Below are 72089 nucleotides of genomic sequence, written 5' to 3'. Positions count from 1 at the left end.
AGGGGGGGGGGACGCACTTTTTTTTCCTTTCGGAGCGATTATTTCCGAAAATATTATTATTATCAAAAAACAATCTTAGCAAACCCTTATTCATTTTTCAATACCTATCCAACAATATATCACACGTTGGGGTTGGAATGAAAAAAAATATCAGCCCCCAGTTTACATGTAGGGGGGGGGGTACCCTAATAAAACATTTTTTTCCATTTTTTATTTTTGCACTTTGTTGGCGTGATTGATATACATATTGGTACCAAATTTCAGCTTTCTAGTGCTAACGGTTACTGAGATTATCCGCGGACGGACGGACGGACGGACGGACGGACGGACGGACGGACGGACGGACGGACGGACAGACAGACATGGCGAAACTATAAGGGTTCCTAGTTGACTACGGAACCCTAAAAATCAATCTTACTTTACGATTAGAAGTCTAAAATCTTTCGATATCAGCAACCCTAATTCACAACTTCAGAATCAAATATTCTTGCAAGAAAAGTACGAAGAACAATAAAGGCGCTAAAACACTTAAAACTTTAAAGATATTCACGAGATCATAAACTAATATTAACGAAGAGCCCGATCGCTGCGTTTTACGTCACAAGCGGGCGTGTCAGACGCACCTGCTGACCTAATAAAAATCCTGCATACGGGCGGTTAAAAAAACGCTCGTTTAATTAATATTAAATGGATGTATGAAAGTGATATGAAACTACTAGGGTGTATTCAAATTATTGCACCCATGCGATTAAAACTGCACGAGGCCATGCGCTTGGCGGAACAGACGCCTATTGAGGGACCTAGGTGCGTAGCCGAATGGCACTAACGCTCACGAAACGAAACGCTAGTAGATCTATCTCCATCGCTCGTGCGTATTGGCGTGACAGAGCCGGACTAACTGGCGCGGCGTTTCGTTTTAGTTTGGCGTCGAAGAAATGCCATTCGGCTACACACGCTAGTCTTCAACAGAATGACGATGTCACGATCCTCAGCATTGAGGGAATGACTAAAGAAGAAGAAACTAGGTTTTGCCTCATGATATTGGCTGCGTAAAATAAGTAATTTTATAAGCGTTTCATATACAAAGGCGTCGACAAAAGCTTGTGCGATACCGCTCAAAACCGAGCAAAGTGGCGTGCTCTTGTGTTGGAGGCCAAAACCACGTACCTAAATAAGTAAACGGTAGACCAATATACAATGCCGGAATTACTAACACCTTTTTTTTTCTAGCCTATAATTGTGTCCCACTGCTGGGCAAAGGCCTCCCCTTTCTTCCGCCACTCATCACGATTTGCCGCCTGCTCCGGCCAGTCGCTGCAAAATGCGTCGAGGTCATCCCGCCATCTTTTCTTTGGCCTACCTCTGCCCCGGCTAATCTGTGGTGTCCATCAGTCGGTAGCCAATTTGGCCCACCGATCTGGATGCATTCGGCAGACATGTCCTGCCCAATCCCACTTGAGCCTTGCTGACTTAACACCCATATCTATCATACCAGTTTTGGAGCGCAGTTTGGTGTTCCTAACCCGATCGGTTCTGCGGACTCCGAGTATGCTGCGCTCCATTGCTCGCTGGCAAATCTTGAGTCGGGACTTTTGGGCTTCCGTCAATGACCAAGTTTGGGCGCCGTATGTTAGGATAGGCAGGATACACATGTCGACGAGTTTGCGCTTTAGTGTCAGTGGAAGGTTGCCCTTCATTAGCGTCTTCATGGACCAGAAGCTCTTCCAGGCGTTCTCGATGCGTCGATCGATTTCTTTGCACTGCCTGTTTTCGAAGGATGCTATCTGGCCCAAATAGATGTGTAGAACACCTTAAAACCTTATAAAGTTGACCGCCGCGTCTGTCTGTTGTGTTTGTGTGTGCGATAAATTCAAAAACTACTGAACGGATTATCATGCGGTTTTCATCTATGAATGAATTATTCTTGAGGAAGGTTTAAATATATAGTTGGTGTTAGCTCAAGCAACTAACGGGGCACTAATTGACGATCGTTGAACCACACTGAGAGAAATTTGCAATGTGGCTGTAACAAGTTCGACTTGTTGCGGTTTATCCGTTTGAATCAGCCAAACGTATGTTTAAAACAATATGTGTCAGGTTGTTTTTATAAAATCGACTTGTTGATTCAAATATATTGCCGATTCAAATGACAAGTAGCTTGTTGTTTGAACCAAAGAGCACGTAGGCGCTATTTTAACCAAAAAACTTGTTGAACGAACATGAAAACTGGTTGTATTTTCTCTCAGTGCAGCATCCCTCATGGTGGTTATCTCGCAAGTCTAGGAACTCACAATGCATCCCAGGTAATAATCATAATGATTGTTTATTGCACAACCTTCATGCTCACTGATATCTAAGACAGAACAAGGTGATTCGGCGCCAATTTCCGCAAACTTTCGTTGTCAGTCCTGCGGAAGACTGTGTCGTTCTTAATCCTCCTTGCTGCGTTATGCGTCCCGGCATTCGGCATGGCTCATGGGAGCCTCGGGTCCGCTTTGAAAACGAATCCCCAGATTTAGCGTAGGCAAAAAGTGCTTCTCGAATATTACACAATAATCGTCTGCAATATTTAGATGTAAAGGCCAATGATGATTTATGCTCACTGGACTCTCTGCTTTGACGAGATTCTCATAATACAAGCCCGTTTGTGGGGCCCTCGTTGCGTCCACTCCAAATTAGCGTCTAAAATATCCGACACGACAATTTCACTGCGACGACAGGAAACTTTGTACGGAGTTATTAAGTGGCCAACTCTCCCCAACTCACCCTTGCTTCTAACAACACCCTGCTGTCCCACTTTAATCCAACGGTATAAAGTTGAGTGTTCAATATTTTTATTTTATTTCTTACGAGGTTTTGTAAGTTTGCAGAGTAGTAAAAAGTTACATTAATATAATTTCGTATGAACGTAATTGTGTTTTCTTTTCAAACTTTTGTATTGAATTAAGCACCGTTGAAACTTCTGCTTCTTGAAGGTTTGATCGCTTTTATTCAATTAAAAGTATTTCTTACACGTGTAAGAAATACTTTTAATTGAATAAAAGCGTACATACACACACTCACGCCAAAAAGAGTAGGTAAGGTAGGCAGAACAAGAAACTGCTCAGGCCTCAGTGCTACTCTAAGGGCCACTTGCACCACCGAAAATTGAGGTTAAACCCGAGGTCAGCCCACCATTTTATATAGCATTTGACCGTTGACAGCCCACTAACCTTGATTGGTGGTACATGTTCGAGTTTTTTTAAATGTACTTACACATATAAGAATGAATGGTTGTGTTAAAAGTTTTGTTTTATTTTTAACCATGTCCTGGATTGAACCCACTTGGCGCTACTTACAGCCCCATTTATAACATTAGCACCAATAATAAGCACGCCTTAATATTTTTCTGTAAACATCGTATGTCACGTCACGGCCCGTTTTCCAGCGGCCCTCATTATAATAATGCTCGAGCTGTCGAGTGAGAAGCGGGGAAATTGGAAGTAACAAGGCGGCGGAAGGGTTGTTAGCACTCGTGGGACACTTTCTCACTTTAAATTACTTTTTAATGCTTTTCAAGTATTTATCGTCATAAAGGCGGGTTGAAATAGTGAAAATGCGTTTTCTGAAAGGCACTTTGGTAAAACTAGTTGCACTGGTGCGCTGACCTGCAGATGGAAAGTTTTCAAAATTGTGTAATTCCACACAAGAGAAAATCCAGAATTTTCTCATTTGCCTAAAAAATACTACTTTTTTTAGTGCAATTAAAAAGTGATAAAGTTATAAACATTTTATTTAATAAATATTACATGTAACATTAGCTAAAATAACAAGAATTTACTCTAAGCATCGTGTGTCACGTCACGGCCCGTTTTCCAGCGCCCTCATTATAATAATGCTCGAGCTGTCGAGTGAGAAGCGGGGAAATTGGAAGTAACAAGGCGGCGGAAGGGTTGTTAGCACTCGTGGGACACTTTCTCACTTTAAATCACTTTTTAATACTTTTTAAGTATTTATCGTCATAAAGGCGGGTTGAAATAGTGAAAATGCGTTTTCTGGAAGGTAGACTAGTTGCACTGATGCATTGACCTGCAGATGGAAAGTTTTCAAAATTGTGTAATTCCATACAAGAAAAAATCCAGAATTTTCTCATTTGCCTAAAAAAGTCTAGTTTTTTATTGCAATTAAAAAGGGATAAAGTTACAAACATTTTATTTAATAAATATTACATATAACATTAGCTAGAATAACAAGAATTTACTCTAAACATCGTGTGTCACGTCACGGCCCAGTTTCCAGCGCCCTCATTATAATAATGCTCGAGCTGTCAAGTGAGAAGCGGGGAAATTGGAAGTAACAAGGCGGCGGAAGGGTTGTTAGCACTCGTGGGACACTTTCTCACTTTAAATTACTTTTTAATGCTTTTTAAGTATTTATCGTCATAAAGGCGGGTTGAAATAGTGAAAATGCGTTTTCTGAAAGGCACTTTGGTAAAACTAGTTGCACTGGTGCGCTGACTTGCAGATGGAAAGTTTTCAAAATTGTGTAATTCCACACAAGAGAAAATCCAGAATTTTCTCATTTGCCTAAAAAATACTACTTTTTTTAGTGCAATTAAAAAGTGATAAAGTTATAAACATTTTATTTAATAAATATTACATATAACATTAGCTAAAATAACAAGAATTTACTCTAAGCATCGTGTGTCACGTCACGGCCCGTTTCCCAGCGCCCTCATTATAATAATGCTCGAGCTGTCAAGTGAGAAGCGGGGAAATTGGAAGTAACAAGGCGGCGGAAGGGTTGTTAGCACTCGTGGGACACTTTCTCACTCTAAAAGAAAGTTCTGTTTTTGAAATAGTCATTTTATAAAGCCAATTTACAATTCATAAATTTATAAATTATGCATTATTTTACAATGAAGTAAAATTAATACAAATATAACCACAAAATCAAAATTTTGAAAAAAAAACCCCGACTTAGTAGACCGATTTTCATGAAACATGGCTAAAAACAAACAAAATTATGACACCCCGTCGTTTTTGCGTCGTCTGTCTGTTTGTCTGTCTGTCTGTCTGTCTGTGTGTGTGTGTGTGTCTGTCTGTGGCATCGTAGCTCCCGAACGGATGAACCGATTTCAATTTAGTTTTTTTTCGTTTGAAAGCTGAGTTAGTCGAGAGTGTTCTTAGCCATGTTTTATGAAAATCGGTCCACTATGTCGCGGTCGGGGGTTTTTTCAAAATTTTAATTTTGTGGTTAGGTTAGGTTAGTCTTCTAATTATCTGGAGCTGTGGTGGTTACCAGCGCTTATACAATTACAACCACAATTACAGAAAAGCATCACATAGTACTCGTTTACGCAGTACAGAACCATCTATAAAATGACGACTCAGCACCGCTTTTTTCCGGTTTTTGTCCGGTTTTGTGACAGCCCGATCTCTAGATAGTGCAGACCTGAGTTATGGCCGTGTGAAGCCACCGGAAAGTTAAGTGGTCGCATGATGAATGATTCCCGCTTCAAATGTTTTTTTTAAAGGGTTTTATTGTTCTGATTTTTGGTGATTAATATTCGTTAGTTTAAAGGTTATCATTTGAATGAACGTTACGCGCTTAATGAATTTATTTTTTAGGGTTCCGTAGTCAACTAGGAATCCTTATAGTTTCGCCATCGTCCGTCCGCGGTAATCTCAGTATCCGTTAGCACTAGAAAGCTAAAATTTAGTACCAATATGTATATCAATCACGCCAACAAAGTGCAAAAATAAAAAATGGAAAAAAAAATATTAGGGTACCCCCCCCTACATGTAAAGTGGGGGCTGATATTTTTTTTCATTCCAACCCCAACGTAGTTACGATATATTGTTGGATAGGTATTTAAAAATGAATAAGGGTTTACTAAAATCGTTTTTTGATAATATTAATATTTTCGGAAATAATCGCTCCTAAAGGAAAAACAAGTGCGTGTCCCCCCCCCCCCTTTAACTTTTGAACCATATGTTTAAAAAATATGAAAAAAATCACAAAAGTAGAACTTTATAAAGACGAGATGGCCCGACACGCTCTTGGCCGGTTTTTATATTTTAATAAATACTTTTACTTACATTGTTGAACATATTCCAATTTTTATTTGGTTTTATCCATGGTTAACATTCATCATCCTCCTTGCATTTGCCGCGGCTCATGGGAGTCTGGGATCCGCTATGACAACTAATCCGAAGATTTGGCGTGGGCACTAGTTTTACGAAAGCGGCTGCCATCTGACCTTCCAACCCAAAGGGTAAAGCCGGGGTTACATTAGAGCGACGCCGCGTGTCGCAACGCCATCGGTTACATAGGTACATTTTGTATGAACGTGGTTACATTAGCTCAGTCCCGCGTGTCGCCGAGCGGCCGTATAACCAAATACAATCCCACGCGTTGCGACACGCGGCGTGGCTCTAATGTAACCCCGGCTTAACTAGGTCTTATTGGAATTTAAAAAAAATATATTGCCATAACTACCAACACAAATACATGAGAAAAAAAAAACAAAAACGCATGCATTTTCAGCCTTAGTCCGGTTTCCTCACGATGTTTTCCTTCACCGAAAAGCGAGTGCCAAATATCAAATGACATGTCGCACATAAGTTCCGATAAATTCATTGATACGAGCCGGTTAACGTTGTGTAGGTATTTTTAAATGATTTAGGTTTTCGGAAATTGTAAATAAGTTAGGATTTAGATTTAGTCAAAATTATATGGTATAATATATTACCATTCTAGAAATCAGTTAGTCATAAAATGTGCCATATCAAACGCAATGAAAAAATCAGTGACCGTCTCTAGCCAACATGGGACTCGAAACTCGAACCCACATCTTTGGATTGCGGGTCCAATGCGTTGAATAATATTCTTGCGTTGTTCACAAGATCAACGCATTGGACCCGCAATCCAAAGATGTGGGTTCGAGTTTTTAAATGATTTAGGTTTTCGCATATTGTAAATAAGTTAGGATTTAGATTTAGTCAAAATTATATGGTATAATAGTTATATTACCATTCTAGAAATCAGTTAGTCATAAAATGTGCCATATCAAACGCAATAAAAAACAGGGACCGTCTCTGGCCAACATGGGACTTGAAACTCGAACCCACATCTTTGGATTGCGGGTCCAATGCGTTGAATAATATTCTTGCGTTGTTCACAAGATCAACGCATTGGACCCGCAATCCAAAGATGTGGGTTCGAGTTTCGAGTCCCATGTTGGCCAGAGACGGTCACTGATTTTTTCATTGCGTTTGATGTCTGGATTTTTAATTTGCGAATTGTAACTTGGTATGTCTACAATAATAAAGAAAAAATCTGTATCTTTATAATTTAAACATATGATAAGCACATAAAATGATACTTTAGTAGTATACTATTGTTGTTCTTGGTACAAAATGATACTGTTGTACAATTGTTACTTCTCAAACCAAAAGAACTCACTCACTCACTCACTTTACTTTTGAATCGAAACAAATACGAAGTAAATACCTATTCACTAGGCTATAAATGTTCACAGTTTCTTACCTATTCTCCTTTTACATTTAATACATAAAATACTTGCAAACCTTACAAAGTCTTCACACCCCGCCGAGCTTATATAAAAATCCAATAGCACATGCAGCCCGCATTTCCCGGTCGATTTAAAACCGGTATCCGAAAGCGGTTTAAACCGGTTTATACCGGTTCAATCTGGCCGCGCGGGGCGATACCGTGAAATGCTTTATGGTCATTGCCGCCACGCGTTTACTGCAAGTTTGAAATTCTCGACTTAGAATGTTACTTACTTACCTGGCTTTGGTACTATGGGTTCTCGTGAATGTTTGGAGAGAATTTGGTGAGTTTTAGGCATGTGTTAGAAAATTGGTAAATGGAGGTAAATAAATAAAAAAATCCAAATCCAAAAAAAGTGGGGTACAACTTTGAAAAAAATGGCCCTTGTGCATTCAGTTACGCACACTGTTTTCGTTGAATCGCGCCTGCGTTGCCTGCGTTGAAACGCGCGTTGCATTGCCGGTGCTCGCGTACCGATGATGGGCGCTCTAAAAATAAGGCCTCTTAGGCCCACTTGCACCAACCACTTAACTCAGGGTTAGTGGGCTATCAACTCTCAAATTCCATATAAAATGCTGGGTTAACCCTCCATTTGGTATCTTTTGTTACAATTTAGGGGAATACCTAAGGGTAAATAAAGTAAACTAGGTATTTATATAGAAAATAACTTTTTAATGAACTTTCTTTTTGAAAATGACTACGAAAGTAATAATACACTACTTAGTAACGCCTAACTGGTAGGGAATGAAACTACGTTTATTATACTACTTATTGTAAATTATAACGCTAGCTCAGTCTATTTACTTAAAAAAAAACAAATACCTAAAATTTAGAGCATAGGGGTGAGTCAGTAGTTCTGGTACTGGAAGACCGGGTAAAAGGTAAATTATTAATTTTAGAAAATTAATTTATGTTGGGCGCCTTTAAAAAAAACGAGGAACGCTCTGACCTTGGGGACGTCTAACCGAATTGAGGAGAGGTGGCCGCTGCAGCCACGGAATGGGAGCTCTTCCATACCGATCGCCACAGCCTCCTGTCCACCGGTCCAGGCTCGGGAAGCATCAGCTCTGCTCTGTCTTCGAACGTTAACCTCCAAATCTGAGGACCTGAAATAGGTTTAAAAAAAACAATGACCCTGAGGCTTCCACCAACCCTTAGCGAGGGTTAAAATATTACTCGAACGAATGTGAAACGTACCCATTCCAGAAAAGAAGCCGGCTTGTGGTTCCGTGCAATCATGTCAATGGAAGGGGTCCTCAGTAATTTAAAAAAAAAATCAACTGAAAATAATGGACACAAGAATTAGCACTGAACGTAACAAACTGCATTCGAATATGGAAGAAAATACTTACGATTATGCGATTAATTCGCGATTTAAAATTAGAATGTGGCGCATTGGCCCTTGGAAGAATTTTGAAAACCACCCGTCTACATCCTTTCCAATATGCAAAGTGTCGGCTGACAGCTCGGCCCACAGATACGTGACGAGATGCATTCGCCTATAGACAACAACTTTAACTTCTTCCTTAAAGAGGGTAATAAAATATTTCCAAAAAGGAACGAAAACTAACAATACAATAATAAACTGAGTTTTATTTTTTAATAGATGAAAATTAAAAAGGGATTTTAGAAGGAAATAAATTAACGACGATCGACACGCCATCTTTTGTCATTCTAGCTAACAGCAAACTGGGAGATCAATACAATCCTGCCGATAGATGGCTCAGCCTGTATGAAACCAATACTTACTTGAATATAATATCATCTAAATAAAAATATACCTACGAGGTTTGAAAAAATATTGTTACAGTACTCCCCTCCCCAGAGAAAATTTTGACGCAGGCAAAATTTTGAGCTGGTCCCCAGCTCCAAACTACAGGAAATATAGGTAATATAACAGCTACAACTCGAAATCTATAATCGATAACAAAAAAAACCATCCAAATCGAACCCACGCACTAAACCAGATAAGAATAGCCCCTTTTTTTTTTAAGGTAAATTACTACATTACGTCGCATCGTCTATATTTCTTGGCGGCACAGCGAGCTATACCAGACAGCGGGCTGTACGTCCAAGCGATATAACGGAAGACGGCTTAAAGCTAAATGAAATTTCCCTAACAAATATCGGTGACAGCTAAGAATACAAAGAACAGACAATAACATCAGAACAACGAAGCGTATATACCGGCTATGTACGACACAAGACGGAACGTTTCGACTCAACATTAGACATAAGTACAAGGGTTGACTGTACAGACCGCGTCTCAGGCGACGCAAGTCTGTCGGTCCGACAACACAAAAGAACGCCAACGTTCACGCATATGATTTAAGTCATATCGCAAAGCATCAACAAGGGTACAACACTGCTATTAAGAATTCTCCGTTTAAATCCGCAAGAATCCGACCAGCCAGTGAAGCTGAAATGCTGGTTTAAAACGCCAGCACCCAGAAAACTACGTGAAGAGAACTTTTAAATCGTCCACTCACCACCAAACATCGAAAAGGTAATACTTGTGTACGGACGTATTAGTACCATCCGGACACAATGTACGTAACTCCCACTTCCAACACATAAAAGGAAAAAAAAACGCCTACTATACATCAAAACAAAAAAAAAAACTACCTATCACCGATAACTGCTAATAAATGAATACCTACTCCTTAAACGTAACAACTATAATATGGAAAAACTCTTGTTAAATCTAACCCACCGGAAAGTAGGTAATAAAGATAACGCCTCGTAAACAACTGATCACGATCACTTTCACAACAAAATATTTATTCTAAAGTATTTTCAACCACAAAGGAAACCCACGAACAATGTTAAATGTGCACGCTGGACTAATTTAAACAATAAAAGGTCCAAACGATCACCCAATTATTTAAATATAAAAGTTAGGTTAAATTATTATTTTTAACATTTTTTAGAATCACCCTGTATGCTCTTTACATGTTTAACTTTATGTAGTAAAACTCAATTAAAATACCTACATAAATATTTGTACTAAATTTACAACATCAAACTTCAATTTCGTTAAGGTAGGAAGAATGAAATAGGTAATTTAGAAAAACAAGACACCAATTATTACGACTGGCTGTAGGTACTTTAAATTACTTCAACTATTATCATTAGGTAAGAACTATGAACAATTAAAATTAACCACCTTCTAGAAAAATATGTAGTCTAGTTAAATACAATATAAAATAAAGTTAATTTGCTAGTCACACCTTTCACATCAAAATGTAAAAAAAAATCCTGATTTACGAATTACAAAATGCAGTAGGTACCAAGCGTTTGGTACTATTCAGAATTAAATACAAGCAAATTTTCTTACTTTTCACTAATATAAAGAGACAAAATGGTTTTGTAGGTAGATATAGTACTGTTGGCAATGAATAAAAATAACCAGATTTGGTACCCACCAACTAACAAGAGGTAATAATTATCTATTTATATGGTACTATACATTTAACACACAAAGAAAGTAATACGGAAACCTTTCCTTTATTTTTAGTAAGGAATTGATTTTGCCAACAATCTTAGGTAGGTATGTAAATAATCACCAATACTATGTTTAAGAAAATTTATAAATAGGTACGCAACCAACGGTCTTCCAGTCTGAACTCTCTAAAGCCACACGTAGGGCTGCCACTGTTACAATTTAGGGGAATACCTAAGGGTAAATAAAGTAAACTAGGTATTTATATAGAAAATAACTTTTTAATGAACTTTCTTTTTGAAAATGACTACGAAAGTAATAATACACTACTTAGTAACGCCTAACTGGTAGGGAATGAAACTACGTTTATTATACTACTTATTGTAAATTATAACGCTAGCTCAGTCTATTTACTTAAAAAAAAACAAATACCTAAAATTTAGAGCATAGGGGTGAGTCAGTAGTTCTGGTACTGGAAGACCGGGTAAAAGGTAAATTATTAATTTTAAAAAAATAATTTATGTTGGGCGCCTTTAAAAAAAACGAGGAACGCTCTGACCTTGGGGACGTCTAACCGAATTGAGGAGAGGTGGCCGCTGCAGCCACGGAATGGGAGCTCTTCCATACCGATCGCCACAGCCTCCTGTCCACCGGTCCAGGCTCGGGAAGCATCAGCTCTGCTCTGTCTTCGAACGTTAACCTCCAAATCTGAGGACCTGAATTAGGTTTAAAAAAAAACAATGACCCTGAGGCTTCCACCAACCCTTAGCGAGGGTTAAAATATTACTCGAACGAATGTGAAACGTACCCATTCCAGAAAAGAAGACGGCTTGTGGTTCCGTGCAATCATGTCAATGGAAGGGGTCCTCAGTAATTTAAAAAAAAAAATCATCTGAAAATAATGGACACAAGAATTAGCACTGAACGTAACAAACTGCATTCGAATATGGAAGAAAATACTTACGATTATGCGATTAATTCGCGATTTAAAATTAGAATGTGGCGCATTGGCCCTTGGAAGAATTTTGAAAACCACCCGTCTACATCCTTTCCAATATGCAAAGTGTCGGCTGATAGCTCGGCCCACAGATACGTGACGAGATGCATTCGCCTATAGACAACAACTTTAACTTCTTCCTTAAAGAGGGTAATAAAATATTTCCAAAAAGGAACGAAAACTAACAATACAATAATAAACTGAGTTTTATTTTTTAATAGATGAAAATTAAAAAGGGATTTTAGAAGGAAATAAATTAACGACGATCGACACGCCATCTTTTGTCATTCTAGCTAACAGCAAACTGAGAGATCAATACAATCCTGCCGATAGATGGCTCTGCCTGTATGAAACCAATACTTACTTGAATATAATATCATCTAAATAAAAATATACCTACGAGGTTTGAAAAAATATTGTTACACTTTATTTCCTAAGTCGTCAGTACTGGGATAATTATAGTAGGGGACAGAATAACTCGAGGCAGTAGTGGCAGTAATTCAGCAGCTCTCCCCGCGGACCGTGTCACGTTTCACGTTCTTTGAGACAAGCTACTTTTTAACCCCCGACGCAAAAACGACGGGGTGTTATAAGTTTGACGTGTCTGTCTGTCTGTCTGTCCGTCTGTCTGTCTGTCTGTCTGTCTGTCTGTTTGTCTGTCTGTGTGTGTGTCTGTCTGTGGCATCGTAGCTCCCGAACGGATGAACCGATTTCGATTTAGTTTTTTTTATTTGAAAGCTGTGTTAGTCGGGAGTGTTCTTAGCCATGTTTCATGAAAATCGGTCAACTAGGACGCGGTCGGGGGTTTTTTCAAAATTTTAATTTTGTGGTTAGGTTATATATGGATGAATATTTTATAACCTAACCACAAAATTAAAATTTTGAAAAAAACCTCGACCGTGACATAGTGGACCGATTTTCATGAAACATGGCTAAGAACACTCCCGACTAACTCAGCTTTCATACAAAAAAAATTAAATCTAAATCGGTTCATCCTTTCGGGAGCTACGATGCCACAGACAGATACACACACAGAGGGGGCTTTTCAAAATTTTTATTTTGTGGTTAGGTTATATAAATAGTAGCGCCCATCTACAAGTGAGTTCAAGAATTCGCGACAAGCGTCATCCTCCTTGCGTTATCCCGGCATTAGCCACGGCTCATGGGAGCCTGGGGTCCGCTTTGACAACTAATCCCAAGATTTGGCGTAGGCAATAGTTTTACGAAAGCGACTGCCATCTGACCTTCCAACCCGAAGGGTAACTAGGCCTTATTGGGATTATTTAGTCCGGTTTCCTCAAGATGTTTTTCCTTCACCGAAAAGCAACTAGCAAATATCAAATGACATTTCGCGCATAAGTTCCGAAAATGTCATTGGTACGAGCCGGGGTTCGAGCCCGCGACCTCCGGATCGAAAGTCGCACGCTCTTACCGCTAGGCCACCAGCGCAATTCGCGACAGGCGTATTCAAAACAAATCGCCTGCCATAGCCGATTTTGCACCCCAAAAACCGGTTTATAGGGATCACCAAAGCTTGAAAATGGCGTGTTACAATACAGGCCTGGCGGCAGGCCGATAATGTTTTGTTTTTTGACGGCCAAGCTTTGAGCAAACCTGGCCAGCCGTGAGCAAAATCCGCTTTAACTTCTTTAAACTGATTACTTTGAAATGCCATTTTATTTCCAACTGCTGGCGCGAAGAAATGTGTCTACTAACTAATACTTTCTTCTTTAAAACGACGTATGTTTCTATGAAGTCCATACACACTTATTACCTTTTGTTATCGAGAAGGAATACTTCATAGTTTCGTGAAAAATCGTGGTCATAAGTCGAAGTGAGCTGGGAAAAGTGGATTTTCAGTCTAGTTACATAATATTAGTTTTCTTGACAAGTATTAGGATTAATATGGGCTAGTTTCACTCGCGCCTTTGCTTAAGTATTAGCATGTTTTTATAAAATAAAATGAAATGAAATTGTTTGCGCCTCAATTTAAAAACCTCTTTGTTTACATATTCTGGCCTCCTTGTCGGATGTTTTCCAAAAGAAGTAAAAAAAAAAAATAAGTGACATTAAGTCAACGTCATATTTATAAGAAAAATAATACCATACATTTCGAAAATTATTCAAAATAAAATTCAATTAATTTAAGGGATCCCGAAACAAATAAAGTTAAAAATACCTAAATTATATTATTATATTGCCTGTGTGGTGACGGGTTAAGAATTTCACCACCCCCTTTCTTCCCGCGGGTGTCGTAGAAGGTGACTATGGGATATGGGTGAAATTATGTTGTAGGCGAGAGGCTGGCAACCTGTCACTGCAATGCCACAGTTTCGTTTACTTTCAACCCCTTATTTGCCAAGAGTGGCACTGAATCTTTAGTAGTTTCATGTGTTCTGCCTACCCCTTTATGGGATACAGGCGTGATTGTATGTATGTAAATTATATCAGTCGACACACTCGGCCAAGGATCGATCCTTCACCAGATCACAATTCGGTAAGTTATTCTGCATACCCAGAAATATTCGTTTTGTTTTACTGGTAGGGTAAACTCGCCTCATTCGGTGACACGCCTAATTCGGTGAAACAACCAAAAATCGTCTTTCGGAATAGTGCTTCAAAGCTTGTATCACCGAATTAGGCGTGTCACCGAATGAGGCGAGTTTACCCTATAAAAAAAATCCTAACCCGTGTGGTAACGGGTTAAGAATTTCACCCCCTTTCCTTTCGTGGGTGTCGTAGAAGTCAATTCTGTGATACGGGTATTACGGGTTCCATCGCGGTGTAGGCGATAGGCGCGCAGCCAGTCATTGCAATAACACAATTTAATTTTATTTCAACCCCTTAATTATCAAAAGTGGCTCCGAAATATGATCAGTTTCATGTTCTCTATGGACCCCTTTTGAAAACACAGGAGTGAATTTATTTCACTCCATGAAATAAATAAATAAATATTACAGGACATTCTTACACAGATTGACTGAGTCCCACGGTAAGCTCAAGAAGGCTTGTGTTGCAGGTACTCAGACAATATAATAGTAGCTTTTACCCGCGGCTTTGTTTGCCTTAGAAAAATGTAGCCTATGTCACTTTCCATCCCTTCAACTATTTCCACTTAAAAAATTACGTCAATTCGTCGCTCCGTTTTGCCGTGAAAGAAGGACAAACAAACAGACACAGACACTTTCCCATTTATAATATTAGTATGGATACAAATATTTATATACATAGAAAACATCTATGACAGGAACAAATATCTGTGCTCATCACACAAATAAATGCCCTTACCGGGATTCGAACCCGGGACCGCGGCGTAGCAGGCAGGGTCACTACGCGCTAGGCTAGACCGGTCGTCCATGAAGGTGTGGTGACGACATTTAAATGCAATTCCATTAACAAATTAGCAATAATATCAGTAAATTTGAACCTTACACCCTTCGTAACAAGTTTTTGGTTTTTTATAAAGGTTATTCGTGAAGATGGCAATTTTAATCGTTTTCGGATTTTATAAAAGCGCTGTAAATATTTCTTAATCACCGTTGAAACGGAGTTTTTCATAATTTGATTCAGGTTTTAATGAGAGTTTTATAATACAAATGAATTTGATTACTTAGTATTTAATCACATTATACGATCCGACCCTGGTAGCCTAGCGGTAAATACGTGCGACTTTCGTTCCGGAGGTCGCGGGTTCGAACCCCGGCTCGCACTAATGAATTTTTCGGAATTTATGTGCGAAATGTCATTTGATATTTTGCTAGTCGCTTTTCGGTGAAAAAAAAACATCGTGAGGAAACCGGACTAATTCCAATAAGGTCTAGTTTACCCTTCGGGTTGAAAGGTCAGATGGCAGTCGCTTTCGTAAAAACTAGTGCCTACGTCAAAACTTGGGAGTAGTTGTCAAAGCGGACCCCAGGCTCCCATGAGCCGTGGCACATGCCGGGATAACGCAAGGAGGATGATGACGATCCGATATCGGAAATCGAAAGGATTTCAAAGGAAAAATCAAAGATGGCAGCGTAAATATCGCTCCGACCTCCGATATCGGATCGGATAATGTGAAAACGCACTAATGAATTTGAGGAAAAAAAAAAAACATTAAGTAGTACTTTCAGTTCATTACTCTAAGTAATTAGACGTTTCAAGGCTCCCGTAAGCCGTATTCATTAATATCCCGCGGCGGGAATCATATTCCTGGACTAGGTTGAGTATATGAGACATCCGTATGTCGGCGTTGTCTCAACGGCTTATTTAGATGATTGCTTTCTTGGATTAATCTGTTTATTCAGTTTACTTTTATGAGGAAGAGGACGAAATTATTTTACTGATTCAATTAGTTAATCAAACTTTCAATAACTTCACGCAAAACGTTCGAAAGTGTCATGAAAGTTTCATAAATGTTAATTTTTTCCATTTATACGTAAACTAGCTTTTGCCCGCGGCTTCGCTCGCGTTAGAAAGAGACAAAAAGAAGCCTATGTCACTCTACATCCCTTCAGCTATCTCCACTTAAAAAATCACGACAATACGTCGCTTCGTTTTGCCGTGAAAGTCGGACAAACAAACAGACACACACACTTTCCCATTTACCTCTATAATATTAGTATGGATACATATATCGTGTAATTTAATGTGCATTTAACACTGATATTCAATATAATTTACATACATACATACATACAATCACGCCTGTATCCCATAAAGGGGTAGGCAGAGCACATGAACTACTCAAGTTCCAGCACCACTCTTGACAAAAAGGGGTTGAAAGATAACGAATTTGTGACTTTGCAGTGACAGGTTGCCAGCCTCTCGCCTACGCCACAATTTAACCCATGTCCCACAGTCAACTTCTACGATACCCACGGGATGAAAGGGTGTGGTGAAATTCTTAACCCGTCACCACACGGGCAATATAATTTGTCCACCAGGATCCCCAATACTAACACAACAATGTGGCGAATAAAAATTTTAAATTGACGTGATCAAGTTCCAAATACCAAAAGCCAATGAAAGAAAATGCAAAGTAAACATTCCTAACATTCCCATCTCCGTCGTCCGTTCCAATTTGTCCATCAAAATTCCGATTCAGAACGCCGAAAAGATTTAAAATCACCGCGACGAGGTCACGAGGAAATAAATTTGGAATTGCCATCCTGTGAAGCGAGCAGTACAGGATGGTGTAGCTTAGACATATTCAGCGGAGGCACTGAGACAATTACGGCTCAGCCACGACATTGGTCTAAGCGCGACAGCGGCGAGCGGCGGCCATACATTGAAGCGAGACACAGCGATGGGACTTTTCATTCGCACGTATGGCTGCCGCTCGCCGCTGCCGCGCTTAGACCAATGTCGTGGCTGGGCCGTTAGGGTACGTAGCCGAATGGCACAAACGCTCACGAAACGAAACGCTCGTAGATATCTATCTCTGTTGCTCTTCCGTATTGTCACGACAGAGCCAGACTACCTTTCGCGGCGTTTCGTTTTCGTTTCGCGTCGCAGAAATGCCATTGGGCTACGGGACCAGTAACTATAAACGATTTTGTTCGACTTCAGGGCGAATAGAAAAGAAGAGAGGCAGGGAAAACCAAGGAGTGCCTTTTTTAAAGAGAAGACCCACGTAGTCACGTATCAGGAACTCAAAAAAGCGTCAGAGAAAAGAACGGAATGGAGATTACTCCACAGACAAGAGCCTGGCCCTTAAGAACATGATGTTTTTTTTTAAATTATGAATGGGCTTACTCTTGACCACAGACTAGCCAAAGGCAAAGACGTGGCCTACGATAGAGTGAGGTCGCCCAGAAGATGCCTGTTCACCCTTGATTTTGTTGATTTAGACTTTATTACTTAAAAGCCAATATAATGATGTAAGTGGCTACGCGATTGTCCCGTTTAGTTCTAAAATGATGATGATGGTTACCTACACTTCAGTTAAGACACAGTATAATAAAGAGTACTATCGTACAGTACGGCCACTCTCGCTCCCCGCTGAAAGTGCCGCCCACCCCCTCTCGGTTACCTCACAGTTGCCACCTGTCAAAAACGCGAACAGTCGACCTGTCATGTTTCACTCATACAAACATGGTACGCGTTCACCTACACGAGCTTAGACTGTGTGCTAGGAACGCGCCTCTGTCATATATTTGATCGCCAGTGTCCGAGGTGTGGTTAAGACTTGCGAATTTTGACATAGACATAGTACAAATCGGTTACAGGATATTAATCAAGATTTATATGATTTAATTGTGTGTAAATTAATTAGAGATTTTTGTTTGTAATTACCTAAATAACTAAAAAATGCTTAATCAGTTAATTGTTTTTGAAATTCTTCAATTGCTTTTGCTAATTCGTTTTCTAGTAGTCGCACTAACTCGACCCAATTTGGCATCTGTTTGTAATTCAATATTTATGTAGGTAACTTATTCAAATATATATATATATATTTCGTGGTACATTGTAATTTGTGTTAGTATACATGTTTTATGGTTGTCTCTGATACATTGATTCACAGGTAATTCTTGTATTTTGCTTGGATATCCGCATTTACTTAACACGGAGCAAATCAGTCTAAGTTTACCTGTCAAAGGTTACTTTTAGTCATACTTAAAGCCACATTCTTTTAAATACATAATTATTACAGTTATAACATAACTATAAAATGACTTATTAGTACTGAACATGGCAGTAAATAAAGTTAGTATCGCAATAAATTCACTCACGGAACTGATTAAAACAATTATACTATGTACAACTACCGATCCTATCCCGACACAAATAATGTTACATTTTTATATCTTAATACAATGGCATAAGCTCCAGATTCAGTAACAGTGTTAGTGCATTAAACATTCGTTGCTTCAAAGATATGGTTGAAGCCGACAGTGAATCTTCTGTCATTTGTTTTATGCAAGTCACAAATATTGTGTTCGGATTGCGAGTCTCAGTGGAATAGGGGCATTTTCAGAAATTGGAACCCAAAATTAGTGACATAGTTAACAAAAAATAACATGATGTCAGTTTTGTGATGGCAAAATTAAGAATAAAATTTGTCTAAAAACCAACTTTTTTCACGTTTTAAATGTAGATTATTGCTTATTGTTTCAGTAATTAACACAAAAGCAATATTTTTCTTGAAATTTCATGCTTGATTGTCGTCACAAAACTGACATCGAATAAATTTGTGTTCACAACTTTCACTAATTTTGGGTCTAAATTTTTGAAAATGCCCATCATAGACGTCTGTGGTAAAGATTTTTTTTGACTTTAGAAGACGATTGTAATTCAACAGGTTCTTATGATCAATTGTTCATGCATTAAATGTGCTACAGTACATGAGAAAACAAAAAGGGAAATCGTTACCGAAGTAATCATTTTTTTTAAATGCTATCCGATAGAGAATTATACAAGGAACAATAAATGTCAAATACATTTTTTTCGAAATTAGGCGTATTGACAGCAGAAAAAAATAAAGTCTGTTTTTTTGTATGGGACCCAAAAATAGGTATCTTGTTTCTCAGAAACTATTTGAGGTCCCGTCTTCTACTTTTCAAGACTTCGTTTTCCTACTTTTATAGAGTAGGAAACGATAAGCAGATTTTTTATACAGGTGCTGTTTTTGCGTGCCGTGCGTCGGACGTAAAATTAAACCCTTATTTCCGCGATTAACCCTTCAAACGCCTTGTTCCAGATCTGTCACATACAATTCAAACTAAGGTAAGGACATAATACATAACAAAGTATTTATTTGGTATAGGCAAAGACATATGTAACTCCGTATAGACGGATAAAGTCTATGAAAAAAACGTACCTAAAAGCCCTAGAGAAAAAGGTACGGTGGCCTAGATGGCGTTCCACCTTTGGGGAACGCTCGGCTAGATGGCGCTAATATTAATATTTGACATTTTAACACATATCAAGCTTACAATATGGGCCAAACTGTCAAGACTGAGGTTCAAAAGTTTTAAGCTTGTGTCGAGAGATGGCAGTCTATGCACTATGATGACACATTTTACTTTGACAGTAACTCTCTATAATACTGATCTTCTTTGATATAGGTAAGTTCCATTAATAGTATGGTAGCAGCCTTGTCAATATTTGTATTAAATAGAACCGCTCTGTAGTCTGTAGTTAATAATACCCGTCGTCTTCGTCAAACAATCTAAAATTAATTGCAAGAAATTCATTATTTTATATTTCGCAATTCATATGTAGAGACAGGATAATAGTGCGTATGAACAAACGCTTACGAAACGCTCACGATAATATCTCTTTCGTAGCTATCTATCTCTATCGCTCTTGCGTAAATATTGTGCGGTGTTTCGATGGCGTTTCGCAGAAATGTCATTCGGCTACGGGACCTGCAGCCTTACCATGATCTTTTTAAAAACGATTCAAACGCAGAGCAGTTCAGTTTAGGTGCCTAAACTGAGCGTCTCAATTTGCTACCATGACCTCCAATGTTCAGAGTCGAAACTGAACCGCGTACAAGTGAATGAAAGACCGGTATTGTCTCTGGTCCGCAACTGAATCGTTTTGACAAGAAAAGGATGACGCTATAGGAATCGTATAAATCTATCTCGTTTTCCCCTTGTGACGTTTGATCGTTCGAAAACCAGGAACGATTACTAATTTTTAATTTTATTTTATTCTTAAAACTGGAAAAAGAAACATTTAAAATATTTAAATGTAAAATTCACAATAATTACAATGATTTTGTGTAAAATATCGTGTCTTTTTGAACAAAACTATAAATAAATGATAAAAATATATATAATGACAGTTCGTTAAAGCTTATGTTTAGAACATCGCGCCCTTGACTAGTAGGTAATTAATAATAAAGTTTTTATTTATGTATTTGAAGTGCTGTGCTCGGCTATAGAACCCGCAGTGTTTGGATGATATTTTAACAAATACGTAAGTCATTAGTATTTGTACGAGTAGGTAGCTCACTCGTGTCTAAATTTAATGTATATCGCTAAGTTATGCTAGACCTAGTTGATTCCTTAGCCATCCTAGGCATAGTTTGTCGCAAGTGTTAATATGACTCCTTGCATATCGACTAAAAAAGGATCAGACTTTTTCTCGCTCTTTTTGATTTGCGTTTTTGCGAAAGTTGCGAGATCATAGGGCACTCTAAAAATGTAAAAACGTGTAGTTAGTTGGAATAGTTGGTCCGTAAATATTACTAAACAAAATCATAAAACTTTATATTTTATTATCGAATCGGTAAGGATCGAAAAACCAAAATAATAAATTAATCAGGTGATGAAACTAGCTTTAGTTATATTTTCCATCTCCTACTCCTTATAAAAAACACAAAACTATTTAGTATCGCTAGTGTTACAACAAAGCGATTCAGAATAATGCGGTAAGTGAGTAACTTTTTATGAATCGCTAAATTTGACATTCCTGCGATTCAGTTTAGGCTCAAGTGGCATGTCATGGTACGAAATACACTTGAGATGAGTGAATGAAACGGCTGGGACGCTTATCGCTCGCTCGGTCGAAATTTGATCGCAATAACAACGTCGTGGTAGGAAATAGCGACGCAGTTCAGTTTAGGTCCTAAACTGAATCGCGTTAAGAGATCATGGTAAGGCCCCTGAACGTGTAAAAACAAAAGCTATCAATATTGCAATAAACATATAAACATTTTATTTACATGAACATATTTACATATTTATATAAGAAACTAAGACTAAACTTAAAAGCTAGCTAATATCTAAAATAGGCCCTTGGGGGCATTGTACCAAGGACACAGGCGACATCTCCTCGCTTTATCGTAAATACGTTGTGCGAGGAAGTCGCCAGCTCTTCGGTCACCAGTTACCTCAACCAGACGCTTCGCGATTTCTGTGAACAAAAAAATTACAATTGGTATGAATTACATATAAACTCAACATTAGCTATCCTCCTACATACACCGATGGTTTATGCAGATGTAAACTACCCACATTGTTGCCGGAAATTATGGCGGCACTCGTGACGTCATGGATGTTCTTTATCGCCGTGTTTACGAGCCTTCATGCTGGCTCAGTTGCATTTGTTTATCTCGTACGTTTTGTTTATTTGTTACGTTGTGTCACTGTTCCGAAAGAACTAGTGGTCAAACACAGATTTTGTGATATTTGTGATATTCGTGACGTTGAGGTTGTTTTGTGTGATAATAATCTTCATATTTACTCGTATGTTTTAGATGATTTTACCAAATTATGATTTGGTTACTTTGATTCGGCTCGAAGGACCAAGTTTTCGTTTTCATCCGGTTCGAAGGACCAATTTTTTATTATAATCCGGTTAGAAGGACCAAATATTATAAAATAGGATTTTATGTGACTGTGGTAAATTATGGCGGTACTCGTGACGTCATGGATGTTCTTCATCGCCGTGTTTACGAGCGTTCATGCTGGCTCAGGTGCATTTGTTTATCTTATAAGTTTTGTTACTTTTATCCAGTTGAAATGTAGTTAGAGATCAAGGAACTTCTTGCGATATCGTAACGAGTAAATACGGTATATTAATTCAATTGTCATCTTCATCATGATGATCAATCTAACACATAAAATGTGGCTCGGTGCTGTTGATGTGACTTCACTCAAAGTTTGAATCGAGCAGAGAGAACAAATCTCGTAGCCTCCGTGGCCTCTACGAGCCGCGGTAATCCGTAGTGCTACGCAGCTCGAGCTACGAGAGCCTCAAATGAAATATGTTAACACTTTCGCTACCAAGAACCCGACTGTCGGGCACACCGCTCGTAGAAGCGTAGCCGATTACATGGGGAAACCCGTATGTAGCGAAAATGTCGTAGCGCCGCGTAGAGCCCGGTTTCGAAAGTGTTAATAAAACCTTTAGGCCACTTATCTGGTATCCTGTCTGAATCCCGGTTATCCGGTATCCGGTCTGACTCACGCCTATCCGGTTGTTGTACAGTAACATGTTACAATAAATAACCTAACCACAAAATTAAAATTTTGAAAAAACCCCCGACCGCGACCGACACTCCCGACTAACTCAGCTTTCAGACAAAAAAAACTAAATCAAAATCGGTTCATCCGTTCGAGAGCTACGATGCCACAGACAGACACACACACAGACAGACAGACAGACAAACAGACAGACAAACAGACAGACAGACAGACATACACACAGACAGACACGTCAAACTTATAACACCCCTTCGTTTTTGCGTCGGGGGTTAAAAAAACCAAATCTCGTAGCCTCCTTAGTGACTACGAGCCGCGGTAATCCGTAGCGCTACGCAGCTCGAGCTACGACAGCCTCAAATGACTGCGCGCTGTCGTGATAAAGTTGTAACAACTGTACAGTGTACAGTCAGCTTTACGTGTATACTGAGATCATTATATCCAAGTACTACAACGTGTTTTTTTTGTTTTCCGTTAAATTCGACTCGTAGCTAGGTTCATTATTAGGAACGATTTAAAGGATTAAACGATTTATTTGTTTGTAAACATAGGTAACAATGTTGGTACAAAATTCTGTCAGAGCGCTATGCTTCGCCGATAGGCATACAAAGTACAATTTTGAAATTGGGTATATGTTACATACCAATTACATTAAATTTCTATATATTAACATGCAAACACTAAAAAAGACAAACAACTAACAAGAAAATGGTTGAAATACATTAAAAATTATTACATTAAAATCCAAATTAAATTAAAAATTGATACTACAAGTTAATTGAATCAAACACATTATTATGAATATTTAGAATAAATAAAATATCAAATAAAATTTTGTTAATAAATAAATAATAATAATAATTAAGCACAATACATACATATATTTTCTTATGACCACCCTGTATGTCACTTTTAAAAATTCATTATTTTCATACTTAATAAATGAATTCATTAGTATGAGAGACTCTTAAGAATAAAATTCAAGTAAGTGTCAAGTGATTGATGGCACATGTCATGTCACAACAAATAATATTAGGAATTGGTAAAGGCTGTCACACACGTGTTCAGTAAATATCTTTTTTTTTTAATAACTCGATAACCGTAAGAGTTAAGACGCTAGTTTCTTAGAGAAATGAATTGTCATTCATCCAAAGAATATTCCCTTATAGTTAACGGAATTCAATAAAAACAGGTTGTATAATACATATTTGTCTACAGGTTGTTTTACATTTTAAACGAAATAGTAATAAAATACATTCATAAAAATATTATATTATTTATTTCACATATAAAAATTACTGGCGACGAGTGGCGGAAAATAGGGGAGGCCCAGCAGTGGGACACAATATAGGCTATTAAAAAAAACTGTAGATCATAAAATAAAAAAAATAAGTTACAAATCTTGTTAAATTACTATCCATCCTAATATTATAATTATTATAAATGAGAAAGTGTGTGTGTCTGTTTGTTTGTCCGTCTTTCACAGCAAAACGGAGCGACGAATTTACGTGATTTTTTAAAGTGGAGATAGTTGAAGGGATGGAAAGTGACATAGGCTACTTTTTTCTCTTTCTAACGCGAGCGAAGCCGCGAGCAAAAGCTAGTAAAATTTACATTGTTTTTTTATAAAAAAGGATAAAATTGTGATATTACTTATAATTGAAGAGATACGTCAAGTATACAGGGTGTAACAAAAATGGTGGTGATCCGTTTAAGGGCGTACTTAGTATCGTATTCTTATCAGGAAAAAGTAGAAGAAAATTTTTTTTTCGTTAAAAAAATTTTCACTTTTGTATGAGCCGGGCCGCACGAATCAATCGAATCTCCATATAAAGATAAAACATTTTTTTGCGAAAAAAAATTTTTATCCTACTTTTTCCTGATGAGAATACGATACTGAATACGCCCTTAAAACGTATCACCACCATTTTTGTTACACCCTGTACAATTTGGGTGATAAAATATGATAAATATGTATTGTGTAATTTGTTATACTACAAAGTACTATATCAATATAGACACACACACACATATACATTTTATGAAACATTTGACACCAAAGCACGGCTTAAGATATAAAAAGCGCTAAGAAGATAGTTTCCACTTATTAAAAATTACAAAACAAAATTATAAAAACCGGCCAAGAGCGTGTCGGGCCACGCTCAGTGTAGGGTTCCGTAGTTTTCCGTATTTTTCTCAAAAACTACTGAACCTATCAAGTTCAAAACAATTTTCCTAAAAAGTCTTTATAAAGTTCTACTTTTGTGATTTTTTTCATATTTTTTAAACATATGGTTCAAAAGTTAGAGGGGGGGGACACACTTTTTTTCCTTTAGGAGCGATTATTTCCGAAAATATTAATATTATCAAAAAACGATTTAAGTAAACCCTTCTTCATTTTTAAATACCTATCCAACAATATATCACACGTGTGGGTTGGAATAAAAAAAAATCAGTCCCCACAAAAAAACATTTTTTCCACTTTTTATTTTACCACTTTGTCGGCGTGATTGATATACATATTGGTACCAAATTTCAGCTTTCTAGTGCCAACGGTCACTGAGATTATCCGCGGACGGACGGACGGACGGACGGACGGACAGACAGACATGGCGAAACTATAAGGGTTCCTAGTTGACTACGGAACCCTACAAATTATTCACAAACTGAAATAGGAAACTCCCACGAAAAATATCCCCGGTAACTTTTAATAATGTCTGCGGTACAAAGTTCGATTCCCGGGCGAGCCGTAACCCGTCTGGTTTGTTTCCGCTAACTACCCGCGATTAATTTTAATGAGAGTTCACGTGCATTTCAGAAAGTATCATCACGGAAATCTGCATAATTTTCAAACTGTAGGATATCATCCTGTGGCTCAAATATTATTTCAAACGACGCGACGCAACGGAGCCACTCTGTTACGTCATCGCCCAAATCAATTGTTTAATTGTAAAGTTTTATTGTTTTTTTCTACTCATCGACTGTAATCTGTCAATTAGGACAACACAGATTAAACTAGAAGTGCTAACTTTTCAGTGTTGGATACTCTATGGCAGTTCCAACTCAACTATAATAATCTCATTATAGTTGACTTTTAGTTAACTGTAATAATTTCAAAAATAGAACTTCATACAATTTATATACTAATTTGCGATAACTGGCAAATTTTGTCGGCATCTGAAACACATTTTTTTTTTATCTGTCGCGTTATCGGCCAATCAGAGATGGTTATTACAAACAATTGGTTGCTAGGTAATTCGATGTTGATACAACGGTGAACGACGCTATTAACATTAATTTTAACTTGCATGAATGATGATGATGATGACTCGTAGAAAAAGTATTGTATATAATTGTGATATAATTAAGCTTTTCACTCTCGTACCGTACTATTAGGCCACTCAGCAAAGCTTCGTGGCCTAAACATGGTACTCGACTGAAAAGCTTTGTATTATATCACGATTGTATAAAATACTATTTTTTCATGTTCTTATTTACTGTTTTTTTTTAACTTAAGGGTGATTCTCCGAGACCCTAATTTTCAATGTCCGGAGGCTTATTTCACTGAAAACTTTAGTTTAAAATCCTGTTTTTTTTTCAGAGATACTTTATATCTCTAGTCGACTGGGACATCGATTAGCTTTAGTATAAGGTCATTGTATTTTTTTATATTAAAAAAATATATCCGTTGTTCTTACTACTCTGTCGTGTCCGTTCTCCATTTTTCTCTAAACATGTGATGATAACTTCAATTCAGTCAACTTAACGAATATTTTGATTGAGTACATGGATACATTATTAGTTACTACATTACTAAAATTTAACAAGTATTTTTTTATCTATAATTTTGTATTTAAAATTTAGGAAATAAGAGATGTCCGCGACAAAATTCTTATTTCTCTGGTGCGGGTTTTATTCGCCTGTATCGTAAACGTATTGAAGATTGTAGACAAACTTCCCCCCGCGGGGAATAATCAGTCGCGCTCGGAACGTGGTACGAGGTGGAAGTGTCTTATTCCTCTGTCCGTGGTTCAGGTATCATTCTTATTACTCTGTTAGATTTTTTGGGATTTGTGTAACTTTTAAAAATGTACTTTTTTGCTTAATTAATTGCTTTACGTACTATCTATTCATATTATTAACGACAGCCGCGTTGTATATACACATTATGAATCATTGGTTTTTTTTTCGATAATTTCTTATTCCTCTGACCCTTATTCCTATGGATTTTGGACAGTGGAATAAGAATTTTCTAAATTTTTCTTGTTTTTCTTAACTGACTTTCAAAAAGAAGAGTAGTTATCAAGTGATTTCCTATATTTTAAAGTACCTTAATAAAAAAAACTTAAATCTTTTTAAAAATATTAATAAAAAAAATTTAGATCTTTTTAGCACCTAGTGCATTTACAGTCTGAATGTTATTAATAAAAATAAATATAAAAATATTCTAGAATACTTTTTTGATAGTTTTGTGAACAAAAGTACAATATATAATTTATAAATATACGGTTTTTTAACATTTTTGTTAACCTATCCTGACTTATCTTATTCCTCTGGGCCTAAATTTTTTATTCCTCTGGACCAAAAAGTTAAAATGAATTTATTTTATGAATGAGTTCACAAAAATATGGGCCAAAACCATAGTTATGTCTAAAAATAAATCTATTTTCACAAGAGTATGTCCTTATTGGTCAAATTTCAAAAATAAAAAAGGACAGAGGAATAAGACAAAAATCGCTGTCTCGTAGAATGACCCTTAAGTTTAATGACGCACTGAATTTATCTGTAATGTCATTGAAATATGTTTCCAAATAAATAAATACAATAAATAAATGAAATAAAATTTCAACAATAGGTACATATTTTCTATGTATGTAGTAATAAAAATGTGAATACTTAATGGGAGCCAAAACATAATTGCACAAACTTTATAGCATAATAACTTTATAACAAATAATAAATTACTCTTGATATGATACGGTAGGAAGTATCAGTGTTAAGATTTTTTTTTGTTTTTATCTTGAGTTAAATTTTTATTTAAGAACAACATAAAGTTTAAAATTTTGTCTGTTAAAAGAAGGGGGTCAAGTAAGGTACCCTTTAGGGGGCAAGTAGGTAGGTATGTATACCTTTATCTGTTTAAATTCATTTTCGTTTATCTTCCAATTATTTCAATTTTATGTCTGCCATTTTTTTATTTTTATAAATGGGCTTACTCTTGGCCACAGACTAGCTAAAGGCAAAGACGTGGCCTGCGATGGAGTGAGCTCGCCCAGAAGATGACTTTAGTTTCAAATAAAAACCTTAAATGTGACATTATCTGGGTAAAGGGACCTTATTGTCGATGGCGCTTAAGGCGTTATAAGCGATGTCCGTGTACAAAAACGACGCCGCGGCACGTAAGCGCCATCGACAATAAGGCCCCTTTACCCAGATAACGTCACAAATGATGTTCATGCTTTCCACATTTTTGATATAGTTTAGTTTAGTTTAGTTTTATTTATTTCATAATGATAAATTACATTATAAATTATGCTATGTTAACCTATACGAATTTACATTATGATCGTCAATATAATTATTTCACATGCATTCATTCAATTGTATAATATCAATAATAATAATCAAAACAAAAAGAGTTAACATAAAAACGAATTCAAACTAAAAAAATTAATACATAATGGAATACATTTCAAATGAACAAATCTAATAGGTGGGTATAGATATCTCATAATAATGATCGTCATATTAAAACTAAGAGCATTAATTAAGAAAATCACAATGTCGAATAATATAAATTTGACATAACATAGGTAGTACTGTCAGTTAATACAGTTTTAATTATAAATTCATGTAATCATTCACTGAATATAACGGATTATTCAATAAAAAGTTCCTCAATTGACGTTCAAATGCTTCGTCAGATATTTCAGTTCGTATTTATAAGTAGTTGATTTACCGATTATGCTTATGCGGCATATTATTTCGCTAGACCAATTATTTCGTTGTTATTTTGTGACTGACTGTACCTCGCCTCGGCATGAAGTGTGTTTAGCCGTGACAGTATGTCGCGGGGTGACAGGAGACTTATCTTACAACACGTGATATGAACACTTGAAGGGTTAAATGTTATTATTGTGAAGTAAAAGTGCTTATTTTTAATAACTATTGTATTATAATCTATTTATTTACATTATGCGCACATACAGCATTACATAAACCAAATTCTTGGTCCACAAAGATATTATTAGGCAAGTAAAATATTAAATTTTTAAATGGTGTTTTGCTACTTTTTTCCCTGAAAATGAAATAATGAGGTTAATTGGTATTTTCAGGATTTAGGACCTCCCAATTAGCGTAAGTTGTTAACAAAAATTAACTTGCTGTCAGTTTTGTGACGACGTTTAACCCCTTGAACGCCGTGGTCAAAAATTTGCTACTGAATTAATAACCTTCAATCTGTAAATTACAGTCTAAATTGCCTGGGACAGATCTGGAACAAGCCAGTTGCGGGGTTAAGCACAAAATCTGTCTACAAATTACTTTTTTCATATTCTTAATTTAGATTATCGCTTAAAGTTTATGTAATTAACACAAAAACAATATTTTTATAGAAATTTCATGCTTAATTATCATCACAAAACTGACAGTGAGTTAACTTTTGTTAACAACTTACGCTAATTGGGGGGTCCCGAATTCTGAAAATGCTTTAATACGGTTAAGTGTAAGTAAGTTGTGTATCATATTATTATGTGTGGGGTGTGGTCTGCGAGTTCATAATATTGGGTTCTTTATGTTTGCGATTATACAGCCATTATATTGTTCAAACAGGTCAAATGTGAAGACCAGACATTTTTCCCTGTTTGCCACACAACTTACTCATTAATCAGTAGGTACCATGAGCGCACTTAGGCATTTGGCTCATAATTATTTTCCATCCTGTATATATTTTTGTCTTTTCCTACATTTGCAACGTTCACGACTCAACCTCGCAGTCTGTCGTATCGAGTTACTACTAATAAGATTTCAGTCCCTAGATAGAAAAGGCCGATTTTCCTCTTGTATTTTTGGCACACACGTGCAATCGAAAATATAGGTATTAAATACTCCTTCTTCTTAAGTTTATGTAATTGATAAAAGGGTGGAAAGGTCGATACCATCAATATGAAAGGGTGTTAGAAACATCACTGTTGACGCCTTACGACCCATGTATTATATATTTCCGTTAAATCCGACGCGTCATTAGGTTCATTAACAGAAGCAACCTGGGTACCTGGTATATCGCTTTTTCTTAAATTCGCAAATCTTTTTTTTTTCGTCTTTCATACATAGGTAACTAAAGAGACAAATACGCTAGTATGACACTTTCCACCCCTTCAAGTCCTTCAACTATCTCCACTTAAAAAATCACGTCAATTCGTCGCTCCGTTTTGCCGTGAAAGGTAGCGTTCCCACTTAAGCGTCGCGTGTCTCTGGGCGCGCAACGGACGTCTCCGCCACGCCGCCTGAATGTAATTCAAAAAACGTCTCCTCAGTACATTTTGTATAGGAAGGACGTAAGACGCGCCCCAGGTGGCGTGGCGGCTGCGTGGCGCGCGCCGCGCCGCCTGGGGGCGCGGACGTCCGTTCCGCACCTCAGGACATGCGTCTCTTAAGTGTGGCCGGTCCCTAAGACGGACAAAGAAACAGACACACACACTTTCCATTTATAATATTGGTATCTAATAGTACCTATACATAAACTGACAACATAGGTATGTAGAAGTCAATACATCCGAACGTCATTTTGCAACAGACGTCCAAAAATCACAGAAAAATCATATTTAAATACGAGTGGCGCACGTTTGCAAAATATGTTGCCGTCATAAAAAACGGTCAAGCGCGAATCGGGCTAGTGCGTAAAGGGTTTTGTGTCAAACTTTTATACTACGTCTATAGTGTATATAGTAAGCATACGGCCTGTCGGGTGATTATGAACGCTTCTATGCAACTTAAGTTCTTAAATGCGCGTTGTCGACCCTAAGTATCTGTAATCCACATTGTCTGATCCGATATCGGATGTCAGAAGGATTTATAAAAAAAAAATGGTTTATTTTCAAATTAAAAGTATCTACACAAAGTTACATTTTATACTTACCCCCACACTAGGCTAGGCCTGTCTCGTGAGGGAAAGAATGGAAAAAATCCAAGATGGCGCCTGTAATGTATGTTATATCGGTCCTACATCCGATATCAGATCGGATAATGTGAAAACGCACAAAAGCGAGTAAACTATGAGGTATCGGATAGAAACGAACAAATAGTAAATCCAAGATGGCGCCTGTAATGTATGGGATATTGGGCCGACATCCGATATCGGATCGGATAATGTGAAAACGCACTTATAGTTCGTTGCCAAGCATGAGTAGGAGTGATATTAATATAAAACCTAAGTACGTTTGGAACCTTCAGAACGAATTCTAAGTACCATTAGTCACGGAACCCTATAACCCCCGCCTAAATGCCGGGTCATAAAAGGAATCAAAATCTACGCGCGTTTATCACTTTCGCGTCACGGAGGGATATTTAACAACTCAGGAGTTGCAGCAAATGGAAGACTGATGGTTACCATCAGGCTGACCGTATGCTTATGTTCCACCGGTGTAGTTTAAAAATATAAAGATAATTGGAGTACTGTAAAAATCAAGGATTATTTATATAGGATTTACATACTTCATAATAATAATCGTACCTCGATTTTTTAGCACCACTTATTAAATCCATACTAATATTATAAATGGGAAAGTGTGTGTGTCTGTTTGTTTGTCCGTCTTTCACGGCAAAACGGAGCGACGAATTAACGTGATTTTGTAAGTGGAGATAGTTGAAGGGATGGAGAGTGACATAGGCTACTTTTTGTCTCTTTCTAACGCGAGCGAAGCCGCGGGAAAAAGATAGTACTATCATAACTACACTTATGATGCCTACAATGTTTTTCAAGATGTGTATTGACGTGATATCGGGAAAATATGATTTTGGCCACTTCCAGGCTGCGAAACAGCGCCATCTAGTTTTAAGCCAAAAAAGGTCCTTACATTTCAGGGTACGCTTTTTTGTATGGGCTTTGTCAGTCCAGTATTAAATCGTTCATGGTAAAAACAATGGAGCAACCAAGGGTTCCATTACACACGGAACCCTATAACCCCCGCCTAAACGCCGGGTCATTAAGGGGATCAAATCTACGCGCGTTTGTCACTTGCGCGTCACGTGTCGCTCGTTAAGGGGGTTACACAACTTCTCTTTTTGTGGTTACCATGTTTTGGCTTGTCGATTTCCACGTAAATGGTAACAGGGAACCTAACATTTAATAATGTACAAATCATAGTTTTTTTATATAGTTATGTAAATAATAATATGTTCATGATTTTTAATAAAGTGAAGTAAGTAAATCGCTGGCTTGTTTAGCTTTTAAGTTGAGAAAATGGCGAAATGCTCGGGAAAAAATTGATGTGAGTAGTTATGCATATTGTTATTTTTCCTTAGTCACCTTTTGACTAGTTACTAACGTTGTTATGTGTTCAATACGTCGGAATGTGTTATAAATTCATTATACACGACCGATCCGTTTTAGGGATGACGACGACATAAAAAAAAATGGCATTCTGTTTAGTCCGTCATCACATAGGAGTATCGGCATCAAAAATCGCTTAAAAGTCGAAACAATAAAAGTTGTCTGAACCATCGTCGAACCTTTTTTTTATATACCTAAGTAACCAATCCACCTAACAAACACCATCAACACAACCCTCGCTCGCTTATCTTTCCGCACGGTCAGCCGAAACTTAGTCATTGTTACAAGTGCGCATCACTGTACTCGGTGATCCAAAATTTGCAACGTCTTATTTTTGACGTGGTGTTTTTCTGTGCTCGTTAATTAGAATATAATAATTTGATTTTGAAAGAAGAAGGTATGCTCTTTATTATTACATAATAATTGATTAATTTTAATTATAAATAATATATACAAAATCAGTTCCAATCTTACATTTGAAATTCGTAATTTTGCTGACGAAAATTTTTGAAAATAGTCTTTTAGTTTATGTGTCGGGTCTTGTCGGCTTACTTTTTTTTCACTGAAAAAAAGTTTAGGTCTATATGAATGAAATGTGAAAGGAAAACCTTCCGCTTATTTCCGCCATTTCGTTTTACAGTGTGTTAAAGTTGGATGGTCGATAATTTGGAATTTTTAAACTATATATTATCGTTGTTTTTTTTTACAGATCTCTTTTGAAATGATTGAGGAGTTTGCAAAAATGAAAACATTATTTGTTAAAATTAAAGAATTCGTGGAAAGAATTGACCAAAACTCACTTTGTTGGAAGAAAAACTGGCCCAAATAATAAATTGCTCAGAGCATCAAAAGGAATTTGGAATCGTATCTTAAGGCACTTTAAGAGCGATTTTAAGATATAATGGAAAAATTTAAATGATAAGCCAATTTTTAAAAACTGGCCAATTGCGAGCTGGACTCGCGTTTCCAAGGGTTCCGTACATAACATAATTTTTACATGTAGCTCGGAAATTTCAGAACTATTTCCAAACATACAAATACCCACGCCTGTTTCACAGAGGGGAATGCAGAGATCACAGATTTACATTTAGTACCTCTTTTCCTCCACTATGATAGATAATGTTCCTCATACGCGCTCATTGGTATCGGTTACTTAATTAGTACTTCTAAACTGACCTTCCTGTATTATTTCCGCGATTTGAGATCTTCCACTTCCAACTGATCCTTCCACACACTTCCTTGATTTTTTTCATATTTTTTAAACATATGGTTCAAAAGTTAGAGGGGGGGAACACACTTTTTTTTTCCTTTAGCAGCGATTATTTCCGAAAATAATAATATTATCATAAAACGATTTTAGTAAACCCTTATTCATTTTTAAATACCTATCCAATAATATATCACACGTTGGGGTTGGAATTTAAAAAAAATCAGTCCCCACTTTACATGTAGGGGGGGTACACTAACAAGACATTTTTTCCACTTTTTATTTTACCACTTTGTTGGTGTGATTGATATACATATTGGTACCAAATTTCAGCTTTCTAGTGCTAAAGGTCACTGAGATTATCCGCGGAAGGACGGACGGACGGACGGACAGACGGACGGACGGACGGACAGACAGACATGGCGAAACTATAAGGGTTCCTAGTTGTCTACGGAACCCTTAAAACCGATAAAATAATTTTGATCGGGTTTTGGGCATAAATACTCCTATGTGCGTCAGTTAGATCGTCCAAAAATACTGAACACATATTTTTCGCTTTTTCTAATTAATGAAAAAATATAAAGATTTATTTATTTATTTTATTTATTTATTTTATTTCAAAACAAATTACACAGTATTACAGTGAGACACTAAGGCACTGTGCAATGCATAAAACATCATACTATATTGTTAATACTTAGTGTAATAACGTTAACATAATAAACTTAATAACTAACTGAAGACACCCGATCATCCATCGCTTCGCAAAACCTCAGACATTCATCACATAAGACCTTCCATCTACTGGCAAAAACGTCACAGTCAGGTGCTGATTTGAGAAGCGCATTAAGGTACTTCAAAACGCGAACTAAGGGTGAGTTCCTGTACGCTACAGTGCGCGATTTGGGAACTGCTAGCAAGTCACGAGTACGCGGCCTAAAATTGAATAGCGTTTTAGACTGAGGGGGTACCAGAAGACGTACCAGTTGCGAGACCAGCTGCGGACAGTCTGAATCTCCACGTATTATTCGGCATGCCCCGGTCACAAGAGCATAATTACGCCTCACTTCCAGGGAGTTAAAACCTAGAGTGCCGAGCAGAAATTTTGTCGGGTAAAGGAAAGGATAAAGCCCATAAATTTTCTTATATAAAAATCTCAAAAAAGCCTTTTGGATTTTCTCCAGAAGCAAGATGTACGTGACCTCGTGGGGGTTCCACACTACAGACGCTGCCTCCAGTTTGCTCCTAACCAGAGCAGTGTAAATAAGTTTAATCACGACGGGATTATCAAATTCCCTGGCGTTACGGATGACAAAACCCAATCTCCGATAGCAGTCGGTAGCTAAGGCTTTTATGTGAGCATGAAAATTGAGGTTTTGGTCAAAAGTGACACCCAGGTCCTTTACAGTATCAACACGTTTCAATAGTTCCGTTCCAAGCCGGTAAGTGAAAGATAAGGGGCTACGTGCTCGACTAAAGGACATCACAGAGCACTTCTCAGGGTGAAATAGCAGCCTATTAGTGATACTCCATATATAGAGCATCAAAGTTCCGGAGTGGAGGCTTGTGACGTCACTTCTAAGTAAAAATTGTACCTAGGCGTACTTCAACGCAGGTACCGTCGTCATTTTTCGTTTACGAGAAAAAATAAAAAATATGTGTCTAAAATTCTTTGATAATCTAACTGACGGACTAATTGTTTTTTTTTAGTCGTCTCGCCTATTATGAATATGACTAACTTTGTCTCCTACGTAAGTACTCTTCTTTATTCTTATACCTAAGTTTATCTTGACACGTACGTTATTACGAACTTCAAATAACACTTGATTTACTTCTTTCAGGACACATCGCAATATTCCCCCGTTTACGGCCATGTAACGAAGCGAAATTAAAGTTTTATTAAAGTGAGAAGGTTGTTGGGTGCAACGCCAATAACACAACTTGTGGCCTGTTCTGTTTGTCAGTTTTATATAAAAATTACATAATAGGTACATGATTAATAAATACACAGAAATAAGTAACACTTAAAAAAGGAAAAAAAAACACATTCTTCAGGAATTTTATAGTAGGCTTACTACTATTTCGTCACTACTTTTGAAAAAACTTGTATCTTTGTCTGTCAATGAAAATAAAATTTTAGTAAGTATGTATGGAATACATATAGACTTACTGCGTTTTAATTGGGATTGGTCCGGTTTCCTCACGATGTTTTCCTTCACCGAAAAGCGACTGACAAAAAATATGTCAGGCCCCGTAGCCGAATGGCATTTCTCCGACGCCAAACGAAAGCGATACGCCGCTGGCTCTGTCGCGCCAATACGCAAGCGCGATAGAGATAGATATCTACTAGCGCTTCGTTTCGTGAGCGTTTCGTGAGCGATTGTGCCATTCGGCTAGCCACCCTGATGACTCTATCCTCGAGAAATATAATTAAAGAATATATCATAAGGCATATTGATCTCTTTTTTGTGCACTAAAGATGCTTGGTGACATGAGACAAAGTATCAATATAAACACTTTAAGTTCTCGCGTTTTGTACATATTTATATTTAAAGTCTTATTACACAGGTCGAACGCGATTAAAAAACATAATTTTACCTTTTTTCTGACGTCTCGGTCTTCAGCGACCACAGCTAGTGCAAACTGGCCGAAACGTTGGTATAAAAGGTAAAATTATGTTAAGTATTTAATAGCGTTAGACCTGTTAGTGACTATAAACAAAGTTGTATCAAATCCATAACAAATCGTTGTTACAGAAAGAGCTTCCTTGCGTTTCTCTCGGATTTTCTGAACCCGTCTAGCTTAGCGTAAGTCGCATATGTTGTAAGATATTGCATAGTTTAGTAAATTCAGTCACGGCGAAACATACGATGTGTTCTTTCACTGAAAAACAAGCGGTAAATGTCAAAATATATTTCGTAAACTTAGGGCCGGTTGCATCAAACCGTCTGTCACCGTTAAAGCGTTCGTTAAATTTTTATTGTATGGGAAGTTCCATAGACATCTGCTGCGTGACGATGATGTGTCTGTCAAATGTGGTTGATGCAACTGGCCCTTAAATGCAAACTGTAGGGGATTAAACTTTCCCTAAATATGGGGAGTCCGTAATTTTATACCTCATCGGTAGCAAACAAGCATACAGCCTGATGGTTACCGTAGCATATCCAGCTCTGCAAAAAAAAGACACCTGCAACTCCTGACGTGTTTGCTATCTTCGCGTTACCTACTGTAAAGAAGGCAAGACAAGGTTCTACAATGGTGCAAAATTGAGTCAATATATTATCAGAGAATTATTTAATTTAGTTAAAAACCTCAACGAGGAAAGAAGGTATTCCCAATAAATCCTAAAAATACATTTTACCACAAACCGGTAATCCATCTAAGCCGCAACCTTAAACGTTTTATAACGGCCACAAATGCCCCGTCCCGTTTTAATCAAAGAAGTGATTAAGTATATAGCCACCATAAACAGGGCCTGACCGATACTGGCATTTTGTTTTTTTATTACATAGTTGCTTTTAGCACTCGGCGTTACTTTGATAAAAACGGTACTGAACTTATTTTTTATCATGCAGACACGTCTACGTCTGCGAGCTACTATCTTCTTCTTCAACCAGGGGCGGCTCACTCCGCGATTCTATCGCCGCGCTACAAGTACATGCTGGCGGCCGCGAGTTCGCGGCCTAATCTAGGGGGGGCGCGCGTTCTCACGGAACGCACGTTCGCACTTTCTATTGTTACATTACGTCGCGAGTTTTTTTAAGGTTCATATATGCGATGTCCACGTATGGGATGGCTAATAATGCTTAGTTAAATAGACATCATGAATAAAATAGGACAATCTTACACAGATCTTATTGATTAAGTCCCACGGAAAAGTTTAATAAGGCTTGTGATGCTGAATGCTTAAACAGAAATATATAAAATACTGTATATATGCCTAGAAACTATCCGAGTCTTGAATATGTAGTATAACATTTTATCTGATCTGATCGCATTTTTTTAAACTTTTGGAGCGATTATTTCCGAAAATATTAAAAATCAAAAAATGATTTACGTAAACCCCTATTTATTTTTCTAAAAAAGATCACTCGCCACTTTACGTGTAGGTACCCTAATAAAATATTTTCTCCACTTTTTATTTTTACACTTTGTCGGCGTGATGGATATACATATTGGCACCAAATTTCAGCTTTCTAGTGCTAACGGTCACTGAGATTATCCGCGGATGGACGGACGGACGAACAGACATGGTGAAAAAGGGCTATTTGGGACTCAAATTTGCGACATGCAATAATAATTTATAAACTGATGATTAGATTTCATTAAATAAAGTTTTTAGAGACAACTAAGTAATTCATAGCGACTGCACCGACAATGCAGAAGGTCACAGATTCTTTTGTACTAGTCCACCACATGTTTAAAATGCATAATATGTTCCATAACGACAGCGTTCGACTTGCAGCATTATATCACGATTATCATAATTTTTAGTAGTAGTAGTAAGTAGGTGATTATTGGGAGTTTCAAATCAAAGATTTGAAAACTCCCAATATCACTTCATATTTAGGACTCGTACTCAGGTTTATTGGTGATTTAAAACTCCCAATAGGTTTTCAGATGATTTAAAACTCCTAATCGGCTTTCTCATGATTTGAAACTCTCAATAGGTTTTCTGATGATTTAAAACTCCTAATCGGCTTTCTCATGATTTGAAACTCTCAATAGGTTTTCAGATAATTTAAAACTCCTAATCGGCTTTCTCATGATTTGAAACTCTCAATAGGTTTTCTGATGGTTTAAAAAGCACACAAGGTTTACGATTGCATATTTAGAATTAGAACTTGTGAACTGTAAAAGCGCAATCAGATTTTTAACTTAACATTTCGGATTCGTTCATTTGATTGAAACAGATGAAGTATGGTGTTCGTTGTTAAATGGTCCATTTCGAAAATGTAAGCCGTAAAGTTAAGTTAGGTATGATATTAAATAGCAAAAGCTTAACGCAACACACTCTCCGAGGTGGCCAATCTCAGATGTGGTCTCTCTCAAGCGTTTGCTCGATTGACAGTGGCGTTTACACACAACGTGTCTGATCAGCTCGTCAGCGTCGCAGAACACGAATGGACCCCCAAAGTGTGAACTCTGGTGTAGTCGCGTTTTACATGCATCGATTGAGTTTGACCCCCTCCGGGTATGGGATTCCATATCTATCGACCGCGTAAATACAGAGATCCCCAAGTCTCGAATTCAACACTACATGCCTCGGTTGGCCAAGCCAAGGAATGGTTTACGTGTTGAGGTTGTCGGTCGTCACAACCCGACATACTACACATCACCATTTTTATTTATATGAAACATTGTAAAAACTTTATAAGTGTGATGTAGACCCAGTTATGCTATTGGCTGTTTCGGATTACGTACTCCCACGTCATATCTACTACGAATTTTGTAATATATGGTTTAAAATAACGTATATAAAATATGATCTTCTTTGACACCCATAACAAAGAGTTCAGTATAAATTAAAGGCTAGCGTATGTCATATACTGCACTTTGCAAAGCAGAACTTTTCATAAAGATATAAGGTTCAAATTTTGATTATATTAAAATCATGACATACATTGAACAGTATGCGAAATTGCAATCACTCATTTAGTTGTAATTTGAGTCAGTTTACCTGGTTGCTCACTCGCTATGTTTATCTTATAAAATGATCACGATTTACATGAATTATAAATGGTTTTGATATAAAATAGATCTTAGTATACATATTTCAACTATATTGTGAGTGGTAAAACTCTAAAAATAATATCGTATTTATTCTCTATGTTTTAGTATGTTAAAAATAAAACAATTAATTTATCATGAAACCATTTTATTTAAGTAATGAGAAATATTACAAGCACGACGACTAACTAAAAAGTAAAGTACATTTTATAACATAAAATTTTCTAATAATTACTCACTTCACTCAACTTTTTTACAATTTTTTCTACCAGACCTTCAGTTGCATTTAATAACTCATCATAGTCATCTTGAACAACATATTGTACTGTAACCCCATTAGATTCGATATTTGATTGCTCCAAATCGGATATACTGATTTTAATCAGACGCTTTCCTTTTGTAACCTTTCTGATGACATGGGAATTTAAACCCATTTCTTTTATTTTCCTCTTTCCTTTCTTAGCGATTTTCTTCTGACTTTTTGCTGGTGTACCTGATAATGGAATTTCTAAAGATGGATTCAGGAGCAAATCCTGGTATTTCAGGTACGCATCCATGTCTTGAGAATAATTGAGCGGATCATTCGGTTTTTCACAAACTTGCGAATAAAATGGTGTGGTTTCAGTCATTTCAGCAGCGTGGTTAATAGGTTGCGAGCCCTGTAAAAAAATATCAAGTTAAATATATTTCAACACCAAATAAAAGTACTCAAAGATACCAGAATATAATAAAAGTAAAATACATACCATTCTGATTTTGAAACTGATAATGCACCCGGCTTGAAATCTCGAACTGTTGTAATTTTAATTTATTAAATGCTCTATTTATAACTTCGTAGTAACAAAATATAGTATAGCTATTAGCTATTATAGCTTGCACATTGAACGCGGTCTTAACGCGGCGACATTCGTTTGATTAGTGCCGGAACCTTTATGCGGATCTTGTTTCCGACAAAAGAAATATTACACTTTTGTTTTTCAATAATTAGCTGAGTTGAATATTATATTACAGTGATGATCAACCTTTGTATTATATTGGTTTCTTACTGTATTTTTGCAAATGTTGTAGTTTATGTTAGTTATAATTTGCTTTTAGGTTGTTAACTCATGACTTTACGTCAGTTTCGTTTTATTAATAAAACCCCTGGCTTATTCATTTCCTGTACTATTTTCTAACAAGTGCAAGTGTTACAGTGCGAGTTTTACGTACACGGAGAAATTCACCTTGAAACAATGCTCGTAAGTTTGTAATATTTTATTTAGCTATAAACTATTCTGAATATGGTGTTGAGTGATGTTTGTTCTCGATTAAATTTACCGATAAGTATCCTTCTAAGTAGCAGTTTTATGCGAGTTAAGTGCGTATTGGTATTAACTTTAACTTAAAATTTATAACCCTCGCTGGAGAGAGGTACAAGTACAACTGTGAAATCTCGTTCGACTGAACATAACAGAATCTTATTTTTTATTTTCAGGTCTGACTTTGAGTATCATGTAATCCAGTCTAAGAAAGACCTCGACTCTGAGGATGAACCTGGATCATTAAAGTATGTATTTTAATTAAATTTAAGATTTTATTGACTTATTATTAATTTTTGTTATTATTAATGATCTAATGGATAATCACTATGTATTGTAGGACTCAGAAGAAAACAACCAAAAGGAAAAACGCTTCTCAGATCCCGAAACGTGACGCGGGCTGGTCGCTGGACAGAAACGTCGTCGAAGAATGTGCTAGTAAAAGGTAATTAATTAAAACTGTGTTTGAAAACTTGTCTACAAATGCGAACTTTTTATTTATTTCTCTTTATTTATGAGAACTGGAAGTAATATAAAGTTTTTAATATTACAGCAAGAAGATCAAACCAAAGAAAACTGTGAAAAAGCACGCATCGTCCGTGTTAATAACTGATACGTTGCAGGACAGTGACACTGACCTTGATGAAGAAGACAAAACTAAAAGGTAATTAATTCAATTCAGTTATTTTATATGTAATACATATATTTACTTAACTAATTGTAATTAGCCTTTGAATCTAAACATTTTAAACCATAGTATTTAAATTCTTAAATGTTAAGTACTTACCTAATTAACTAATTATATTTTGTTGTATTCGATAATATAAATAAGTTTTTAATATTCCAGTACGACAACCAAGTCGAAGAAAGAGACACCTGATTGTAAGCCAGGCTGGTTTTCAAACTGGGGTGACGAAGGACATGTTGAAGCCCAGCGTCGAGCATCCGCTGCCAACTCTCTGTCGTCCGTGCTGATACGTCGCGTCCCAGGCGGCTACGTGCGTCGCACAGCTTCGTTAACCGGTGATCTTTTTATTGATCTTAAACTGTATAACGTAGTAGATATTCAAAACGTTCCATCTGAAGCCCGTTGGGAGAAAGCGCTGGTTAATTTTAAATATCGTGTGGATTCCGTTTCGGATATAGTAGATAGAATAAATAAGATTCTAAAGCGTTGTAAGGACGACTTTACAGATGAAGGAACCTTTTTCCCAGATAAAAAAAGCCAATAATCTTTAATCTTTTTTACGTCTAATTTAGTCTATTCCTATGTCAATAGGCAAAATGCCTCATAATAGCTCCATATTTTGTTCAGTGTGTGACATAAGTATTCCAAGTAAAGCCTTTTCTGCTCACTTGCGCACTAACTTGCATAAAAATAATAACTCTGTTCAATTAACTCCTGATATTGAAAAAATAAGCAGCGCTTTCCGTAGTAGAATAGCATCATACAGAGTGCGTGGACCAGAGAGTAGCCTCCATGACTCACCGGTAAAGTTTCTGTGCGCTCTTCGTAGACATATTAAACATATTCTCGAAGCGAGAAGGCTTGCTTTTGGATCTATAAAGGTTAACTTTGAACTGTTTGCTGAATTTGGTTTGCCGAAAAATGAAGCATGTGAAATTAAATCATTCGCTACGCAAAATATCATTTTACATCAAAGTTACGAATTTAAAGAAATATTTTCAACCATTTTGAAGACATTGAGCACGAAAATTGATGAATTTCAAGAACGGGACAGTGGCTGGAGCTTTCTACGAAACTTATATCTCGAGATAAACATAAACAAATATAATCCTCTTAGAGCGTCTAGATTTATAGAATTACCAAAGTTAATAAAACATCGAAGAGCTTGTGTAAATATTAAAAACAATGACAATTTCTGTTTTTTATGGAGCATAATTGCCGCATTATTTCCCGTACAAAACAATCAGGATCGTATAGCGTCTTATCCTCATTTCGATAACTTTCTCAATATAAAAAACATGACCTTCCCTGTTGGCCTCTCTGATATCAAAATATTTGAAAATAATAACCCAAATATAAGCATTAATGTTTATGGATTAAGAAAAAATGAAGTTGTTGGACCATTATACAAAACTAAGACAAAACGCAAACATCATGTTAATTTGTTAATGCTGGAAAAGGGTAACCAATCACATTATTGCTTGATAAAAAATTTAGGTAGACTTTTAAAGACACAGTTAACGAAACATAATGGAAAAATTTATTTTTGTGATGAGTGTTTATTATTTTTTAACAACGAGGATAAATTTAATAAGCATGTTTGTGGTGGTGTTGCAACAGTATTACCCGATCCCGGCACTCACATCCAGTTCAAACATTTTGAACGAATGCAATTAAATCCGTTTGTAATATATGCCGATTTTGAATGTATATTACAACCTAAAACAGATGATGAGCTTAATTCAAAGTGTACTACCACGTTACATAAACACGTTCCGGCTGCCTTTGCGTATTATATTGTGTGTTCTTATGATAGCTCACTCAACAAATATGTTAGTTATAGGGGCTAGATTGCGTTAGTAAATTTCTCACCTATCTGAAAAGTGATGTAACTAAGATAAAGGAAATATATAATAGCCCTGCTCCATTAAAGCTTACAAAGGACGAAGAAAACCAGTTTAAAAATGCGAAGTATTGTTTTCTTTGTAATAAATTGCTGTTAGACGATGCAGTTAGAGATCATTGTCACCTCACAGGTAGCTTTAGAGGCGCTGCTCATTCGTTTTGCAATATTCAATTTCGTTTACCAAAGTTTATACCGGTATTTTTTCATAATTTATCGGGCTATGATTGTCATTTGTTTATTCGTGAATTAGGAGAAATGACTGGTAGGTTAAAGGTCATAGCAAAAAACAAAGAAAATTATATTTCTTTCACTAAGTTTTTCCACATAAATAAAGACGAGTTTGTGCCTGTACGTTTTGTCGATTCATTCAAGTTTTTAGGAACCAGTTTAGAAAAACTAGCGACTGATTTGAATAATGAAGACTTTGTTCATTTACGAAGTTTCTTTCCTGATCATATTCAATTCGGGCTACTTAGAAGTAAGGGCATTTATCCGTATGAATATATTACCTGCTGGGATATTTACAAAGAAAACAAACTACCACCACAACGTTATTTTTACAGCTCAATATCTGATAGTCCTATTTCTAACTCTGAATATAACCGAGCTAAGCATGTCTGGAACATATTTAATATAAAGACATTGGGTGACTATACCGACCTCTACCTCAAGTCAGATGTGTTGTTATTGGCTGATATATTTGAAAACTTTAGACATACCTCTATGTTAAACTACAAGTTAGACCCCGCATTTTACATGAAAACTCCATCTTTAAGCTTTGACGCAATGTTGCTTATTACTAACGTTAAATTAGAACTCATAAATGATCTTGAAATAATTCGAATGATACAAAAAGGAATTCGAGGAGGTGTTTGCCTTTGCTCTACGAGATATGCACGTGCTAATAATAAATACATGACCGATTATGACACATCTGTCCCGGATTCTTTCTTGTTTTATATGGACTGTAACAATCTTTACGGTTTCGCAATGTGCAGTAATTTACCGTATGGCGATTTCAAGTTATTGAGTAAAGATGAAATTGACAAAATAAATTTTCTAGATGTGCCAGATAATAGCCCGTACGGTTTCATATTAGAAGTAGATTTAGAATATCCAGAATACCTACATAACTTACATAATGATATTCCATTTTGCCCACAAAGATTTGTACCCCCCGGTTCGAAAAATCCCAAGCTGATTCCGAACTTGTACGACAAATATGAATATGTTATTCATTATATGCATTTAAAAACTTGTTTGAGTCATGGTTTAAAATTAAAAAAAATACATAGAGTTATTCAATTTAAGCAAAGTCGATTTATACAGCAGTATATTGAATTGAACACGGAGTTGAGAAAAAATGCAAAATCAGAATTTCAGATGAACTTTTATAAACTTCTCAATAACAGTCTTTTCGGTAAAACGTTAGAATCTGTAGAAAATAGGACAAATGTAATGTTAGTTAATCAGTGGGTTGACGACAAGAACAAAACTAAGAAAAAAGCTAGTGCCGAAGTATTAATAGCACGTCCTAATTTTCATAGTGCAAGTGTGTTTACTGAAGATTTAGTCGCCATTCAAATGAATCCTGAACAGATTACGCTCGATAAACCAATTTACATAGGATTTACTGTTTTAGAAATATCTAAATCTCACATGTACAACTTCCACTATTCTCATATGAAGCCGTTTTATGGAGAAAATCTTAGTTTGTGCTATACTGATACCGATTCATTTTTGTATTTAATAAAAACAGATGATTTGTACAGAGATTTAAAGTTACATTTTGGTCGGTACTTAGATACAAGTAATTACCCAGCGGATAATATATACGGCATATGCCAAAAAAATAAAAAGGTGTTAGGGTTATTTAAAGATGAGGTAGGAGGTAAAATAATTGATCAGTTTGTGGGACTTAGGTCGAGATTATACTGCTTCAAAACACAAGAAAAACAGTTCAAGAAAGCAAAGGGCACAAAAAAGCATGCGGTCAGAGATCTTCAATTTAGTGATTATGAACATGTTTTATTCAATAAAGAATTGTTACGAAAAAATAATGCAGTATTTAAGTCTATCAAACACGAAATTTTCACACAATCTCTTAATAAAGTAGCACTATCTTCGAATGATGATAAACGAGTAATATTAAAAGACAATATTCACACACTTGCGTGGGGACATGCTTCATTTTTCTAAATATAGTTATATAGTGATATTTTAAAGGAAACTTGGAACTAATTTGTAAACACCTACTTTACTTTTTAAGTTAGCTATGCCAGTATGTATATTATTATTAAATAAACTTTAAAAAAAAACATTAGTTTTTCTTTTTTAAACCCACCATATTTATGTACAATGTTTAAATCAACTCAGGATACTTATGTTATGATCGTATACCTGTATTATGAGTACAATATCGTATCATGAGTTGATTTAAACATTGTTTTCAGGAGTATAATTTACAGGTTAATAAAATGCGTCTTATTTAGCACATTCATTTATTCAAAGAGGAACGTGATTTTCTAAATACCATTTTTTCATACATATTACATATTTTAATGCACAAGTTTTTTTATGGTACACACAATTAAAAATACAATCATTAATACAATATTTTTTATACAGTTCTTGTAAATTCGGTGCACCCTTTTCACTTAAATCTATAACAGTACAGTTTGAATATAATTCTTTAATCCATTTAATTTTTTCCATACCTTTAACGAATATTATCTTATCTTTAATATGATTATAAATAAGTCTTCTAAATTCTCTATAATCAACATAACCTTCGTGCCACAAAATACCTAAATGTTTTTCAATCCATTTTGTCTGCCTCTCTTCACTTTCCGTCAATTTAGAAAATCGAAAAGGGGTTTTATTAAGAAAACTTGAGTGTATTCTAGCGTGCTGTATGCAAATTCTTTGATAATAAATTCGTTTTCTTTTGTTTTAAACCCTTGAAGGTCTACAAATATATGCTGCATTACGATACTTTTTTCGTAATATTACTTAAAGGCTTATATTCAAATACACTATCATTTAAAATCAGACAGTAAGCTGCAGTGTTCTTTGGTATATCAGATTCACAATCCAATTCAACTCTCACATCTACTGAACCGGTTTTTAAGGTTTCGTTTTGACGAGAACAGTTGATAACAAATAAAGGAGCTTTATCTTTAAAATCTTTAGGGCTAAGCAACGGCGCTTGTAGACGATTATAATAAGACTGTTGAAATTTCGCATACTGTTCGTATAATATAGCAAACTTTTCATCCGAAAAACTAACATCAAAACTTTCGTACGGAAAGTAAACTGAATTCAAGAAAACTTTAACATCTCTCAAATTACAGTGATCAAAGTGTGATATGTCTTTATTAGCTTCATTTTTTCGTCCCGTTTTCAATCCAATTATAATATAACGCGGCTTTTCAATTTGCGATGAAGTTTTGATAGACCAAGAATGTTTTGACGTCTCAGGCAAGAGCGGATATTCATACAAATCCCAAGTCCTAAATGCTATCTGAACAGCACGATCTCTTTCTAAACATTTGAGTAAATTTAATCTTTCACGATCAGACACTTTAACATGAGGCATCTTCTTCCTCCTACCCTTATCCCACGTTATGTGGGGTCGGTACAACATGTCTTTCTCTTCCATTCTCCCCTATCTTTCGTCATCTTAACACTCACATCTTTCTTTCTCATGTCCTCTTTCACACAATCCATCCATCGTTGTTTGGGTTTACCCCTCCCTCTCCATCCATCAACATTCATCTCCAACATTCTTTTGCCTATATGACACTCATCCCTCCTCATTACATGACCGTACCACGCCAACCTGCCACTCCTCATCTTTTCCGTTATAGGCGCAACTTTCAAACTTCCCCTAATATACTCATTCCTGATCCGATCCATTCTGGTCACTCCACACATCCATCTCAACATTCTCATTTCCGCTACGTGCAATCTCCTTTCATCCTCCACCTTTGTCGCCCAGCATTCAGATCCATACAATACAACAGGCCTCACAATCGTCTTATAGATTTTCCCCTTAAGTTTAAGGGGCATCCGTCGATCGCATGTTGTCCCTGAGACCTGTCGCCATTTCATCCATCCCGCATTTATTCTATTTTTCACGTCACGGTCGATGCTTCCGTCATTTTGGAATAATGACCCAAGGTACCGGAAGTCGGAGCAGACTGGTAGGTATACACCATCTAAGGCAATAGGGGAAAAACTGGATAGACCACCGAAATCGCAGAACATCTGTTCAGTTTTGGTTCTGCTGATTTTCAGTCCCACACTTTCCAGTCTTTCTTGCCATTTTCCCAGTCTGCTCTGGACCTCAAGTGCATTTTCCCCAACAAGAACAATGTCATCGGCAAACAGCATACACCAGGGTGCTTCCTCCTGTATGTCCGATGTCAGAGCATCCATAACCAGGAGGAACAAATACGGACTTAAAGCCGACCCCTGGTGTAGACCTACCGCCACATTGAACTTGTCGGTGACTCCAGCTTCAGACCTGACGTGAGTACTAGCTCTATCATACATCGCCTGAACAAGCCGCACATACTTCTCTGGCACTCCCTTCTCTCTCATACACCACCACAGAACCTTACGCGGAACTCTATCGTATGCCTTTTCCAGATCCACGAACACCATGTGCAAGTTCTTTTTGGCTTTTCTGTATTTCTCGCATAGTTGGCGCAGTGCAAATATGGCGTCCGTGGTTCCCCGGCCCGGCATAAACCCAAATTGGTTCTGTGTTACCTCACTCTCTTCTCTTATTCGTCTCGCTACCACTATTTCCCATATCTTCATACTATGTGACATGAGCTTTATTCCCCGGTAGTTGTTGCAATCCTGTACATCACCCTTATTCTTAAAAATGGGCACCAATGTACTGCTGCACCATTCATCAGGGATCGCCTCTTCTTGCAACAACTTATTAAAGAATAAAGTCAGCCACTTCCAACCATCCGCTTTCAGAACCTTCCATACTTCCACTGGTATATCATCTGGCCCTACCGCTTTCCCATTCTTCATACCTTGCACTGCCATTTTTACTTCTTCTACAGTAATCTCTTTCACCATACCTATGTTACTTTTAGCATCATCTAGCACACCTGTCCAGTCATTCTCTTCATTCATAAGTTTATTAAAATAGTTCTTCCAGCGTTCTCTTATGCTCTTGTCATCCGTCAAAATCTTTCCTGCTTCATCTTTCATACATTTCATGTGATTGATATCTCTTGCATTCCTCTCCCGCTCTCTTGCTATTCTATAAAGGTCTTTTTGGCCTTGTGGGCTTTCCAAATGGTTGTAGAGCTTATCTTGGACCTTGGCCCTCGCGATTGCAACTGCTTTCTTGGCCTTCTTTTTACTTATTAGATAAGCTGACCTCTTGTTTTCCTTTTCTCTATCATGCGCCATACTATTTTAGATATAGTAATATTGTCTATATATTCATTCGCATTTAATTTAACACTATTCAAATTAGTATTGGATCTTAAAAGAATAAGTTCATGCTTGCAATTAATTATGATTTTGCTGTAATCCTCAGCAAACCCGAGAATCTTGTTTAAAGGTACAGACACAGAAAATGTACCTTCCGTGTTTTTTATACCATTGACATCAAATCCCCATAACTTAGACATGGATGCTTCCATCCCATTCATAGATACAAGAGATTTCATAGTTGTTGTAACTCCTGCGTTTTTAATTTTGTCAATTTCGATTCCATTTAATTCATATCGAATATCTTGAAATAGATGAAGTATGGGGTTGTTTGTAAGAAGAACACTTTTTACCTCGGCTTTTGTTTCTCTATTGAATGCGGTTATAGTACCTTCTATGTATAAAGAACTTGCTGATGGTAGTACGTAAAGATCTTGTTGGTTTATAGGTATACGTATTTCATCGTTGAAATTGAAACTTGTGACGTATGGTTTATATGAATGATATTCAAAGCTCTCGATAGAATTATCAAAGACAAAAGGTTCTGTTAAGTTTAATATACTCATTTTAATAGGCGTAAGCTTTGGAGGAATTGCTTATTTTGTTTTGTGAGTTTTACTTTAGGTCTTCTTTTCGTGATTGCAGGATGAGTACTGGTAATGTATGTCATGATTTTAATATAATCAAAATTTGAACCTTATATCTTTATGAAAAGTTCTGCTTTGCAAAGTGCAGTATATGACATACGCTAGCCTTTAATTTATACTGAACTCTTTGTTATGGGTGTCAAAGAAGATCATATTTTATATACGTTATTTTAAACCATATATTACAAAATTCGTAGTAGATATGACGTGGGAGTACGTAATCCGAAACAGCCAATAGCATAACTGGGTCTACATCACACTTATAAAGTTTTTACAATGTTTCATATAAATAAAAATGGTGATGTGTAGTATGTCGGGTTGTGACGACCGACAACCTCAACACGTAAACCATTCCTTGGCTTGGCCAACCGAGGCATGTAGTGTTGAATTCGAGACTTGGGGATCTCTGTATTTACGCGGTCGATAGATATGGAATCCCATACCCGGAGGGGGTCAAACTCAATCGATGCATGTAAAACGCGACTACACCAGAGTTCACACTTTGGGGTCCATTCGTGTTCTGCGACGCTGACGAGCTGATCAGACACGTTGTGTGTAAACGCCACTGTCAATCGAGCAAACGCTTGAGAGAGACCACATCTGAGATTGGCCACCTCGGAGAGTGTGTTGCGTTAAGCTTTTGCTATTTAATATCATACCTAACTTAACTTTACGGCTTACATTTTCGAAATGGACCATTTAACAACGAACACCATACTTCATCTGTTTCAATCAAATGAACGAATCCGAAATGTTAAGTTAAAAATCTGATTGCGCTTTTACAGTTCACAAGTTCTAATTCTAAATATGCAATCGTAAACCTTGTGTGCTTTTTAAACCATCAGAAAACCTATTGAGAGTTTCAAATCATGAGAAAGCCGATTAGGAGTTTTAAATTATCTGAAAACCTATTGAGAGTTTCAAATCATGAGAAAGCCGATTAGGAGTTTTAAATCATCAGAAAACCTATTGAGAGTTTCAAATCATGAGAAAGCCGATTAGGAGTTTTAAATCATCTGAAAACCTATTGGGAGTTTTAAATCACCAATAAACCTGAGTACGAGTCCTAAATATGAAGTGATATTGGGAGTTTTCAAATCTTTGATTTGAAACTCCCAATAATCACCTACTGTAGTAGTAATCACTTTATTGTGTACAACGGTTTATATATGTCACCGTAAAATTGTAAAAACCGTTAGTTTATAATTTCACTAGCGAGATTATGAACCAACGAAATATTGTGAACCGCATATTAAATCACAAAAAATATACCAATTAAGCCGCCACATAACAAGCAAAGTAACTGACAATTTTGTTTATTTGGCGAGTTCGACCATTTCCTTAAACAATATATCGAATTTGGATGATAAAAGTTTGATGAGGTTTTTGATTGACATCTGTGATTGCAGTGTCTATTTGTGTCAGTCACTCTATGGCCACAAAACGATCTACTATAAAACCGACCAATCAGAATTCGTTCCGACGCCGTGACAGTTTACAATTTGACGGTTTCGCTTCGTTAGATTATAATCTAACGTAAAAATAATCCGTCAAATTGTGAACTGTACGTTACGGTTCACAATATTTCGTTAGTTCATAATCTCGCTAGTGAAATTATAAACTAACGGTTTTTACAATTTTACGGTGACATATACAATTTGTAGGAATAGAGATATAAAGGCGAGCTTATCCCTATAAGGGATATCTTCCAGCTAACCTTGGAGTAGATGAGAGGATCGTTCGTTTTAAGTTTTTAAACAGGTTAATTTTTAAATGACCTCACGCGAAGTAATCAACACTTATCCACAAACTGATTTACTCACTCATTTCTATACACCGTGTTTCACTTAACACTAAAAACCTGAAAACAGTTTGTTCAGAATCGAGAGTAGAATCGAATGAGATATATCTTGATGGGGGTAATATTTTTATTTAAATTTGTATTATTAGTTATTTTTTACGTGCCTATTCTATTGTACTCGTAAGACAACATTGTGTATATCGCATTGCTAGAGGTTGTTTACCTTTTTCAGTATTTAGGGGTATTAATACTGGCTGGTTACTTGGACGATTATTTTTTCCGCTACGAGTTTGACGTTGTTTGTCAGTTTAATCTTAATGTTTATCATAAGTCACAACAAATTGAACTCGTACCTAATTACAACCTTGTCATTTTGGATATTGGGTTTAAATTTGCTTACTGCTACAAAGCTTTCAAGTGTTTTACAGTGACATCTTAGCTGTCTATTGGTAAGCCTTATGTCGTTGCAGTAACGTACACAAATAAATAGTTTTATGGTTTATGGTGGAAGTTAGCAATTATTTTATTGAGTGTAGAGCTGAAAGTCAAGTAGAACTGTACAGAAAATTAAAAATTCAATTAAAAAAAAAGTAACCATCAGATTAAAAGATGAATACTCTAGATGAGTTTAAAAAAATAAAAATCAGTTGGGGTGTCTGAGGTTTTGAGTGTTACCGGAAACACGGTGTATAGAAACGAATGATATACACATTTTACTGTATAACGGCATTGTAAAAAGCAATAATGAAGAATAGAACACGCTAAGTAACGTTACTTTATAAAACGCTATAACTCCATTTTTATACTACTTCTAAAGTAAATCTTATGTCTTACGAGTTGAAGTAGATTTCAGAAATAACACGGACGGGAATTTAGTATGTTTTTAAAAGGGAATGTTTTAAATACGCGGGTGTTTATGATCGCCTGCGGGTTCGTTTATAGTACGCTTAAAGATATTAAAAATTATAATTTAGCTGGCAGGCCCGGTTTTACATGAGCATGAAAGAATTTCACAAATAAACAGGTACCTATGTAGTGTCATTGAACTTCTTAAATTCGCAAAAATAATTGCTGTTTGTTTTACAAGGGGGCAAAGTTGTTGTTTAACCGCACGTGCTAATATTGATAGGTACAATACAATACAAATCCACTTTATTGAAAAACCTCAGAAACGTACATAGAAACACATTACAATAAATTTTATTACAGAGGTAAACAACAGGCAGCCTTATCTCTAAAGAGCGATCTCTTCCAGGCAACCTTTGGTATTCAAAATGGTATTCATAACTTTAACTAATTCGGAGGTGCAAAAAACTATATTAAAACTAATTAGTACCCTAGTAAGCAAAAATACTTACGAATATTGAACGGCAAGCGTAGTTGTTCAAAATGTGGAATCTTGAGCTTTGCGAGGGTTTCAAAGCACGTTGGTCAAATCAATTTTACTACAGAGTGATTTTTTTCTTAAAATTCATTTTTTTAACCCCCGACGCAAAAACGACGGGGTGTCATAAGTTTGAGGTGTCTGTCTGTCTGTTTGTCAGTCTGCCTGTCTGTCTGTTTGTCTGTCTGTCTGTGTGTGTGTCTGTCTGTGGCATCGTAGCTTCCGAACGGATTAACCGATTTAGATTTAGGTTTTTTTGTCTGAAACCTGAGTTAGTCGTGAGTGTTCTTAGCCATGTTTCATGAAAATCGGTGCACTATGACGCGGTCGGGGGTTTTTTTCAAAATTAAAATTTTGTGATATCCCCTCAGGTGGCAGAGCTACAAGTTGGATAGGGGAGAAGTGGCGCGGTCATTTTATAAAACATTCCGTTAAGTGGCAGGCGCCGGGAGCCGGACTGTGGGAAAAACAAGCTGTTAAGTGGCAGGGACCGGCTCCCGGACCCCGTGCGACGATATACCTAAATATATAAATAAAACCGTCTAAAACTATATCTAGCTTCCTCATACTTGCACGAACCATTCGTCACTAAACAAGGACGGCATTCAGTAAAGGTTCAACACCTTCAACTTCAAAACAACTTGAAATATGACCCAATTTGATTGGACCATCCGCCTGCCATGTTTGAGACACGTGTTTAAAAACCGTCTTTTTCGCAAAAATTGTAATGTAATATATTAAAAAAAGAGATATAAGTGTAAATAAATGTACATTTAAGTCCCTGAATTACTTTTTTCTCCAATTTACTGTTTTTTTGCCTAGATAAAGTTACTTTAATAAATGGAAGTGGAAAATGTAGCCATCTGATATTTGATCGAGTCTATCAAAATTCACATAAATGGAATGTATTTTTTTTCTATGGAATGATTTTAGCCGTTTCATAATGAATCCAGTGATATATGGTTTATGCACAACATCCCTACATTTTTTGAGTAATTATAATTTTTGTAACATAAGTAACATTCGCGATGACCACCCGTGAGGGCCCCGCCACTCAAGGGTAAACTTTTTCTGTCATTTTAGCGGTATCCTTGCCACTCAACAGCTTTTTATTTCAAGTCCGGCTCCCGGTTACCTGCCACTTTACGTGCGGTCGGCTCCCGGATTTCGCCACCTGAAGGGTTATAAGGTTATCTTAACATTTAACTTAGTCAACCTATAAACGAATGTCCTTAAGAGTTTTCGCTGTCCAATCTTATAGTCGTCATAAATGGCCCAGCTAGTTATTATATGAAATAAGTCAAGATCAATTCTCCCAAAGGAACCTTTAAATCTATTAATACATCGTAAGAAGATGTAGTTGGAATCTCTATTACATTAACAGATTACTTGCGAAATGTATTTTAACGAAATTGGATCCATAAAAGGTCAGGGATATATTGAAAAAGATATATAAAAAGTATTTTTATAATAACTATGAATGGCTATAGCAATTACGAGTCATAGTAAATAAATAAATAAATATTAGGAACACCTTACACAGATCAACTTAGCCCCAAACTAAGCAAAGCTTGTACTATGGGTGCTAAGCGACGATATACATACTTAAATAGATAAATACATACTTATGTATACAGAAAACATCCATGACTCAGGAACAAATATCTGTGCTCATCACACAAATAAATGCCCTTACTGGGATTCGAACCCAGGACCGCGGCTTAGCAGACAGGGTCACTGCCGACTGAGCCAGACCGGTCGTAGAGTCGGCCGGATAGTGATTCAACCATCGCATTTTTTTAAAGGCCTACATTTAAACTAATATTAAATAAAATTAAACTATGGAAACTGATTAAATCCCGACGTTTCGAACACATTACAGCATTCGTGGTCAACGGGTGACTGAGGAAAAATTACAATGTGCAAAAGCTACCCACATAAAAGAAATATTAACGAACCATGACCATAAATAATAAAGATTTTTAAGGCAGGTTTACACACTATTAATAAAGCTAGTTATACAATATTCAAATAAAAAAAAATAGTTTTATTTCATGAGTAACTATCGCGGTAACCGAAGACAATATTAATATTAAATCGTTTTTAGTAGTATGAAAATGTAAAATCTTAGTCATCATGATTTTTAAAAGTTGCTGAACAAAAGTTGGTATATTCGTTTAAGGAGTACAATCTGTGTCTCAATTCATCATCCTCCTTGCGTTATCTCGGCATTTGCTACGACTCATGGGAGCCTGGAGTCCGCTTTGACAACTAATCCCAAGATTTGGCGTAGGCACTAGTTTTACGAAAGCGACTGCCATCTGACCTTCCGACCCGAAGGGTAACTAGGCCTTATTGGAATTAGTCCGGTTTCCTCACGATCTCAATCTCAATCTGTGAATCTGTGTCTCAATTATTTGCTTTTAATCGTTTACTCCACCAACGCAAACATAGTGACAGTAATTATTTCCTAAATAATGTCAAAAGAAAAAAAATTTCGCCGAAAGAACTACCTTTTACTTACTGCTAATTTTCTACAAAAACGGCAATCTCAGAAGACTAAATACCCTCTGCTGTGCCCACAAGCGGTTTGCAGTCGCTCATTAAGGTTTGACCGACAAATTAGCCCGAGCTATTCACAAAGACCCATTGCTATAATTTAAGGGCCAGTTGCGACAAACACGTCATCACGTAGTTTACGTCTATACTTCCCACACAATACAATTTAACGAACGCTTCAACGGACAGAGGATTTGATGCAATTGGCCCTAAATATACCAGTGGGCTATTTTACCACTGTGACCTTTACACGCCTATTTCTGGGTTGATAAGGACCAGGTGTTACTCAGCATCAATTTTTGTTGAACATTCAATGAACGGCCAAGTGTCACTGTCGGGTGACACTTGTCACTGTGGTAAAATAGGCCAGAGATATTCAGAGTTTTCCACGTTTTAGAATACACATTTCATTGTAGGTGGAAAGCCACCCACAATCGGTTACTACTGGAGGTAATTATTACTTTTTCCGAGACTCTTGTGTGTGTGTGTGTGTGTGTGTGTGTGTGTGTGTGTGTGTGTGTGTGTGTGTGTGTGTGTGTGTGTGTGTGTGTGTGTGTGTGTGTGTGTGTGTGTGTGTGTGTGTGTGTGTGTGTGTGTGTGTGTGTGTGTGTGTGTGTGTGTGTGTGTGTGTGTGTGTGTGTGTGTGCATTTTTTGTTTGAAAGTTTAATTAGTCGGAAGTGTTCTTAGCCAACCAAAGGCCACCAAACCCAAAGACCGCCAAAAAATTAAATGCCCTGCCTGAGTCTGTGTTTCCGCATGAATACAATCCAGGTCTCTTTAAAGCAAGAGTAAATAGGTATCTCATAGGTAAGCGTGCTCCACCGTAGACCGCATCATCACTTACCATCAGGTGTGATCGTGGTCAAACGTCTACCTATTCAAACTTTAAAAAAAAAGTTTCACGGAAATTTGTTCACTATGTCGGGGGTTTTATCAAAATTTTAATTTTGTAGTTTCAGGTTATTTCTGAGAGATTTTATGGTTTATCAGCAAATGAATCTTGAACTGCATTTAATATTTTTTATTGTCAAGAACGGTTTCTTAATACTGCAACACAACAAAATTAAAATTTTGAAAAAACCCCCGACCGCGACATAGTAGACCGATTTTCATGAAACATGGCTAAGAACACTTCCGACTAACTCAGCTTTCAGACAAAAAAACTAAACCTAAATCGGTTAGTGCGTTCGGGAGCTACGATGCCACAGACAGACACACACACAGACAGACAAACTGACAGACAGACACACAGACAGACAGACAGACAAACAGACAGACAGACACGTCAAACTTATAACACCCCGTCGTTTTTGCGTCGGGGGTTAAAATAGTCCCCGGGAACACAGCCCTTCTGCAGTCGGGTAAAAAGACAAAAGCGTTTCAAGATGTCCTCGTCCTCGCCATAACTCATAATTTAATTTTGCCATTTGCAATCTCAAATTCAATTACGGTATGCAAGTGCCCCTCTAGTCCGTCCCACTGGGACAATGTCCTAGAATTAATGGTACCTAGGTACTCGTGTAATTTCCACAGATCTAGAATGTGCAGCGCTTTGGTACCATATTTTTTTCGTACCTCAATATGGTTATACCAGAATCTTCCAAAATGCCTAAACTACAAATTATCTACTCTTACGCTTAAGCTATCAAGCCGATAAAGTTCGTTTGTCCCTTTCTATCACAATAGGTCAGAAATCGGCTTGATAACTTTAGTGAACGTTTACGAATAAGGGGGTTACAATTTACTATTATAATTTACATTGACTTCTATTTTTTTAATGGCAGACTGTCCTTTTTGCACTACATTCTTTTAATAAACGTGATAGCTTAATTTTGCACATATCATCAATTCTTCATCATCATCATCGTATAAACCGAAAGACGTCTACTGCTGGACATAGGCCTCCGCCAAAGATTGCCACAATGACCTGTCCTATGCCACCCGCATCCGCACACACACACACACACACACAATATAATCAATTAATCACACATAAACACATCGATAGAATTATATCAGCGGTCAACAGGTATTCACTACCTGCACGACTGGTGCTGCCGACTTTTCCATATTAAATTGTATCGTGTCAAATTATTACTAACGGCCGCCGCTAGCATTAATGTTGGACATGCCTATATTTGTGACAATCAGCGACACTCTGTCACGCACGTTGCCAATATTATAGACGGACTAAAATCCAATTCTTTGCTACCGACATTGCATCTGGGTTGCAGTTTTCCTGTATCGGACTTGTAGTACACCTCGGACAATGGCGATCAATTATACGTACGAAAGACGCGCGTTCCTACGCACACAGTCTAACGCCGTGGCTTGCGTGGGCGACGGCGATGCGACGCATACGAAATCAAACCTTATCGATATGGAAGTATGACACGCGACGGCGATGGTCGCGCGACCGTCGCCCACGCAAGACACGGCGTAAGCTGGTGCAGGTGATAGAACGCGTAACATGCTTGTATGAGTAAGATCGGCCCTTTTTTTAAAGTTGTCCACCCCCGCACTTTTTTTAGATTTGGAATTTTTTATGTGCTTTCCACGAATCGAGAGCTCTATCAATCCTAATAGGAGAAACAAAGTGTCCCAAGGTTTTTTCCCATTCAGATACCACTTTTTCATACATTTTGTATGGCGCTAACGGAATGGAAGGTTCGAAAAAATGTATGGAAATCTTGGGACATTTTTTTTCTCCTATCAGGATCGAAGGAGCTCTCGATTCTGAGTATGAATCGCGTAAAAAATACCCATTTTACAAAAAAGTGGGGTGGAAAGCTTTGAAAAAAATGGCCCAGATATGACAGGTCGACTGGTCGCGTTTTTGACATGCGGCGACTGTGAGGTAACCGAGAGCGGGTGGGCGGCGCTTTCAACGGGGAGTTGGAGTGGTCACACTGTACGATAGTACTCCTTATTTTTACTGTGCTTGAAGCGTAAGCATCTAGGTCTGTATATCAGTGGTAAAATTCTATTTTAATTCAAAGAACGCTTAATTTTGGTCCGTCTTGTAAAAGATATTGTGTAGTGGAAGTAATTCCTGTTAAACGAGGAATTGTGTCGGAAATGTTTTTGGGAAGAGAGAAGCTTTGAACGCGTTTTTACATTTTAGTTTAATTAATGTCTTGTTTGAGTGTTTGTGTGCTATAATTTATAATACTTACTGAGCACAAGCACACGCTTGTATGTACAGCGTTGTCTTGATCACAAAATGTGTTCAAATTGATAATAATTGTAAATCGACGTCGCCCGAAGATTAGCACATTGCGCTCAGAATCGCTGAGCAGTCCCCGTAGCCGAATGGCACTAACGCTCACGAAACGAAACGATATCTATCTCTATCGCTCTTGCGTATTGGCGCGACAGAGTCAGACTACCTTTCGCGGCGTTTCGTTTTCGTTTCGCGTCGCAGAAATGCCATTCGGCTACGGCACCTGTGTAGAGACTCGCAGAAGAAACAAAAAAGATTCGGGAGACTGCTAAAACATGGCGTATTTAGAAGAATATTTTACTATTCAAACAAAAATATAAAAAGCTGTGCAGGAAATCCTTTGGAACACAAAACATTTAGAAATGGATAAACATTTTTCAATGTTTTTGTGTCACTCAAGGCTTATATTGCAAAACCATTGAAGTCTTTTTTTACCTTTTTATAGTCTACTGGACAAAAAATATTTCAAATACCACTGGAGCTTGGCTCAAGAGATAGTGACAATATATTAGGCTTAAAAATTACTTATACATGTAGGGAAAATGTAAAAAAAAAAACAAATTTGACGAACACGAAAAATAAGAACAATATAAACTTGCAGTTTTCTTTAAGGCGATAACGAACCATACACATTGGACTGGACACACAATTACACTTATATTATAGAAGTGTATAAAATATTTAAAGTGAGAAAACTTAGACTTCAGAAACGAACCGTATTCAAACTACTCTAAGCCAGTACCTAAAGTTTTTTACCGTAAAAAAATAAACTGGCAAAATTTAATAAATTTCTTCATTACATATTTTCCGTGTAAGCCAAAAGCTACAGGAAAACCCTAAGCATGTTAGCACCCCAGGGTGGCCCGTTATTTTTAATTAAAAATATATCGCTGTGACGTCATAAAATATTAATCACTACTCTAAAGTCCGCTGTTATGACACCGCTGAAGAGAGCAACAAAATGGGCTTTATTACGTGCCGTTTGAGTGTATTAAAAATTTAATCTTGATGTTTTATTATGTACGTTAACGATTCAAAGTGTCTTCTAAGAACTTTATAGCAAAATGCAACCGATTCTTACAAACACGAGCGCAAAACTGCATGGTCTATGGCGACCAACATAATTATCGATATTGCAAAATGGACCGGATCTATCATTATCAAAACTCAGTTTTCTTTGCGGAAACGGTACAAGTATGACAATTTCCTATCAATTTTTTTAAAATTTAGAATAGGGTTTGTTTTATGGTGAAAATGGAAATCATTTTAATCCCCATAAGTTTTAGTTGAGTTATATTATGTCACTACCTCACAAACCATGAAAAAAAATACTTTAATAGAAAAAGGTACTTATAGCTGAACCTTAACCATGTATTTTTTAGGTTTTATAATAAATAAATATAATAGGACATTCTTACACAGATTGACAAAGTCCTACGGTAAGCTCAAGAAGGCTTGTGTTGACTCAGACAACGATATAATTATATAATTATACAAATATTTATATACATGGAAAACATCCATGTCTCAGGAACAAAATATCTGTGTTCATCACACAAATAAATGCCCTTACAATCCCGATTCGAACGCGGAATAAGTTGCTTAATCGATATTTTTTTTTACAAAATGTAACATTCCGCCCACCAAATTATAAAATAAATGAAAGTAAACGTTACAACAAGTTTGATCAGAATTGCACTACAAATACTCGTAAAGTAATTAATTTACCCGTAATAGCCAGTGGTTTTACCATTAAACCATTAGCGACATTGTGTCCCAATCACTTGGCATGGGACTACTGTCGCGGCTCGGTCAATTTATATCGCTTGTCGTCGATAATTTTATCAAGCGGGCTCCATTACGTCTGCATTTGCTTAGATTAGGGTTGTAGTTGTATCGATAAAGGTGTTTAGTAGTATATTTTCCAATAATACCCACATAGACATTCGGGTAGTATTCATGACTCAGAAATAAATAGGTATTAGTAATAAACACAAACAGAGCACATGAAACTGCGCAAGTTTCATTGCTGTGATTCAATAAAAAGTGTATAAAATCATGTTCAGATATTTTTTTGTAACTTTTTCCTATAGTTATATATGTAGCTAAAATATTAGGAAGAAAGGTCTTGGCAAACATGTATATGTTACTTATATTTTTAAAATGGGAGCAATGTCGAAAATAATCAACGTATAGTGTTGTTTCCACACTTTATATTATTTCATTATTCATAGCGATAAAAAATCCTATTGATGCCATACGACTAAATAAGTACCTAAAATATTATTTCATCGACATCGATACGTATTTATTTTTCTAGCGCTCAGAAACGTCGTAGCACAGTCACCAGCAATAATATTTTACTGGTTCGAAGGCCGCAGTAATGTCTGACATGATCTTATTCGTAGAGCAGTAAGAGCTTCGTACATTTATTGCCAGTGACTGTACCTAGAATTAAATCTGATGCATTTCTTTGTACTTAAGTATGTACTTTATTTAGCAAAGATCCTACTACAATTGAAAAGTTTTGTAAAACCTGTTGAACTGTATATCCCTGTCAATATAAGTCTAATAAAACTAACCGTGAATCATTTAAAGCGTTGCACACCAATTTTTTTTAATTATAAATGGACTTACTCTTAGCCAGAGACAAGCCAAAGGAAAATACGTGGCCTACGATGGAGTGAGCTCGCCCAGAAGATGCCTGTTCACCCTTGGTTGCCGGATTATATGAGCTCGAAAATACAGCCGCCGGCAAGGAATTCCACTCCTTGGCAGTGCGCATAAAAAAAGAAGAAGCAAAACGCTTCGTGCTAATTCGCGGATATCTACCAAGTATCGATAACATAAGTCTATCGATATCGTTGCACCAATAGTGTTGTACAGTAATGGATTCCCGACGTTGGATAAATGATAGATCGAACGCGATGCATTACCTGTACACGTGATCGAGTTTTCTTTTGTTTTTCTTTGTTGCCTCGGAAATTAGGTTCGAATAATAATAGCTCGTTACTGGAAAATTTCTGCTTTAATTTTCAATACATGTTGGTTGTTTTGAAATAGAAAACATCGGGTGAAATTGCTTTGCTTAGTCACTTTTAACGTTTTTTACTTTTTTTTTTTATAATGAACAACTTTTATTATGGAACCAACGCTGAAAACGCGAAAAAAAATTGGCTGTTCCACACATTCCAACTAACGTGGTGCAATAGAAGATTTAGTCCCATTATAAAAGTTGTTCATAATATGACCTCCAATGTCACTATGCAAAGTTGAGGGAATACGCTACTACACCCTAATATTCAATTATTCTATTCAGCCGTACCACAAGTCACATACTAGTATTGCAGGTTGCACTTTGCATAATTTAAGGTTTATGCAATATGCATATTGCTTGTAATAACATAATTATTACTGTAAGCTAGATATTATTACAGAAAGTAAGTTACGAAAACGTTAGCTAATATCAGGGGCGGGCATATTTAAACCAATGATCAGTGTTTATTGAGAGTTTTCCCCTCACTACCTCGGAAATACGTGTTTTATCCTTTAATATCAGCGGGTAAAAACGCATTTTATCCACTAGTGGGTAAAGTAATTTGACGTAATTATAAAAGTAGGTGAATCTAGTAATGAAGATGAATTACCACCTGTGGAACTACTGGAAGCAGTGATAAACGCATTTTTTGCGTTGTAGTTTCCTCGCTATAGTGAGGGGAAAAGTTTCGTGTTACACACGGGTGCAAATGTATTTTACTTCACGTGTATTGAAAAACTCGCTAAGTTCAGGTTTCTATTCTCGAACCACTCGCTTCGCTCATGGTTCAACTATAGAATCCTTTCCCTTGCTCGTTTTTCAATTCCACACTCGGTATTAAAATACAACTTTGCCCCCTTGTATAACAAATAACTATTACCACTAACCGTGAGTAGCTAGTAGCAAAAATATGAACGCTCAAAAACACCTGTGACTATGAAAAAGGTCAAGTGTGATCTGATCATCAAATGTGAATGATCTTATGTCACACTTACCGATACTGACCTTTTTTTTACTAGCCTATTGTAGTGTCCCACTGCTGGGCAAAGGCCTCCCCTCGCTTCTTCCACTCAACCCTGTTACGTGCGTAATCCTGCCAGCGTGGATAGAATGCGTCCAAGTCTTCCCGCCATCTCTTTTTCGGTCTGCCTGAACCCCGGCCTGCACCCTCTACGGTGTGCCGTATTGACCTTACATTATATTTTTGAAATACGAATTAATATTCTCTAAAACTTTAAAATCATTTAGGTCTAATTAGGTTAGATGACCGTAGATATTAAACTGACCTCCAACGTTTCAAGGACGGCGTTGTCCTCGTGGTCTCGGAGAAGACTGGCTTGAAATGAAATCAACACCTTCTGACAGCCGCGCGAGTTTTTCGAACTACCCGCACTTGGTTGGTGGTCAGTTTAATATGTATTATACGCGATTAAGTCCCGATTTTAAAAATAATTATGTGTAAATAATCTTGAAAGTTTAAATCAGTGTCTAACTATAAAACTCCATTAGAATTGTATCCAATTTTTGTCTTACGAGTATGTTGAGTTTTTATTTTATTTTTGATTCTCCACCTATTATTATTTACAATAGGTTACTTAGCTTTATAGAAGTAAATAAAATACTTAATCCAAATCAATTCGGATTTCAGAAGGGAAAATCTACTTCACTGGCAACATTCAAAATTTTTATGAACATATGGGATGAGATTAATAACAAGAGACCATGTTTTGCTCTTCTATTGGATTTATCAAAAGCCTTTGATTGCGTGGTACACAATACTGTTTTAAGTCAACTAGAAAATTTAGGAATACGAGGTAACGCATTAAAACTTTTCAAAACATACCTATGTAACCGGAAGCAAGCGACGGTTATCGAATCGTTTAATGATTTAACAAAGTCCATAGAGCAAGAGCAATCTGATTATGAAATTGTCAACGTAGGAGTTCCGCAGGGAAGTGTGTTAGGCCCACTTATTTTTCTAATTTATATAAATGAATTACCCAAAATTGTCAATGAATTATGCGTTCTATTTGCTGATGACGCTACGCTTTTATTTTCAGGATCGCTAACAGACGAGCACTTCGAACAAAGTATTAATAACACTTTAGGAACTGTAGTTCAATGGCTTGAAACATTAAACTTATATGTAAATTTAAACAAAACAAAAATTATTCAGTTTCGAAATTACAAAACCACACCGATGTCTATCGCCGTAAGACAAGGAGCAGTGGCAATAGAACAGGTTGACAGTGCTAAATTTCTAGGAATTACAATAGATTCTCATCTCAATTGGAAATCTCACATAGCAGATTTAAATTGTAAGATTGCAAAAGCAGCTTATGCCTTATCCATACTCTCTGAAACATGTTCAGAGATTGTAGTAAAGAGTGCATACTACGGAAATGTTTACTCGCATCTCACGTATGGTATCATTTATTGGGGTGATTCTGCTGATGTCTTGACTACTTTCAGATTGCAAAAAAGATGCTTACGAAACATGTTTCACTTACACAAACGTCACTCAGTCAGAAATGTTTTCAGGAAAAATCAGATATTGACTTTAACTGGAATCTACATACTTGAGCTATGCCTTTTTATAAAGCGCAACGGACAGTATTTCACAAAGATGTCCACAATCAATGAAAACTTGCGCACACAATACAAATATAACTATCGTGTTCCAAAGACTAACAATAAAGTAATGGAAAAAAGTGCTTATATTTCAGCAATAAAAGTTTTTAACAAATTGCCAATTGAAATAAAGTCAGCTGACGACAAACAATTTAAAAGTGTTCTCAAAAAGTGGCTTATTGGTAGAGTATTCTACAGCATGAAAGAGTTTGATGCTTACGACAATAGTGCATGCATGTATTAATTAGTTATAGTTTAGTGTAAGGAAATTATATTGTACGTCCGTGATGGATAAACTGTTGGTTCTCAAATTGTAGTATTGTAAATATCTTTGTACACAGTTATACAATAAATCATATCTTATCTTATCTTATCTTACCATTTGAGTTATATATCGTTTATAATACGAGTAGGATTAGGTATCAATAATAGTAGATTGTACTAGTTCATCAAGGGCATAAAGTGACCCATTTTTACCCGAGGCAGTTTTTCAGATAATCCACTTATATTTTATATGATTTACTTTATTTAATAACAGAAAATACGGAAATCTAATAAATTATAGCAAAAATAAACTAATATGACAAGTTTTGTCATCTACAAAATTTTATTGCTCAATAAAATTGTGCAATATGTTTTAACTGTTTGGCTGTTGAGACCGGTCACCTTAGTCTTAGAAGAAATTTTTACTTTTATGCTCTAGAGCATTTTATGTCGACTTCGCACGACATAAAGGTGCACTTTTTGAGCACGAGAAGTTAAAAGAATAATGCCTACAGTATTTGCAAGATATATTCTGTGTATTACCAACCTCGTAACTCCTTCGAACCGTCCCCGATCAAACTGAACAAAGATGTTCCAACTTAGTTCCACTTAGTTCCTAAGTTGGAGCACCAAAACAGAACTTGGGAACTGGCATAGTTAAATTAGGTATGGTTCTGTAGTCGGAACGGGAAACGATACGCGATTTTGTGGGCAAAGTTGTTGCTTTGATCATATGTTCGCTGTATTAGCAATGTCGCCTTTGGTGCCCTCATACCTAAGTATATGTATTGTTATAAGACGGTCTAGTCCTTAGGTTTCGTTATGTGTTTTAATTACTTACTCGGAAACTATGTATAGGTAAGAATACCGATTTTATAGAGGTTCATTTCATCTTCAACATTTCTTTTGCGAACCGCCAAGGAGTGGAATGCAATGCCTAAGTCTGTGTTTCCGCATGAGTACAATCCAAGTCTCATTAAAGCAAGAGTAAATAGGTATCTCACAGGTAAGCGTGCTTCACTGTAGAACGAACCATCACTTACCATCAGGTGTGATCGTGGTCAAACGTCTACCTATTAATACAAAAAAAAACATTAAAACTAGATCTCTTTAAACTGGTAACAATAATTAGTATAGATATATACCCGAGTATTTATTGCCTGTGTGGTGACGGGTTAAGAATTTCACCACCCCCTTTCTTCCCGTGGGTGTCGTAGAAGGCGACTATGGGATACGGGTTAAATTGTGGCGTAGGCGAGAGGCTGGCAACCTGTCACTGCAATGTCACAGTTTCGTTTTCTTTCAACCCCTTATTTGCCAAGAGTGGCACTGAAGCTTTAGTAGTTTCATGTGTTCTGCCTACCCCTTTATGGGATACAGGCGTGATTGTATGTATGTATTTATATAACAAAATATTATTCATCAATGCAGTATTTTCGTACGGCAATGTCAGTTTTAAAACATTATGTCAATGTTAAAAATATCTCGTCTAAAAATGTTACAGCGGAGATAATCAAAGCATGCTTCAATTTTGAATTTGATTCGAACTCAGTAAAGATTTTCTCATTTAAGTATGTTTTTCGTACTAGGTAAAACGATTTCAAAAAACTCCACTAGTAATGGTAGTAGCCCTCCACTTGCACGTGCTGGGTTGGGTAAACTATTAAATTAACACTAGATGCCCCCAACTTTATTGGAAACTGTTGGTCGACTGTGATTTGTAGCGGCAATAAGGTAAAGTGGCGGTGGGCGGTGCACGGGTTGATGGATCGGGGCTAAAGGTCACGCAGGTACAACATAATTTCTAAGAATTACCCGGTGCTAGAAAAAAAGACATTTTAGAACTATTTCAGGAAATAGTTAGCAGGCTAGTACAAGCGGTTGACATAGTAGAAGCGTTGCTTAGTTTGGGCACACCTCGGACAATAGCGATCAAATGTGAAACAAACGCGTTCCTATGCACACAGTCTAAGCTTGTGTAGGTGAACGCATGGTACGCTTGTGTGTGAGTGTGATAAGACAACAATTGACAATCCCCCCGTTGACATTGCATTATTTATTTTATTAGATTATTCCACGTAACGCATAAGTTGCACAATAAACATAATTTCCAATAATTTTATTCCAAGTTTTCCTTCGGAATACTCGACATTCTACGTGAGTAATGAAAATCGTACTTTCACACGACGTGGAGAAGTTAAGAAATTTCGATTCGGTGCGGACAGATTTAAATTTACGTAGGAAAGTTAACCAAGTTTACTTTTCGCTTATTTGGTTGGTAGTTTACGGTGCATTTGGTGCATAAATTGTGAGTTGGTACAATTTTCACTAAGGTTTCTGTTTAGTCCGTTTTCACATTATTCGATCCGATATGGGATGTCGGAAGGATTTCAATAGAAAAAATCCAAGATGGCGGCTGAAATGCATGGGATATCGGTTCGACATCCCATATTGGATCGGATAATGTGAAAACGCACTTAGGGCACATCTCGGACACTGGCGATCAAATATATGAAAGAGGCGCGTTCCTAGCACACATTCTAAGCTCGTGTAGGTGAACGCGTACCATGCTTGTAAGAGTGAGATATGACAGGTCGACTGTTCGCGTTTTTGATAGGCAGTAACTGTGAGGTAACCGAGAGGGGGTGGGCGGTACTTTCAGCGGGAAGCGGAAGTGGTCATACTTATTATACTGTGCTTAGGGGCTAAACATGTACATGTACACGGGTTTTATGACAGTCACAAATAAGCGGGCCGTGGATTGTCTTACATTTTTCTAGAAATCTCTAAATCTTATGGTCAATAACTTTTTTGGATACTTTCCAAGTAATTTTAAATGTTTAAAATCAATTTTCAATAAATAATTAAAATTACAGATTTTGTTTCCTAAAATCTTTAATGTTTATAGATAACTTTAACTAGAATAGCATTCTAATATCTCAAGAATTAAGTTTTATCTAAATTGCTATTTTATCGGGCAGAAACATCTGCAAGTGATGCTCTATATTTTATATTAAAAAAATTAAGGTAATATGAAAAAAAAAAATCTGTCCATCATTTCTGTTAGTCCAATTCCAATCGCTTGGAGTCGCGCTGAAGTTGTAAATTTTAAATTCTTTTATTTATGTCTGTCACAAAAAAAATAGGGCTTCGAATGTCAAGCAAACTTTTTCTTGACTTGCTTTTGTTTTTTCCAAGTAACAAACACTTTGTTAGTCTAATGAAACAAACTTATTAAACCTAGTTCGTACTCTAAAACAATATGCACGAAACCTAACGCAATACCCTCGGATGAAAAATGATGGGCACATGGTATAAATCGGTGGGCAAGGGGCGAAATCCTCCGAGATTTATACGGGATAGTTCGGACCCAGGATTTATGGGAACGAGTTGACACATGCGTGTTTCGTCATTATGAGTTCCTGGTGGCTATAAAACACACACACAAACCATTAATACAGAGTGAATTAGAAAAGACCAGCCAAACTTTGCATACCTACTAACTTTTGAGGTCAGAATGAACAAATTTTATAATGGGTCCAATACTGAAACCACAAAAAAAAAATTGGCGCCCCTGCTCCCGGATCCCGTTTAGACCAGGAAAAATAGCTTGACCTGGACATAATTCGATAACCGTAATTTTCTTTTTCTGTCGTATAAAGTATCATTAGTGATAGTTAAAATACAAATTATTAATCAAATTAGGGTTCTGATTCAATTTAAAAAAAAATAAAAACGAACTTTGAATATTTTTTGATTTTATAACTAAAGTATTAAATGTAATCCGGAAAAAGTGCTTGTATTATGTTGTGACACCTGCATTTCATATAAAAACATCTAATTTTTATAAATAATTCATACAGAACTATCATTTATAAAGAAGGTTTAGTAAGTTACACATTTTCAGGCGTATTTCACTAGAAAATATTGTTAACCGTAATCCTGCAATTTATTATGAATATAATATTACGTGTGTTGATAAATTATTAAAACTTATACCAATACTTTTGGCGCTTGTTCAAAATCTTAAATATTGATAATTTTAGGAAAGGAAAAATACCTAACTAAATTGAAAGATGGTAAATTTTGCCGTTAATATATTCTTAGTACTATACGAAATCAATTAAACAACAAATATGTAAGATTCATTACTTAATTGATATTTTTCTTACTTGCGCTTTAATATGAACATTATTACCTGCAGAATAAGGTCGTGCACAGAGTAGGTATAGCTAGTATAGTAGTAGCGGGAACGGGCGGCGAGTCGTCAACACGTGTTTCATATCAAGGGCGCCGCGTTTTCAAAACGCTTCGATAACAAATATTTCACCGTCCAGTATAAGAGAGCTCCCTTATTACAAGTGACAAAAGTCATACAAATCAATTAGTCCGATAGGTCACGTTAAACTGGTCAAGTCGTTAGCTCAATAATAGTACCTATCGAGCTTGACGAGATGCTTGGATCACAACAACGTAATATGTATGAAAGCTTGCGGCGCTTAAGACTGTATTCTTTCGAGTCGTGTGTAACGTATTTTGGCGAGGCAAATTTGAAGCACAGTGCGTGTCTGTCTCACTCACTCTTACGGTAAACCTAATGAACTGTTTCACTTTCAGAGGATTTTTGAAGTAATTTGGGTAATATGACATTGTCGCGGTGAGGTCTTTCCGGTACAAATTTATCGGTGGATCTTTTCGGATTTGTGGATGATGAGCCGATGCGATGTCGCTTCATTTTGAAGTGTCGACTCTCGCGAGGGAGTTCTTAGAGGACCGCGAGGAGCGCGTGTGACTGTTGAGTTTTTGAATGATTTGAAGTTTGTGAATGATTTTATTTTGTGTGTATTTGTGTGGGCATGAGGTGTTTGTGTTGCGAGAGTCAAATCAATAATATGAGTGGTACAAATTTTATTAGGGGGCCTCATGTGTGAGAAACTCAACACTCGAATGCTGCGTAACAATGCGAGCCGAAATCGCCTAATCGGAAGTGTCCGACTTGGTATCGACTAATCTATACACGTTGTAACATGAGAAACCAGAAATCAAAACCTGGTTTCTGGTATCTAGTACCCGGTAACCGGTAACCGGTAACCGATAACCGGTAACCGGTATCCGGTATCCTGTATCCTGTATCCGGTATCCGGTAACCGGTATCCGGTAACCGGTATCCGGTATCCGGTAACCGGTATCCGGTATCCGGTAACCGGTATCCGGTAACCGGTATCCGGTATCCGGTAACCGGTATCCGGTAACCGGTATCCGGTAACCGGTATCCGGTAACCGGTATCCGGTAACCGGTAACCGGTAACCGGTAACCGGTGACGGGTCTCCGGTATTCGGTGACCGGTAACCGGTAACCAGTAACCAATGACCGTTAACCGGTATCCGGTAAACGGTGACCGGTAACCGGTAGACGGTAACCGGTATCCGGTAAACGGTAGACAGTAACCGGCATCCGATATACGGTATCCGATATCCGGTTTCCCGTGTTCGGTTTCCCGTTTCTGGTTTGGTTTTGGTTTTAGTTTTAGTTCTGTTAGTTTAAACAAAAACAAAACTGAAAACGAAAACGGAAACCGAAACGGGAATGGAAACGAAAACCGAAATCGAAACCGAAACCAAGACCAAAACCGAAACCGAAAAAAATATTTAAGTTCCTAGAAGTAAAGAGTGACAGAGATAGCACTATAATCATTTAAGTTCCTGGTAGTAAAGAGTGACAGAGATAGCACTCATGTTAGTCAAACTCGTGGTATGTGCACTTCCCGTACACAGTAAAGAGTGACAGAGATAGCACTATAATCATTTAAGTTCCTGGTAGTAAAGAGTGACAGAGATAGCACTGTAATAATAAAATTTATGTTCCTGGTAGTAAAGAGTGACAGAGATAGCACTATCATAATTAAAGTTCCTGGTAGTAAAGAGTGATAGAGATAGCACTCATGTTAGTCAAACTCGTGGTATGTGCACTTCCGCACACAGTAAAGAGTGACAGAGATAGCACTATAATAATTTAAGGTCCTGGTAGTAAAGAGTGACAGAGATAGCACTATAACAATTTAAGTTCCTGATAGTAAAGAGTGACAGAGAATAGAGATAGCACTATAATAATTTAAGTTCCTGGTAGTAAAGAGTGACAGAGATAGCATTTTTGTTATTTAAATTTCTGTTAGTAAAGAGTGACAGAGATAGCACTATTGTTATTTAAATTTCTGTTAGTAAAGACGTAAAGAGTGACAGAGATATCACTCACGTTGGTCAAAGACGTGGTTTATGGACTACTATTTGGACCCCCCAATGTCACGCTTTTTTAATCCTTTAACATGGATTGTCACATTTAGTATGACGTAATATATGAATGACGCCTAAAGATTGAGAGAGACAGCAATATTGTTCTTCAAATTCGTGGTAGTGAGAACAGGGTGCGTAGCCGAATGGCACAAACGCTCACGAAACGAAACGCTAGTAGATATCTATCTCTATCGCTCTTGCGTATTGGCGCGACAGAGCCAGACTGCGTTTCGTTTTCGTTTCGCGTCGGAGAAATGGCATTCGGCTACGGGGCCTGAACAGAGACAGCACTATGTATCGCGCGGCCGCCGACTACGCAAGTCGCCGCGTAATTATAATAACCGTTCGGCTCCTTTTTAGATCGTGTACAGTCAACAACACAGCTGGCAAGACAAAGTGCCAAAAATATGTATAGAGTATTTTATTTCCTGTACAAGTGTTGGTACTTGGTACATTAAGGTATGTGTATACATATATTTGGCACTTTATCTTTATTCACAGCTGAGTTGCTGACTGTACCAATAACGATCAACTATGAACTTTTGTGGTTTGTTTTAAATAGTTCTATGCAGATATAGATTAGAATACCTATTCTATCGGTACTTTTTGTATAGGTTATTATAATAACTGGACAAAATAATTATAATCAGTGCCGGCGCACTCCGCGATCACGATTCTTTCGCCGAGCTACAAGGCCTTGATATATAGGATGTATTATTTTATCAGCAACAAAAATATGTGATGATATTGAATTAAGGCAAAACAAGACATATAAACGCTCTCCATTATTTCCTCCCTGGTTTATGAAGCTAGAACAATGATTTTTAACACATACGAAATTCGTACACTGAAATAAAGTGATGATACTATAAATATACTCGACATTCAAAGTCGATAATCTAGTGACGTGAGAAGTTATTGATATAACAGAATTTTGCACAAAATTTTGCAGAATTTTGCCCTTTGATGTTGAAAATGCCGCCACTCTATAAAACAAACAGACCGCACACGAGCAGCCGACATTAAATTCTATTGCACGGCGCGAAGGTCGAAAGCCGCGCCCGCACCTGGGCGTAGGTAGCGAGATCGGGTGCACGTGCGCTTACCTTTGAAATCGCCGACACACAGGTGTCGCCGTTCGCCCTCTCTTTTCATTTATGTTTCTGTTTCAATCGGTTAGCCGTATGCCGGCCGGCAATAAAGGTTGTTTTTTTAACCGACTTCAAAAAAAGTAGGAGGTTCTCAATTCGACTGAATGTTTTTAGGGTTCCGTAGTCAACTAGGAATCCTTATAGTTTCCCCCTGTCTGTCTGTCTGTCCGTCCGTCCGCGGATAATCTCAGTAACCGTAAGCACTAGAAAGCTGAAATTTGGTACCAATGTATCAATCACGCCAACAAAGTGCAAAAATAAAAAATGGAAAAAAATGTTTTATTAGGGTACCCCCCTACATGTAAAGTGGGGGCTGATTTTTTTTTCATTCCAACCCCAACGT

The 72089-nt window shown here is 36.9% G+C and overlaps 1 protein-coding gene and 1 long non-coding RNA gene across 2 annotated transcripts; one reads left to right on the top strand and one right to left on the bottom strand.

Annotated features, from left to right (window-relative positions):
- Positions 1 to 8581: 8581 nt before the first annotated feature.
- Positions 8582 to 8828, bottom strand: LOC125242527. The gene is made up of 2 exons (XR_007178880.1): positions 8755 to 8828; positions 8582 to 8663 (listed from the first exon to the last, which is right to left on the bottom strand). It is a non-coding gene; the product is annotated as an uncharacterized LOC125242527 (long non-coding RNA).
- Positions 8829 to 39916: 31088 nt separating this feature from the next.
- On the top strand, positions 39917 to 42591 carry LOC125224598. The gene is made up of 5 exons (XM_048128015.1): positions 39917 to 39947; positions 40813 to 40948; positions 41041 to 41145; positions 41254 to 41364; positions 41548 to 42591. Exons 1-5 carry the CDS (start codon positions 39917 to 39919, stop codon positions 41930 to 41932), a joined length of 768 nt encoding a protein of 255 aa, XP_047983972.1. The 3' UTR covers positions 41933 to 42591.
- The last annotated feature ends 29498 nt before the right edge of the window (positions 42592 to 72089 follow it).

Source organism: Leguminivora glycinivorella, chromosome 3 (assembly GCF_023078275.1).
Source record: "Leguminivora glycinivorella isolate SPB_JAAS2020 chromosome 3, LegGlyc_1.1, whole genome shotgun sequence".
NCBI classification, from domain to species: Eukaryota; Metazoa; Arthropoda; class Insecta; order Lepidoptera; family Tortricidae; genus Leguminivora; species Leguminivora glycinivorella.
Note: the sequence above shows the minus strand (reverse complement) of the source record. Positions and strands in the feature narration are given on the sequence as shown.

What these genes read in the sequence shown, in the direction of transcription:
- LOC125224598 (XM_048128015.1), top strand. Translation starts at nt 39,917, where the DNA reads ATGGATTCAGGAGCAAATCCTGGTATTTCAG. An exon ending in GAAGAATGTGCTAGTAAAAG is followed by an intron (nt 41,146 to 41,253) that starts GTAATTAATTAA and finishes TTAATATTACAG; the next exon opens with CAAGAAGATCAAACCAAAGA. An exon ending in GAAGAAGACAAAACTAAAAG is followed by an intron (nt 41,365 to 41,547) that starts GTAATTAATTCA and finishes TTAATATTCCAG; the next exon opens with TACGACAACCAAGTCGAAGA.